Source organism: Panicum hallii, chromosome 4 (assembly GCF_002211085.1).
Source record: "Panicum hallii strain FIL2 chromosome 4, PHallii_v3.1, whole genome shotgun sequence".
Classification (NCBI taxonomy): Eukaryota; Viridiplantae; Streptophyta; class Magnoliopsida; order Poales; family Poaceae; genus Panicum; species Panicum hallii.
This window is the reverse complement of record NC_038045.1, coordinates 51,985,829-52,047,184: the sequence shown is the minus strand read 5'-3', so window position 1 is coordinate 52,047,184 and position 61,356 is coordinate 51,985,829. Positions and strand designations below refer to the sequence as shown.

Sequence of the window (61,356 nt, the reverse complement as noted above, 5' to 3'; positions counted from 1 at the left end):
CTCCTCCCTCCCCACCTCTCCAGGCGGGCTCTGGAGAGCACCCACCTTCCATACCGACCCTCGAAGACCGTCTGCTCTCCATGGCGCCACTGATGAAGACCGCGCCGTCAAGCTCCGGCACCGGCGACCACCGTGGCGGTTCCGTCGGCGAATCGAGGCCGTCAAGGTGGAAGAAAACAAGGCTCTCCCAGTCAGGACTCGGCGAGGCAACCAAGGCGAGCTTGTCTCCACACACCACCACCAGCCGCGGGTTCAAAAGCGCCTCATTGTTGACCATGCCATCATTGTCCTCCTCCACGATGAGCAGGGGTCGGATGCTCATTCCGAGCTGGGCATCGTCGTCCAGGTGCACGGTGTAGAGGCTCAGGTCAATATCCAAGGCGATGATCTTGTCCTTGAATACCACGATCTGGTAGATGGGTCCTAAGTTGTCATGATCCGTTGTCGCGTCCTGCCAGTCATCACTCCCGATTCGCCAAACAAGCAGCCGGCCAACAATGTCGCTGGTGCTGACGAGGAGGCATGCCTTGGGCGATGATATTGTAGCTGTGAGTGTGCAGCAAAGGAGATCGATGAAGTCCAGCATGTAGTAGGTGGCCGCCTCTGCTAATTTCGGGCATGGTGGAGGGGAAACTTGGACGCTGGTGAACACGTCGATCATGGTGATGTTGCCTCCGGTCTCCGAGACCGACAAGTCGGCGAAGATGGCATGACCGTAGGAACACCCTACGAACTCCATGCCGGGTGGAATGGTTGCCGGAACTGCGGTGGAACCTGAGGCTTGGATTGGCCAGGTCCATGAGCTGCCATGCGTGATGAACTCCACAGTGGGCATTGTTGCTTAACTGGGCGCAGCTTCAGATTATGAGGTGGAGGAGCTTGCAGAAGGAGGGTTTGGCTTCCATGAAAGCCGCACGCCAGCTGGGGCAGGTGGAGATGAAGGCGAGAATGTCGCGGGTGCAGCCTAGCAGGTGAATGATGGAGTGCAGTATTCCAGTTGGGAGCTCAGCCCAGCCCTGGGGTCCGGCCATCGCCAAGAGCATGGACATAGTTGTTGTATCCATGTATGTGATGCTCTCCATGGTCTTAGCTCCCTGTAACAAAAATTACGTGAGATGAACAAAATGGCTGCTAAAAAGAAAGAACACAGTGGAGGAACCAAGTAGAAAAATGAAGAAGAAAATAAAAGCAACGATCCTGTAGTGATGAGTAGTGCTCCAGCGTCGTTAGCAAGGGAAAAAAACACAAACCGAAAAGGCAAGAACCAGCGACCTCGTCAGCTCGGTTCACTTAAAAGATTGGTTTCAACAAAGGAAAAGACACATATTCCGTGTAGTTTCTTCAGCTGAAATCGGCCCAATACAACACAGATGAAGGCACAAAACTTAAAACAATGAAAAAAATAAGAATAAAAAGGAAGAAGGATTTGAATCCTGGTCTATTGACCAAATTCCACCTCCACCATCTCACCAGCAAATTATGTGTAATGCATAATAGAATATACACTGATACACAGAATATGAGCATCACTGAATCGTGGTAGTTGACCCATTGGTCGGACCACTGAACCAGTGAACCGACGACCTCGCCGGTTCGGCTTTTCATTCTACGGTCGGTATGGTCATTTTACAAGCGCGCGCATACCCGCACCTCATGTATCATCTATAGTATTTTCTTTGATGAAATAGGAGTGGCAAGCCCATAAAGTTAAGAATAAAATTGTATCGATCGACTTGCTATGCAATATTCTAACAAATCGTGCTAAAATTGGTAAACCGACTAATGCGCATTCATACGTGAATCATTTGCAATCATTTTATTCATCTAAACACAACAAATCTTGCAGTTAAAAATGGGAGGGTCAAAATCAATATTACCTTGGTAGGAGGGAGCGGCGCACCGTTGTACTGGAGTGCTAGCGGCAGCAGCGGCGGATATCACGTGTCGTCCTTTACCGGAGGAGCACTGCGAGCTGCTGGATGGAGGGCGTTGGTCGCAGGGGCATCAAAAGAGATCCTTTTGGCGGCCGGATGGATTCTGGTAGCCGGACCGGACAAAGGGGGTGCGCACCTCACCCGTTAGCGGCGGCGGTGGCGGCACAACAGACCAATACGGTCAAGTGGGGAGGGTATCCAAACCCTAAAAGGCATCTTTTATATGATGGCAGAGGGCAAGTAATTTCTACCAACTCTAGGAGCAATCTTGTAAACAGTGTACTAGAATCGGTGGGGTTTTCTCTAAGCGACGGGCTGGGATGATCCTTATGTATAGTTGTTCACTCACGGCCAGGAAGATCGATTTTTATGAAAGCAAAACTAGAATCACATTGTTTCGTATATTATTTTGGCCATAATATCCAAAGATTTGTTCACAAATAGGATCTAGATTGGTGAAGGGTAGCCAGGAGACAATTATGTTCAGCATGACAAAGTGACATAGTGATGGTTGTTGATGCCGATGTCACTTGTAAGGTGAAGATATGTATGGTGGGTTGCACAATGATGTTGACTAGCTAGGCACAATGATGTTGACTAGCTATAACAATTCTCTGTGTTGTTATGGGAACTAAATGTGGGTATGATGACGTATATCCATTTAAAATCATGGAAGGTATCTTTTTTATTAAAAAATACCTACACCCCTCACATTACTATATAGAACAATGATATTATGCCAAGGGTTAGAGAGAAATCCAACCCCCCACCCCCACCCCCACCACCACACACACACTTAAATGAAACACCCAAAGGGTCACATGCCTCATTTTCTCTCACCTAGGTTCTCTTTCACCCTTATAAAGTACATACAAATTGCGTCCAACAATGAGGAAACGCATGCCTGATTGGTTGGGTTCTTGCATTAGGATATAATATGCACCCGGATGGACTGATGATGGTGGATGCCCGACCAGAAGATGAGGGTCTTCATTCGTCATGAGGAGGCAGCCGTGCTGGACCGGTGATTGTAAGTGAGGAGGACATAGAGATATTCACCAGCTCCATGTGAAATTCTGTTGATAGTCTGGTTTGATACAGGAAGTTCTTACTACTAGAAAATGTGCAATCCATCCTGCATAATTATATCGATCATAGTTGGAGCCGGTACCAGTACATACAACAAAGTATCACCAACAGCTACTAATATGCCCAACATATATTAGTACCGGTTGGCATCACCAGCCGGTACTAATGTGTGTCAAGCGTATTAGTACTGGCTGGTGACCTCAACCAGTACTAATATGTAATGTGCTGAATTAGTACCGGTTGGTATCATCAATCCGTACTGATATTAACACGCTTTATATAGCCTTTCATGCTCCATGAACTTAAGTGCTATGAACACAATACTTGTCCATGAAAGCTCGGGTGTAGGGAGGTGCTTGCGCAATTTTTCTTCAAAATTTTTGAAGTTTTCACACAACGAAGGAGCAAAAACTTTAGCAACTTCATCCTCACACTTTCATAGCTAGGATGATTTTTTTTGCTTTAGATATCGAGAAATCGTGGTTTTTGTGAAATGGATATAAAAAAATAACATATTTTTTTATTTATACATCCATTTGATTTCGTATTTTTTTAGTTTGAATATATAGATGGAGCTCAAATTTAGATGGGAAGGTATGATAGAGATGAAGCTCTAAATTATTTTTTTAATCTAATTTTTACATATCCATTTTTTAATACATGTGATATAGTTAAGCTCCAATTTTTAGGTACTTTGTGTGTATAGATGTGGTTTAGTTTTAGTGGGATGATGCTTGCAGTTAGACGATCATGCTCAAAATTAGAATTTCCATTAAAAACTTATACTTTTGCATGTAGTTCAAATTTGAGTTAATTCTATAATAAGCACACATAAACTAGTGAGGTGGGATTATAGTTAGAAGATGTAGGGCTGTAGTTTAACGGTGTAGGATTGTAGTTGCGAATTCGGTACGGATGGAAGTTATGAACCAGTATTAATGACGTGTTTTCCGTTAGCGTCTTGAAGTTACTAGTGCAAAATTGATAAGCTCCTTTAGGAGGGTTTCGGCTCCGCCTTCCTCAGCAGCTCCTGCTAGAGCCCTGCCAAACTGGGTAGAAGCAAACGGCTCCAGCGGAGAAGCCCTCAAAATCCCGCTGAGAGGAGCCTTTCGATGTAGCCGGAGCTGAAAAATGTGGATCCCCGCAGCTCCTCCGCATCGCTACCCTCTTTGTCCTCCACGGTGGCATGGGAAACGGCGAGAGTGGCAAGGTGGGGGTAAAGATCCCATGGGTACCGCAAGGAAGCTACCTGTGAGGAAAAAAAAGTCTGATTACTATTAGGATTCCACTGTAATTCTATTAGGACTCATACCTTCTAATCATACTAGGACTCCTACCTTATAATCCTATTAGGAACCCCGTCCTCTGGGATATATAAAGGAGGGCAGGGATACCTAGATAGGCAGAGAACCAACAGAGAGTAAACAGTCAACTCAACACCCAAGCGCAGGGCGCAATATACAACACCCCAAAACACGACGTAGGGTATTACGCTACTCTAGCGGCCCGAACCTGTCTAAATTTGTATCTTGTGTCCTTGCGTTCACCTTCAAGTTCCACATCCGGCGACCCCTTACCAAATAATCACCTACCTTAGAGTATCGCTAGGTAGGCCGACGGTAAAAATGCCGACACGGATGACGAAGATCAATGAGAGCAGGGAGGTGAGGGTGAAGGTGGCCGGCGGCGAGAAGCGCGAGGTGGGACGGAAGCCGACGCGAGCACGAGATGGCCGGTGACGAGAGGCGTGAGCGTGAGGCAGGGACAAGATGCGAAGGCAGTGATGGGGTGCAAGGCGGCCGGCAATGGCCGCGAGGCGTACAGCGATGGGCGGGGAGGAGCACGAGGTGGCCAGTGACGGGGATGGAGGCGGCAGCGCGCGGAGGAAAAGCGGCGGCAAGCATGAGGGGCGGCACAAACGGTGACGGGTGTTGAAGCACGGCGACGTCAAGGACGAGAGGCGGCGCGCACGTGGAGGCACGACGACTGCAAGGGCGAGCAACGTGCGGCCACGGCAAACGCGAGGGGCGGCGGGGCGCACGGAGGCACGACGGTGATGTGACCTCAGAGGTGCGGCCACCGCAAACGCGAGCGGCGGCGCGGCCGCGGAAGTGCAGCCACGGCAAGCGCAAGCGGCAAGGTCGCGAAGGCCGGGGCACACGCGGGGCGGAGGGTGAGCGGCAGACACGTGGAGCAGACGTGAGCGGCGAGAAGAGCAGATAAGGATGAGAAAGAATGAAGAAAATAAAAATGAGTAGAAAAAAAGAAAAGAATAGAAGGAAAAAAATGGTAGCGTGAACATTTGACAGTTGAATGAGCCGTTTTGCCAAATATTTTTCAAAACGACTTCAACTCCATCAAATAAGCCGCTCCACTAGAGAAGCTGGAGCCGGAGCTGCTGTTTCTAAAGAAGCCGCAGCCGTGCCAAACAGAACCTAATAAACTCAAACTCCATAACTCCTCGATGTAGAACATTCTAAAAGTTCTTTATTTGCTACTTAGTAAAGTGCACGTGCGGCATGCACATGTTTTTATAAAATCTGGTAAACAGTAACTTTACATTTGTAGTGAAGAATTAAGCGCAACAAGGATATAATTTGAAAGATATCTAATAAACAATATTTTTTATTGGGCAACCAACATTTAACATCACAAAAATTTAAAATCATCTAATAACAAAAAATATAACCAATATCACAATTATATTTAAAATGCATAAATTTCCACAATCCCACGCCAACATGTGCCTCTGTATGAACAGCATCACTGGCAGTAGTAAGACCTAGATCATGATCAGCGTGACACCCTACAGATACGGTAGCGACAACGGTCGGCCGGGTGTTCGCATCAGCCTCCCGCCCCGTCACTCCATGAGGATCGTGTGACACCCTCAGGTCTTCGTGTATAAGGAAGCAACCTGCATGGTGACCTCAATGTCTGCCTGTCAGTTAAACATCATTCACAAGGGCAAAGAAAAAATTTCTACAATGCAACAATGATCATGGGTATTGAATCGATCCTACAAACATGCAGCCATTTTTGTAAAAAAATAACTTGCCATCAGGAGATGTAAGTAAGAAGAATAAGATGCCCAAAAAATATTCAGTGACTTTAATGGACTGAAATGCTTACTCCTAGAATCGAAGAGATTTCAGAAGGCTTGCGCCAGAATAAACACCTACAATAAATCTGTTCTCTGTTGGGTAACCATCTAGTAGAGTGCACGTGTTTAGCGGATCATAAAACCATAGCTCAACTGAAAACGAATAGGTCTGCATCAGAAAACATACTAAACAAAAACAAATTCACATGGCAGCATACATATCTTCTCAATTAATTTCGCAGCAAATAGATTCCAAGAAACCAATTATAGATAGTGAAAAACCTTGCATTAAACAATGTGAAGGAAAACAAAGCCATAGTACCCTGTGTTTCATATAAAAAAACAAAATACATCCACTCATGTCAAAAACAAGCCAGAATATCAATGAGCCACATTGCAATTCAAACAACTTTGAATCTATATTCCAAAAATTAGAACATGCTTACTTAATGATGGTTCAAGTTCACTGTTGCCTCATATTTGCATTCAACTTGGCCATATCAGTCATGCATGTACCTGGAATTGGTATAAACAAAGAATATTATTAATACAATGGAATATGAAAAGGAATTTAAGAGTGATTCAATTCTGGGTTCCTTGAATCAGATTAGCGCAACTAATTAGTAAGAAAAGAATCTTAATGTGCCGCAAAATTACCACTATGGACAATCAAGAATGGGATCTTAATGTTTTCTTCTTTTTGTCTTTTGGTCCTAGGGCCGTTAAAACCTGTACACATATATATCTTCTATATAAATTTCAGTATGGGCCTTCCCTGCTGCTCCGTTGAAAAGAAAAAAAGGATCTCAAGCCAATACTATTCAACCGGTTAGTCTAGATATCAAAATTCCATTGTCTTTCTAGCAAGTTTAATTAGCTAAACCTCCTATATTCAAAAAGCTTAATGTGCAGCGGATCTAATAGAGAATTTGTGTCGCATAAGACAACTAAAGTAGAGTCTAAAGCATATAAAATACCAGTTGCAAGCACTCCATCCATGAGTCATTGCTGTTCCATGGTTGGAGCAAAATTGAGAAGAACAAAAATGAGAGAAATCTGGGCAAGCACCTGTTTCGTCCTAGGAGTGCAGCGCAACCATCTCACCACTCTCCGCGGCGTTCCAATTACATGTCAACTTGGCATAAAAATCTGGATCATAGAGCTTCTCCCAGCCTCACGGACCTAATTCTTGATGGAACAGACTCTTTGGATCCAACTATATCTGTAGCATCAAGCGCATATACAAATTGAAGAGAAACAGTGAAATTGCGAGAACCTAACGCATCAAGAAAGAGCAAAGCAGCCAGCCGGGGTCGGTCTGTGATCAAAATACCTTGGCAGTAGAACTTGGCAAAGGCGATGGCCGGCCGTCCGACGTCGCCTCGGTCGCCTCCAGCCGAGCCCCGGGATTCGTAGGACTCGATCCCGGAGGGCGGCGGACGTGGCCTCAGGACCTCAACCACCTACGAGCTAGCTCTCGTCTGGATGTCAAGCTCGCTTCAATGGCCTGGACCGATGCCAACGCGCATGCCGTAGATCAGCAAGGTAAGATCTTCTCCGCTGCCGGCCTGCCGCCGGTGGCGAGTAGTTCCGCCGCGATTAGAACGATGGCCAGGAGCGGGTGTGGCCATGCACATCGGGCCCTTGGACGCGTGCGGCGGGGAAGGAGAGGTGGGAGGCGTGATTGAGGGGCGGGATTGGTCACGGGTACGAGAGCGGGAAAGGAAAATGTCGGTGAAAAAAAAAGAAAAGGGAAAACGGCATAAGTATTTTGCTGCCTACGGTTTTTTCTTGTACCAGAAAACTTTCTACCAGTTTGATAGTGTCAGGTGGGGTTCATGTGAGAGGTATAGGGATGTTTTTAGGTGCGAAGTGTTTTCAATTGTTTTGGTTCTACCAGTTTTCTTGTACCAGAACATTCTTAAAGTTCTTTATTTATTTGCTAATGGTAAAGTTCTTCAGCATAACATTTCAGTCTGTGTGAAGACACTGTGTTTGGTATTTTGATCTAGTATGTTAGGAAGAGCAAGGTGAACTTGATTTATCTGGCATGCATCACGTGATGGAGCTGGCCGGAACTCGTGCACGACGCCGTCGATGATCTCGATGACGCTGCACCCGGTTCCTTGGTCAGATTGCTCCTCCTCATCTTCTTCCTCACCCGCACCGCTCGGCCGTGCCGTCCCCTGGAGGCGTACATGTTACATGAGCACGTAGTCCCCGGAGTCGCCGTCGTCGTTGCATCACCCGCTCGGCTCGCTCGACGGCCGAGGAGCGCCACGGCGTTCGGGCGCACGCCGGCCGCGAACAGCGCTAGGGCGTCCTCGGCGCCGCCGTGCGCCGCGAGCCCCAGGACCATGGACGCGTGCGTACGTGTACACGTCGCGCCGCACCATGCCGTCGAACACCGCCACGGCTTGGCCGACCGCGCCGCACTGGCGTACATCATGTCGAGCAGTGACACCGCTTCGACTACGAGCTCCACAACCGCGCCGACATCGACCGGATCCTCGCCCCCCGCGCGTCCTGCATCTCCTTCAAGGACTCGGCGTGCCGCTGCTTCGGCTACCTGGTCTCCAGGAAACGCGCGGTACATCTACACCATCGAGGCATCGAGACAACGACTGCTTCGTGACCAGGGACCCCGCCGGCGGGCCGGGGACGTCGACGCGGTGGCGCAGCATGCCCGGAAACTGCTGCGCCCGTCCACCGCCGCTCTTCTTCAACACGCTCTACGACGCCTACGCCGCCGGCGCCGACTTCGTCCGGGGGGTACCCGTACGTTCAGCCTCCGGGAGGGGCTGCCGACGGCGGTCTCGCACGGCCTGTGGCTCAACATCGTCCCAGACTACGACGCGCCGACGCAGCTGGGGAAGCCACTGGAGCGGAACGGGAGGTACATATATATACGTCGACGCCGCCATGACCATCCCCAACCAAGGGCACCCTCTTCCCCATGTGCGGCATGAACCTCAAGAAGGGGGCTGCCCTACACATCTGGCACAGCAAGGCCAGCAACCCGTTCGTGAACCTCAAGGAGGAGTACAAGGGCATCTTCTGGCAGGAGGACATCATCCCCTTCTTCCAGGCCGTCGTGCTGCCAGAGGGCTGCGACACCGTGCACAAGTGCTACGCGTCGCGCTCTCGCACCAGGTCAGGGACAAGCTAGTAGCTCGGCAAGGTCGACCTGGATCGATCGAGGCGTGGGACGCGCTGAACCCCGGCGAGGAGGCCGCCGCCACGCCAACGGCAGGCCCACCAGAAAGTGAGGTAGTAGATGTCGACGGTTCCATCGGTCTCGTGTAGTGGCTAGGTTGTGCGTGTTCTTGTACTGTTAAGGTACTGTAAATTGATCAAACATTCAAACTCTGTGGTTAGCGTCCCCGTCCGTAGCTTATATAGTTCTGTGTAATAAGGTGATATGTCGAACGTCTTTTTTCTGTTTCAAAGTATTCTACACGCATTCATGCAACAAGTTGTAGAGCACATGTAAAGTCACCAAGCAAAAACTAAATGCAAATGCATAAGAATTAACGATATGTAGGAGTTGATCCACGGGCTACGGACCAACCATACCTCCTCCTCCAGCCCGCATAGTTTGTAACTATTGTACTTTCATGACATGGTATGTGGATATATTTATATAGCATTTTTTGAAAACATTTTTATGAAGGTGGGCCAATTTTTATAAATAGGAAGAAATGTCTCATGTTCAAGAGAAAGGCTAAAATTAAATGTAAGAACTATTACAAAAAAATTCTACAACTTCAATTGGAACAAAAATTATTGAAGTGGAAAAAACTATATAAATAGAGCAAATCATGGGAACTCACACACCAAAAGAAATGTTTTTTCTGTAAAATAAAATCTTCGATCAACCAAACAAAAATGTGAAGAAAAGATTATTGGTAGAATAACAGTTGGGCTGTATAGTTTATGTATGAGGAAGACAGAACTCAGTCCGAATGAGCTTATCTAACAATTCTAACCACCAATAACACATACAATTGCGGAGGGGATGGTCAGAGGTGGAGATTTGTTCGACTGATCGGACTATTTCAGTTGCGCTCAATCCATCTGAGCCCCTCCTGTGTCTTCTTTCTTTTCAAACATTCAGAATCAAGAGTCCAAGGGAGAAACAAACTCATACTGCAACAAGGCCCACAGCTTGTTGGCTTCTGTATTAGCGTCTCAACGTCACGGTGACAGAGCAAGCTAAGTTGACATTGTTAAAGAAACTAGAATTGAAACCAATGACAGTAGATCTAAAAGAAACTAGAATCAGTTTATGAAGGCAAGTTCTTTTACAAATGGTGTTAAAGTCAAAGAACACCATTTGTTTTATTTTTACCTCTCGAGTTCACGGAGTGGTGCCACTGAACTCGAGAGGTAAGAAATAAAATAAAATTCGGAAGCACAAGTTTTTTTTAAAAGGAAACACAAACTAGAGAGATAAGAAAAAAAAGGTAGAAGCACGGATGAAACACACCAAGCTTGTGAAAGAGCTTAACATTTGCTGATCCCACGATGTTCGCGTCGCAGAACACGAGGTGGTCGCGTGGAAACCGCGGCGAGTCCGGTTTTGCGATATCCGAGTCGTAGAGGGACCGGAGCGAAAAAACCACGCGCCATGTTGGACGGACGGGCAGATAAATTAAAGGCGAGGGAAGGGCGGCAGAAAAATCCCCGAAGCAACCCACCCACCTCCGTCCGTCCACTCCTCCCCGGCTGCTCCCCCGCCACACCGCGCGCGGCGGTGTTGACCCACCCCACCCGTCCCTCCCCCCACCACCATCAGCGCTGGAGGCGGCGGCGGACAAGTCCCCTGGACCCTTCGGCGGCGGCGGCGGCGGCGCGCGGTTATGCCGAGAGGCTCCCAGGTGCGCCCAATTCGAGCCTGGCCCGGTCGGAATTGATTGATGCGGGGGGAGCGGCGGGGGTTGGTTAGGTGGGTTCAATTTGGGATGTAGGCGGGTTGGGATTCGGCGAGGTCGATGGGGACGTGGGGGATCGTGGGGTGGTTGACCGATCGGCGCGGCGCGTCGTGAGATCCGGGCGAAGGGGTGAGGGGCGCGGTTCGTGTGATCGGATCCGCGCGAGATTGGCGAGCTCCGGGGGACTGCTCTGATTCAAATTCCGTGGGAGGTTGAAGAATTTGTGTGCGTAGGGGTCGTGTGAGTGTTTGATTTGTGAAATTCGACCGTGATTCTCTATATTGTTAGGGGTTCGGTTTGTTTAGGGTTTCGTCTCCATTCTGGCGCGTTATCATACTTGAACATGCTCAGTTACGCATCGGTTAATGGTCGTACCGGTTTATGCTCGGCGCGATGGCTAATTGATTTGTTTTGGGGGACTGCGCAGCTTGTGATAGATGTAGATTTTGGTGTGCCTGTAGTTATGTCCAGTTCCTATGCTTTTGTTGTATCAGAAGTTTATGCTAATTGGCACTCGTCTATATGAAGATGTTCAACATGAGAGATATGAATCATAAATTAAATCAAAATTGCTGAGACCTTTGAGCATAGTAACAATTGATAAATACAACATTGCTTATTGTAGGAGAATCCCTTGGCATCAACTGTTGTTGAATGCATCCACACATGCTTGCTCTCTGTTTATTTATTTTGATCTCCTCCATGCTCTATGTAGTTTGGTTCCGCTGTCCCGTCTAACTTCTTTTTTCACATGTTCATAACCTGGCGATTTGTTGCTTAATTACCACTTTCTATACTTACGCAGGTTTCATCACCGCGCTCCGCTGGAATTATAGCATTTTCGGCAAGGACATGGAGTACACCCCTTACGCAGCAAGTTCCTCTGTATCCCACATCTCGCTGCTCGAGGAAGTTCTTGGCTGGAGGTTTTGTCTTTACGGAGACTTCCTTGTCATCTCTTTTGTCAACTGCACCTGAGGACCAAACTGCTCTTAGTGACTACTGTGCCTGGTCCCATGCTGTCAGACATTAGAGTTGCCTAGTGATTACAGTGCAGCTGTAGCACACTTATTTGAGCATGGTGGATCTGTTTCTCTGGCAACATTTTGGTAATCTTTGTCTTGGCATTGGTCAGCCAGCAAAAGTTACCGTCAAGACATCTTTGGACACTTGGACCTAACACTTAGAGCTTCCTCCTCACATATAAGCTCTAGGTATCCTTTCATTGGAGAAGCTACTAGCATTATTGTATATCCCGCCTTTATCTATTCTCATGCATCTTTTTCCCTTGGCAGGTTCTGGTTTTCTTTGTTGCTGCTAGCTTTGTTCTACCCTGTCACTGTAAGTTTTCAGTTTGATCAGTCCAAAGTTTGGTGTGTATTGGTTACGCGTCATCAAGCTTCACTTTGCGATGGCATAACCTTAGGTACTTGTGCACTTCCTAATGTAGACATGGTCCATTCATCGTTCGTCTATACTGCAAAATTAGAAAATGTAATTCTATTTACTTTTACAACTCCCTGATCCATTATGTGCTAATTTCAGAGGAGAGGTGTTGAAGATTTTGTTGTCACAAAGCATGGGTATTGCTTACAGAGCTTTGAGAAGAGTCTCCAGTGAATTTGGTGGTCTAACATCCAAAGACACTGCTGTCATACATATATGAGTCTTGTTTGTGACTATACAACTGTTCTAAAATAAGGGCAGTTTTGTGCACCACCAGCTAATAAAATGGAGAGGTAAATATCCTCCATCGTCAAATGATTATGAACTTGGAATCCTGTCTAAGCTGCTTCGGATGTCTGCTTACCTCATTTTTGTATTGAGTTGCAGGTATACGATTATCAAGGAAGTTGGTGATGGAACATTTGGGAGCGTTTGGCGCGCAATCCATAAAGGAAGTGGTGAAGTGGTATGTCATTCGGCTTGCCCATTTTTTTTCTTTGTTACAATTTTTTTAACCCAGTAGCCACACAGTTTGGTTGCCCATTCTTCTGCCTTTTCACCTCATTGACATACCTGTGTTGATAGGTTGCGATAAAGAAAATGAAGAAAAAATATTATTCTTGGGAAGAGTGCATAAACCTCCGTGAAGTGAAGGTGCTTGTTTCTTTGTAACCTGTCTAATATCTATCATGTGTTCTGTGGCATTCTCTTGAGTTAGTTACTTTTTGTTATCAGTCCCTGCGAAGGATGAACCATCCAAATATCGTGAAGCTCAAGGAAGTCATAAGAGAGAACGACATGTTGTTCTTTGTTTTTGAGTACATGGTATGGTGATATGGTCAATTCATAACCCTTGTTCGTGTGTTGTTTCTGTGCTTGTAGTCTGTGAGGTGACTGAGGTTTGTGTTTTTTGTTCTTTATGGTGATGTTAGGAATGCAATCTCTATCAGCTGATGAAGACCAGAGGGAAGCCCTTCTCAGAGACTGAAGTCCGAAATTGGTGCTTTCAAATATTTCAAGCTCTGAGTCACATGCACCAACGTGGATATTTTCACCGTGACCTTAAGCCTGGTATTGTGATTTTGCACTGGATTTTACATTTAATGTTAAAACAGTTGAGCTCTGTGTACTGTTTGCTGCAAAAACAAAGCTCTCACATATGAGTTCAAACACAGTTGTCTGGTAATTTTTTTATGTGAGCTTCATCCGCTTCATCCTTTTAGTATACATGAGTTTGTTGAGTTAAACAAACCTTGTATGAAAGCTTGAAATTGCTGTAGTGAGATAAGGATGTTGTGGTTGCCCTCCGGTGATTTTCAATTTCTGTGAGTAGTTTACGGATCATTTATCATTTATACATTAATGAACTTGCAACTTCAATAAATGTTGTCTGTTCATGCCCTATGTATGATGTAGTTGCATAGAGTGAATGGTTCATTACAGAACCAGGAAGTGCATCATGGTAGTTGGCAATGGATACTACTACGAGCTGTGTGTCTATAAGAGCAAAAGAAATAAAAAGTGGAAATAATGAAATATTGGAGTACTGATCCTTGTTTAATGTACGTGTAATGTGTTCATTGTTGTTATCAAACATCAACCTTCATTACTGATCTTGTAAGTTATGCAATTTCAGAAAATTTGCTGGTTACTAAGGAGCTCATCAAGATAGCGGATTTTGGGCTTGCTCGTGAGATTTCTTCTGAACCACCGTATACAGAATACGTGTCCACTCGTTGGTAGGCTATATTTCAAGTCTTATATTTGCTTAAAGTGCACCGAATAATAGGTTAAATGTGCTGATGTTTACTATTAACTAGGTATCGTGCCCCTGAGGTTCTTCTTCAAGCTACTGTTTATAATGCAGCAGTTGGTAAGTGGAGAATAATTAGCCTTTACCACAAATCAAGAAAGTAAATTGGTGCCATTTTATTAATGTGTTTATTCCTCATCTCATTTTCAGACATGTGGGCAATGGGTGCCATTATTGCGGAGCTTTTTTCGCTTCGACCTCTTTTTCCTGGATCAAGGTACACATGTGTGCCAACTGATCAAACATATAAAACTCCCTAATGAACTGGGACTGCTTGCTAGGACAAGTATGCATAAGTGATACAGTTAGCGTTAGCCATATTAATAAAAGATAATAGAATATAATGCTGTCCTTTCTGTATCATCAAAATAGTAATATGCTTTACAGAAAGTTGATATTGAATAACTCCTGATTCTCAGCAGCAACTGATTATGCTGCTCCAAAGTTATTATTTCTATAGGGTTATTTAACTCCATATTTTATCTTCTTCAGTGAAGCAGATGAACTTTACAAAATCTGTAGCATTCTTGGCACTCCAAATCAGCGCACTTGGCCTGAAGGTCTGCAGCTTGCAGCATCTATCGGTTTTCAGTTTCCTCAGGTATAGAGATGGATCTCTCCCTCTCTCTGGTAAGATATTAGTGATTGTTAATGTTACTTAAATGTGTAATGCCATATTTGTACAGTGTGAAAGCATACATCTTTCGGAAGTGATTCCCTCAGCAAGTGAAGATGCAATCAACCTTATTTCGGTAAGTATCGACATTCAATATTCCCTACCTCTATGCTTAAATTGTACCTACCTTTTTGCTGTTGTTTAAAGTGTCCAATGTAAATGATGGGTACCAAATTATCTCCAATAGTGGCTTTGCTCATGGGATCCACGTAGAAGGCCAACAGCAGTGGAGGTTTTGCAGCATCCCTTCTTCCAGGTCATATATCTGACAGATTTCCATACTACTTGATGATGAATTAATTTACTTCCTTGCCTTACCAGCATTGTATGTTGCAGCCATGCTTCTATGTCCCTCCTTCACTTCGCTTCAAATCAACTGGATATGCATCAACACCACCATCAGGTATCTCACTATCCTTCAGATCTGCATATTCATATTCTTTTTCATTAATAGATGAGTACATCATTTATAAACAAGTTAATATAATGGATCTGTACTTTTATAGTTGGGGCTAAAGGAGCTGTGGACCAGAAGAATGCTAGGAGGTACTCCATGGGGACTGTACCCAATGGGAGGCCAACAGTTAATTACTCGTACCTGAGCAATAACGCTCCAGTAAGAGCAGGTAGTCCATTCGGGCTGGCATGGCATACTCAGTTTTTTATGAAGGATTTGTGGCTTTGCTTCTGGAGTTCATACTTTTTCTAACTTGTCAATGTTGCAGCTGGTGCGCACAGGAAATTGGAGTTGGATCATCAGGTGAATATTATATCTTTTGCTGTTCATATAGTTTGGTTGCTACATTTTCAGCATCTCGATAACTTATTTATTATCCTCTGCAGCCCCCGGAGTCTAACCACAAAGTGACAAAGGCGAACGCGATGAATCAGTCTTGGTCGAGACCAGCAGCCGTAAGGAGTAATGGTGAGTACTGCTTCCTCACATTCTCTGCTTGCATACCTGAAACGAGTCTAGTTACTCTGGATTAACATTGCAAAGTTTGATCTGTAGGCAATTACCTTGCCAAGGACCAGAGCCCCCGCGCACCTGACCTCGCTGAGAAGCTGTCTCAGCTGTCAATGGGCCCCAACAGGGTGTCTGGTTTGGGTCCCGAGAGGTTCACAGACCTGAAGGCCAGAACCCACGGGAGCGCCATCAAGCGCCCCTTGCCCGTGGGATCCAGGGCGTGGCCTGGCCCGGCCGACCCCTTCCGGCGCCCCTACGAGATGCCAGGTGACAGGGCTCTCCTTCCGAGGAAGCTCGTGAGCTGAAGCCTCCAAGAAACAGATTTGACGCTCCGCCTTCACCCCAAGTGTCGCCACTGCACTTCGCCACCACTCCCCTCGCAATAAACCACCAAGCTCCTTTGCAGCGACGGATGTTGTCCAGAGCCCAGCAGTGTCTACTATTACCGTGCTTGTTCGTGATGAGTAATAAGAGGCGTCCCGGCTCCCCTCAACCCTGGGGGCTCCAGGGTTTGTGACCTACGAGAGCGGCTGGACGCGTCTCCCTCCTCCATGGGACATTGTGTTTAGTTATGCTTTCTGTTCTCTGCTATACATTACATTGTGCCTGGGACTCGGGACGACCATGTTCCTGCATTTGCCTGTTCGTTTGTTTGTTCAGTCGGTCTTTGTATGAATCGTGACATGCGGCTAAATACAAACAGAACTGTTTGCATCTCGTGTTGCTTTTTTTTTATTGTCGTGCTATATGATGATGCCGTCTTGATTGCTGGGTGCAAGCGGATGCATCGGTTTCTGGGCAAACAATACATACAAAGGTGGGTGGGTGAGTGAGGTGACGGGCAGACGGAGAGGAGGCATGGCCGCCGCTGCTACCGCAAAGCTTTCTTTGTTGCACGACGTGACGCCGTTGCGAGTACCGATGCCGACTGGGCTCTGGGCATTATGGTCGGCGTGATTGATTTCCTGCTTCCTCTGGGCATCACGTTTGACTATGCCCTTTAAGATGGAAGCGACACCTGCCAATGGCTCGCCAACAGCGGCAGCGCCGCAGCCTTTTCGGCGATGCAATATTTTGCCGTGCCGGTTTCAGCTCAAAAGCTGCTGCGAACTTCGGAGCCACTCCGCCGCCCCCTTTTCAACGAGAGGCCGGCCAGGCCAGGCTCTCAACCCTCACGTGCAGGGCTTTCGTCTCTCCTCCCCTCTTTTTTCTAACCTTTTGTCCTTTTTTTCCCTAAAAAAAGAGAGGAGATACTGAATAAACGCAGCAGAACGTCACGTCCGCGTTGAGTTCGTACGAGGGGAAAAAAAGAAAGGGGCCTATCTCGAATACGAACACAGCATCAGATTTGCATCCATTTATCAGAACAAAATCAGATTAAAACATCTACTGCAATCGACAACTGGCGGTCCTGGGTCCGGGTACAATACAAAGCGTGGTAATACCTTAAAAAACGGGATGGAGTTCTAAGGGCTCCATTGATCCATAAAGGATCCTGCTCTTACAGAGAGTTCTTAGTGCGATACAGTGAAAGAAATAGCTAGGGCTAACGGCGAGTACAATGCTGATGCACGCCACACGACCCCCACCTAGAGGCAGCACGAGCTTCTCAATCGCCTGCAAAAAAAAATTGATCCGCATGATCAGTCCACATCCAATGTGATTCAGAGCAGTAAACAAAAAAACAATTTTTGAAATGATCAAGGTAACACCAGACCCATTGGAAACTCACATCTGGGCATTGGGATGGAGATTGAGAGCTGAGTCGTTGAGAAAGAGGTCCTATTGGACCTCACGTCGTCCATCTCCGACCATGAATCCCGTGTCCCAGGCCACTCGTCGAAGAAGGGCCTCAGCGGCTGGTTCTCCTGCTTCACATTTCCTAGCAACCCACCAGCTCCGCTGCTGAAAGAGTGGCGCTCCTGCTCTTGGGACAGGGAGGCGATGGTGACCTGGCCAAGCTCCTGCGGTGGCTCCAGCTGGGAATAGGAGTAGGTACCAGGCAGGAGACCAGAATCTCTACTCTTTGACAGTGTAAACGGGGGCACATTGGACGGCAGGGAGTTCCATGAGTTTTCTGTTGGAGAATCAATAGTGAAGCCCCTGGAGTTTCCCGATGCTCCGGAGAAGAAGCTCAGTTCGCCAGCATCAGCTTTAGCTCCAAGAGGGTACCTGCACAATCAAGCAGTTATGGATACGTGAAAAATACAAGTTGCTACGAATAATTATGAGCTGATTGAAACTAGTCAAATCAGCAAGTATTGTTTGCACTCTAGTATGACCATTCTGTCTACAACAACCAGCTATATATTGATTTGCTTCGAATGAAATGAAATAAATGCAGATAAATTGCCAATAAGTGTTAAGTGATCCCTAAATAATTACAAAGTTAAAAACTACAACATCAATAAGACACATGACAAATAATGTCTGGAAGCAAGATGATGTACAGGAAAGGGGGTCAATAATGTATCTGTCTAAAAGGCAGGCCTAAGCTGTAGTGGGCATGGACATGGCAGCTGCCAGCCATAGTTCTCCAGAACATATAAATTTATAGACATCTATAAGATAACAGAACCAGCCAGGGCCCAGGGCATAGCAGGCAAGGCAGTTGACCTTACAAGTAAACTACAAAAGATTAATATATAATAATAAAAGGGTTAAAACTGCAAGAACTGAGTGGAAGATGTGCTTTTGTACTTCTGCAACAACAGCGCAAAGAGAACCAAGGGAAAGCACGGCATCATCAATAATTGGTCTAGCTCAAATGATATGTTAGTAACTCCGAACCCATCCAATCATGCAAGGAAACCTAGATGTGTTCCAGTATAATTTGCAACCAAACGAGGCAATCTTGTCAAACCTGTTCAATGAGCATTTTTGAACAGCAATAATGAGAGGCGAAATGGGAGGTTGGGTGTAACCATACTTGCTGCCATAACGATAGTGAGCATTCGAAGCATCGACGTGAAGCTGCGATGAGCCAGCCCCACCGAGAGACAGGCCATGAGTTTTACCCCCTGCTGTGAGGGAGTCAAGGGGCGCGGTCTCGCGGGTCGTCGTTGTCACGGTGGACAACTGGGGCTGCGACGGATGCGCAGGCGAGGCGGTCTTGGATTCCACAGGCTTTCTTGAACGGTTGCGGCCACGGTGCATGTGGCGCTCGCAGTACTTGGAGTCGGGGTGCGCCTCCTTGGAGCACCGCCACTTTTTGCCGTCGGTGCGGCGGCACCGCCACGGCTCCGGGTCCAGCTTCTTCCCGTAGTACGCGTAGTAACTCACTGCAGGAACCACAGATGGGTCACACTGAATCCACAAAACCGTCGGCATCCATTCAATATTATTGTAATGAAGATGTGCTGGGTTATATCAAAAGCAAAAAAACATTTGACCGAGCCGATGCAAAGATGCTCTACTTTGTTTAAAAGTTTGAATAAAGAATCTCATTGCTTGAGCAAACGGAAAACAAAACACCAAAGATCCATATAAACAGGCAGATGCCCGCATATGCTTAAGCATCGACAGATGCTAGTATTGTATGCTTAAGCATCATAAATCGGCAAAGCACAACCAAACCAATCCCAATAAGCAGGCAAAAGATCGATCTATTTCTCCTCAAAAAGGTAATGAAAAAAAAGAAAATCCAAAAGAAACCATTTGTTTTTGCCCCTATCCCAGCAAGCACGCATCCATTTCAGCGAGATTCCTGATGCATCACAAGGCGATAAGCATAAGCTAGTAAGAACAGAGGAGTGCAAGCGAGGGGAGCTCACGGGACGGGTGGTGGTGATGGTAGAATGGTGACGCGGCGGCGCCGGGGCTGGCGAAGGAGAAGGCGGCGGCGGCGGAATGGGGGCTGGGGCGGACGGGGAGGAGGAGATCGGGCGGGACGGGGACGCCGGCCATGAGGTACTTATATATGAGCGCCTGCTGCTCCAGCTCCGCCCACTGCGCCGCGGTGAACACCGCCGCCCCGCGCTGCGGCGGCGGGTACCCTCCCCCCACCCCCACCCCCATCCCCGCCCCCGCCGAGGACGCCGAGCTCAGCATCGATGGCCTGGCCCCACCGGTTCGCTCCACCCCCCCACCCTTCCCTTCCTCCTTTAGGCCGACCAAGAACGTACCGACAGACGGCGTGGGGAACGGACGGCGACGGAGGCGAGTCGGGAGGGAGGTCAGGTGGGGGTTGGAGGGTTCTTGGTGGCGGCCATTAATGGAGGTGGAGAGGGAGGGGGAGTCGGTGGGGGGATCTGCAGATAGGAGGGAGGAAGCCGCTTGGATTTGCTTTGCTTGCGATTGCGATGGTATCCCGCCGGCCTCACCCCGCCTGTCCGGTGGCCTGTCTTCTTGTACTGCCCCGGGGGCCGGGGCCTGCCCTGCCCCCCTGCTGCCCTTCCAGGGGCAACCTCGGGTTTTCACCTCTCTTTTCTTTTCCAACCCCCTCCCATTTTCCATGTCCCTCCCCTTCTGTTTCCTCGACTTCCATGCAACCTTTTTATGAACCTCTTTCATGCCGGGTTTGGTGGTTGGTTGATTGCACCTTTTGTAAGCAGACATGCATGTGCTGGAAGTAGAGTGCAGCTCTCGTCGGAATCGAAGGATTAGGGAATTAGGGTTTGAGCAGAGGAAGCAACATGTGGGATCCTAGTAGGAGATGTTAGGTTGAAAGGCTACGAACGAGAAATTGCTGGTCGTACTACTACTGGTGTGAAGGGATAGGGGGTGCGGGACACCAAAGGTTAGAATGGTCGTGATGGATGTAGGATTAACGAGAGGTGGATGGAATAGTGCTCGGTGGAGCACCACGTAACAAGGCTTGACTAGCTGATCAATGGTGTTACAAAGGAGCCTTGATCACTAGGGAGGTTGAACTGGGAGCCCCAGCGACACAATCATGCGGCACCAGTCATGCCAGGCGAGAGGCCCCCAACAAAAGTTTGTACACCGCCAGGGAGCCCCAGCGTACGTCCGTGCACAGTGTATGTAGCACAGGAAAAGCATACTCGTACAGCAACTGTTTTGTACAGGCGTACAATAAAGGCCAGACGTACCCACTGCTGCGTCAACAAGAACAAGAACAACAACAACCACCACCTCAGAGCAGAGGCACACAAACAAGCACACCGCTAAACCCACGCTTTTACTTGCCGTCCGTACCGGTTTGAATGGAATGGGGTTACTAGACTCGTCTGTACTACCACCTACAGCGGCCAAAGATTTCACCGACCCCAGTAAATCTCTGTACTGTCACCGCGTAAACGCAGGGAGGGATCAACGTGAGGGCTGGAGAAGGAAAGCGACGGACGGACACAAGACGCAGGCAGAGCATTCAAGGTCCTGCATCCGGTACGGCCGTCGCCGCTATTACCAGCACTGCCTTTCCTTTCTCACATTTTCAGTATTTTCGATCCTTATAGTACAAGGTAACCCCCAAAAGATGAATGAGTTCCCGTGGGTGTATCAGCCTACCAGATCCTAAAAGTAACAAATTAGCAATTGCGCTCTCCCTCCCTCTCTCTCGCCCTCTCTCCCCCTCTCTCCCTCCCTCTCTCTCTATGTTAAGTAAGATTGATAGGGCAGTCTGCAGGCAGGGTTGCCCCCTCCCTCTCCGGCTCTCTACAAAAGCAATAGAAAACATAGATAGGGGTGGTGTGCCTAGGATGAGGAGATAGTAAGATGGAAAAAACTGAAAACATAGTAGATACATAGAGAGCTCTGCTGGGGTGCTGCCCAAGTTGCAGCAGCAGCTGAGCCAGGCAGAGGCACTATAAATGGAGGCAAAAAGGACAAGACGAGGCTGGATTCAATTACCTCTTACAATGTGCGTGTGGGTGTGGGTGTTGGGGGGCACACCCGAGGATCTTACATCACCACCAGCACGTACCATCATTCCCTCGCTGCAACCATCCATGGCTTGGCTTTGGGAGAGACCGAGCAGGTAGTTGACTGATTGACCTTCAGAGCTCCAGGCAGACCCTTGTGGCTCACTCAACAATAATCAGCAGATAAGCTTGCAGCCAGGTTGCATCAATAATAATCAGAAAAATCAGCAGATGAACTTGCAGGCTGATTGCAGCGGTAATCTTGTGTGATGAACTGGCAGCATCAGGATGCTGGCTGCCTCAGCACCTGAAAAGAAAATGCCATTGCAATTTCCAGCCACATGCTGTAGAAACCATTGTTGCATTTTAGCATGGAAGGAAACATGGTTTGTCAGGTACATGTTAGCAGGCCAAGGAACACGATTACACCAAGTCGATACAGCATGAACACAAAAGGAAGAAAAGATGTCGCGAAAATGTTAGAATTCTCTGGTACAATAAAATGACACTAGCTCAGAATGGAGGGCAGAAGGAACACTAAAAAAGAACGACCAGAAAAAATATGCAGGAAATCAAACAGTGGTGAACAGGAACTGAAGCTACTTTTTGATTTACGAGAACTGGATGATACAACTCACTCTATACAGAGGCGTACACAAACCTAACCTGGTTGCTCCAAGACAATCAGGAAGGCAAAATGTGTCAAACACAACTCTTCACATTTTTTTCTCCCAAAAAATGAGGCATGTATGAATAAGACCTCTCTACATCTGCAGCGCTGCAAAAAATTGTGGCGAGGACTGAGGACAGTTGCTGCCCCAGCCATTATGGATATGGGCAGAAGAACCATCTTCAGATCAGTAAGTCGTATCGCGCTATTCAAACGAACTGCGGCGTTCCCAATATGCAGGGCACTGTGTAATCCTCACTCGAATAAGGAGTAGATGAGCTTGGATACCGTCCATCAACCATAAAAAAGAGATAGCTATGTATGTCAGAAAATGATCTTCTTCAAAATCAGAAGGACGATCATGATGAAGATCAGAATGACAAGGACAGTGGCACACATCACCATGCCCCCTTTCTTCTGCGTCCTCTCAGCCTGCAGAACAGGAGGACCAAGATATTAGACTGCAAGCTTCAGAGACTGATGCTGCCAACTGTTTTCCTTTATTTCTTTATTTCAAGAAACGCTATGATCATTAGATTCTGCAAGTGAAGCACAGATGACTGCTGTGAAACCTCTAAAATAATGTATGCAACACATTTTAGTATGAATGCGGAGAGAGAAAGAGAGAGGTCATAAAGACACGAGACAGTGCCTGCGGTAAGCAGTAAACTGAAGGCCTGGTTACAAATTTACTGCCCTTGTTCACGGTAAACGTGTCATCTTTTACAGTCAGGGAAATAAAGCACAAGATGCTGTTTTCTTAATCACAAGTTCACAACTCATTTGCTCAAGATATATAAGTACTGTATATAACACTGCAAAAATACCTGTTATGATTAATCTAGAAAAACAATCAGGGTATTTAGAGATAATATTGGCCAAAAAACAAGTTCAATGACATTTCTTACAGCAACCTGGAGACATACCAAAAGAGTAAATTTCCAAAATACCTATCGTGCTACTCTATAAGCATCATATGTTCATATTATCATTTTGCAGCTTAAAGTCCTGGAATCATGATGTAGCAATAAAGTTTAGTTTTTTTTTACTGAGGGTCCATTATACAGAAATCTACAAAGGGGATACCCTTTTACTAGTGAGAGTAAAGGTGGTTTGAGGATGAAACCTTTTGCAATTGTTTGTAACCCTCCTCAACAGAAGCTGCAACGTTCTGTATATTGTAGTCTATCCGATCAACGATAGTTCCCTGTTCAAAGAAGAAATCAAAAGTCTGGCCCCAACCAGTAATCAACACTGATCCATGACAATTAATCAGGATTTTATATACCTGATCAATCACGAGAACTGAAAGATCCTTCATGATCTGTGCAAGCTCATTGACTGATTCGACAACCTTCAAACAACAAGTGTACAATATAGCAAACAGACTTCAGGAAAATGTGACATCAAGAGGAGAATATATATAGCATAGAATTGATTAGCGGAACCATCAAAGAAATAAAGAACTAACCTGTTCGATTTCTCTCTCCCTTTCTCTGGTGAACGCTTCGCTTTTCTTGAGTTTTGACATCTGAACCTCAGTGAAACCCTGGTAATAAAACCAGCAGTTTAAATATAAAGAACTGTTCGACTTCTCATCATTTAATAGTTTGAATCCCAACAAGTATTTTCTAGCACATCAAATATAAATCCAGCCTGATCAGATACAATTCATGAATATAAACATTCCAAAAAAGAAAGAAAAATTTAATGATAAAATAAAAGGATATATTATGCCAAGAAATTTCCTAAAGCGTCTTTCTTTCAATGAAAGCAGAGTTTTATTTACACGAACGAACCATCTTACGGGACTATATTCTAGATGAGCTAATGCAGGGGCATGCTGTTATGTTTATTAGACTAATGCAGTTTGCCACGACAAGATAAAGAAAGAGCTGAAACTTCAATGATTTTACTCACATAAAGGTACACAGCTTATAAGTAACGCGCTTTTCTTTGTATACACATCTTGTTGGAGAGTCAATGAGTTGAGGTGGGTTAAAACGTGCAGCACTTAGGAACTTCATTTGAGATTTCTTATTTCTGAACACGGAAACCAGCTGTACTGAGAACTATATTTGAAATGAAACCTAATGGGCCATACCCCCACTTAATCAGTCCAGAAGTTACAAGGTAAATTAACAGAAGATATTCTAGCCTTCTTGGATATGGTCCTAGCTCAGTGCTTGCCTATAGCTTAGAATCCAAGCTTATTCAGCAATTACAATTCTCTTTTACATTATCCAAAGCATATAGGTTTACAGCAAATAAATAAGTTCTCCAGACACAGATGCAGATATCATCATTCATCAGTGCCAAAAAAAAAAGATTTCAGGGAAGCAGCAGAGAGTTATCCATTTGACCATTTCCAGCTCCACTTAATTTATGTCAGCATCCACATAGCCTAATTCTGACCAATGAACCTGTATGACTAACCCATTTAAGCACAATTACCACTGCACATAGGGCACAACTCTGTCATTATTCCTTTCAAATTTTACAATCTTCGATGTTTATGGATATAAATGAAGCAAATCTTGATTTGACTAATACGGAAGTCACAAGGGGTTGCCGAGAGGCAGAGACCAGAGAGTGAGCAAGTAACAAATAAAGAATGAAATAATGACTTCGAACGCATTAGATTCAACACAAATAACTACAGGTACTCCTCATGTTAATATCTAGTATGCAGAGAAAAAAAGAATTACAGAATCAAGCGTGCAGCATGTAAAACTAAAAGCATACCACATCCTCAAACTCATCGTCTTCAAATGTAGATTTCGTCCCATTTATATTCATTTCCAAGTCAACACCATCCTGACCCTGCAAAGGTATTCACAAAAAAAGCATCTCACTCAGGGTTACATAAGCAGCATATCAGCACTTAATGTATCTGAAAACAAAAGAAAGAAACCTCTTTTTGTTGGCGAAGCTGCTTTAGATAAGTTGACTGTTTTTTACGGAACTCCATTGAGAGGTTTTGCAGGTCTGTAGCAAGAGAACGCTGCACATAACAGTCAACAGGTATTTTGTCCGTCAAACAAAATATCAGAAAATTATCACTCTTTAACTTGTAACTGCCAATGCTAAATAAAAGCTTTATCATCACCTGGACATTCTTTCGGACATTTGAATCCTCCGATGAATCTTTCATGGACAGCTTCTGCAGCCTCTTCTCCGACCTTTTCAGCAAGTCCGTTATCTCATGTGTGAGAACCTCAATTGCTCGCTGATCGTCTCTACCATCGCCGAATGATGGCATCAAGGCTTTGGCATGTGCCTTAGCCAACTCCCCCATTTTCATCTTTGCCCGCTGCATGTTTGCAGATATCTCTTCGGAAACATCCACCCAGGCTGGGGGCAGCCCGACCGTCACGGCACCTCTACTGCAACACCAGACACCAAATGTCAGTCCAGATAGTTCGTGACATCACCAGTGAGGCGTCCTACCAGTGACACATCACCGCAAGTAGTTAAGCTTCGCAACGCACCATTCCTGCTTACTAACCTAAGCCACCGATCAACAAGTCTTCCATTTGCTCGATCAATCTAGTGATCCAAGTCCCCATTTCCCAGTAAAGCAAATCGGCCGTATGCTACACAGGTCGTTGGCCTTGTAATTAGCTAATATAGAAAAGTTGACTAGATCAGAGAAGCTAATGGGCGAGTAGTGATCTGCGGTCCAACCAATTCCCTTGAATCACCCGCCAATCAGCCCACTACAGTTGTTCGCATGGTCACATGCCCGCTCGATCTAGCTGAGCAACTCCCATCTCGTAATTGCGCGTCGCGGCTAGCTACCTCGCTAATGTCCAGGAGAGAAGAGAGCAGACGAGATGCGCGAGGGTGTCGGAGGGTTGTGGCACCTGGAGGCGGAGGGGTCGTCGGTGCTGAGGGGCGCGTAGGTGCGGTCGGAGCGCAGCAGCGAGGCCATCTCGATCACCGGCCCGCCTCCCCCGCCCCCGCCGGACGACGACGGCGCCCCGGCCGGCGAGCGGACGTGGCGCAGCGCGTCGCGGTACTTGCGGTAGAGCGGCGTCCGGTTCCGCGTGGCCATGGCGGCGGGCGCGGGGCCGAGGCCGAGGCCGAGGCCGAGCTGGAGCTCGGGCGCGCGAGATCTCGACGGCGAAGGCGGAGGTGGGAGGAGGAATTGGAAGTTGGTGCGCGACACGAGAGACGAGACGCCGTGGGGGAGTTGGGACTTCACCACCAAGGAAGGAGAGGACACGAGCCGGGCCGAGCCTTTGGGCCCTGTTGACTGGGCCTAGATGGGCTATCAAGGTGATGTGGATTTCCTTTTTCAAAGGGGGAGGAGGAACTTTGAGCCCTTTTGAAGTTTTGGGTCTCTCTTGAAGAGAAAACATCTGTGTAGAAATCAAAATATCATTTGTGTGAAAAATCTTTTATCTAGAAACACCTATAAAAGTAACAAGATCTATATAATTTCTATATTATCTTGTAAAAGTTATATATATATGTATATATATAATTTAAATAACATTCTAGAAATTATCTTAGCAGAGTAAAGATTTTTAGAAGCAACAGTTAGCGCACTATGTTAAGGTGGCGATGAACCTCCTTAGCCGCCACTTAAGGGGTGCGTCACCGAATCCAAATATATGATTTTTCTATTTTATAATCTAGAGCAATTAGCAACGCATCATCTTCACATAAATAGAATATATTTCATTATTTAAATCAAAGGCACAAGCGATTTGTGTCCATAGTGGTTTAAGCTCCGTGTTCTATGGATGCTTCTTGCTATTATCATATGGTATTGATTTTTTAGCCAATTTGCAAGAACTTAGATTGGAGAATCTATATGAAAAGGTGGTGATAAAGCTACCATATCTATCTGCAAGGTAAGTGCATCGTCTAGATGTAGTCTATATTGTTCAGTCTAGCTCAATTGGCTTGCCTGTACAGTACGGGCCAGTCCAACTAACCCCATTCAAACTACCAAATGCGCCCATAGTCGCATCGTACTGTGCTTCTGTTTCATCTATGCACAATCTTGAACTGTTAGAATGTTCAAGTAATCTAACTTATCCTTCTCTTTTGTATGATTTCATTATGATATTTCTACATTTTTTTATACGGCATCAACATAGGAAGTCAAAGAGGAAGAGGAGGGACAAGTGAACGAGAACGACCAGTGGAAGACGGATTTAGGGGCTGTTTGGATTGACGCTTAAGGCGCCACAGCCTAATCTTAGGCATGCCAAACTATGTTAGGAAAGCGTTTGGATGTTGTACTAACCTTAGCGCGCCACAGTTTCTTAGCCGCGGTGCCAACGGCTCACCACGGCAAAAATCACCACAGGTGCGGCGCTCGATTTGGCCGCCGCACCCAAAAATCACGCCACAGGCTCTCCTCCATCCTCCCGTCCGCGCCGCCCAGGCCCTTCTTCTCGTAGCACTCGCCGAGCATCGCGTGGGCGCGGGCGTTCTCAGGACTGAGGCGGACGGCCTCCGCGAGATCCGCGGCGGCCTGGTCGAGCCGTCGGCGGCGGTGCAGTGCGAGCGCGATCTCGGCGCGCTTGGCGAGGGCGTCCCCTCGCTCGCGCGGCTCGAGCGAGCGGGCGAGCAGCGGGGCGAGGGCGGCGTCAAGGGCGCGCAGCGCCGGGAGGCGGTGGCCCTGGAGGTTGAGGGCGAGGGTGTAGGATCAAGAACACCGACTAGAGGGGGGGTGAATAGGCGGTTTAAAACTAAAATCAACAACACTAGAGAAATTTAATTAGTAACAAAAGAAAACCCTATGTCATGCTACTACTATGTCTAGAAAGGTTTGCAACCTAGGGTGACAAAATACAATTCAAGCTCTAGTAAAGTAAATTTCTCAAAATAACAACAATTAAAGAGAGCTAGAGAAATAACCAAGCTTGACACACAAATTTATCCCGTAGTGTCGATGACTTGCCGGTCACCCCTAATCCACGTTGAGGTGGATTCCAAGAATCAACCGCTTCTCTATCAAGAACCTCTTGATCTTGAGCCGGCTAAAAACAAGAAACCACTCCACACCTCGATTTCACTAGAGTTGCTCTTCACCACTCCGGTGAGGTGAGCACAAAACCTCTCGCAACCGAAATCGGGGCTTCTCAATAATCTCCTTCAAGAAGCTCCACGAAATCACCTTCTCCAAGCCGTTTAGGGAGCGGCAACTCCCAAGAGTAACAAGCCAATAATCCTTGCTTGAAGATTCCCTAGTGCCACAAAGCTCAAACTCTTGATACTCTCACTCTCAAAAATGCAAATCCTTAGCAAGTGTGTGAGAGAGAGGGATGTCTTAGCTCTAGAGGGTCAAGAATGCAGTCCAAATGGCCAAGAGAGAGACCCAAAGGCCGGGCATTGGGTATATATAGACATCCCATCAAAAACTAGCAGTTACAGTCTTTTCTGCGAGATCGCGGACCGTCCGGTTTCAAAAACCGGACCGTCCGCGTTATAAACCAGAGAGTCAGAGAGCATTTAATGCGTGTCAGAACTAGCCGTTACAGCCCTGGCGGACCGTCCGCATCCAACCAGCGGACCGTCCGCAGTTAAGAGTTCCACAACTCCAGAGACATGAGAGTCTCTGGAACAAACATGAAATTAGCCTGCGGACCGTCCGCCACCAAAGGGCGGACCGTCCGCCGTTCATCCTAGACGAACAGGCAGAAACAACAATGTTTCTGGATCAAGTTATCAGAGAGCCTGCGGACCGTCCGCGCAACAGACGCGGACCGTCCGCGGGCCACACAATTCAGACAGACCAGAGAACATCCTTTCTGGAACGAAAAAGAGTTAGAGTGGCGGACCGTCCGCCCAGAAGAGCCGGACCGTCCGCCAGCCACAAGATATTTCCACTAAGCCTTCTGAAACGGTAGCGGACCGTCCGCGCCCAAGGGGCGGACCGTCCGCTCTTGAGCAGTCAGCACTCAAACATGTTCTTTTTCAAAACCCGGCAAAACGTAGTTAGCCCTCATGCATGCACACAGATATTTTGAGCAAAATGGCACTAGAGACCTGTCAAGCACGAGTACATGACCCCTCTTGATAGTACGGCTATCTATCCAACAAATCCGGTCACTTATCATCCACTAAACACCTTGTGACCGGTAAAATTCAAAAGACCCTATTTTATACCTTTGCCTTGAGCCCAAACTTTTCTCATCGTCTCCAAAAATCCACACGTTCGCAAATAACTCTCATTCATCCGTGGATCAACCTATACTCATTTTCTCAAAAAGAATTGTTAATCCACAAACCGTTGTCATTAATTACCAAAACACGAATTAGGGGGCTAGATGCTTTCAGAGGGCCTCGAGGATGAGCGTCGCGGGGGTCGAGGGCGATGGCGAGGTCGGCCTCGGCGACGGCCGCGCGGGCGAGCGGGCCGGGGGGCTTGGGTGCCACGGCGCGCGCGGACGAGGAGCGGCGCGCCCTGCGCGAAGTGCCACCGCGACTGGGCCGCGGAGGAGCCGCCGCCGCCGGAGCGGCACAGGCAGAGGGCAGCGCGGCGGGGGGGGGGGGGGGGAGGGAGTGGAGCACGACGAGCATGCCCGCGGCAAGGACAAAGAGGAGGCACTGGACCACGGCCTCCGGCCAGGTGCTAACGACGCGGCGTGGCAACGAACTAAACTAGAGTTGTGGCAGCAATCCAAACAACTGCCACACTTTTTTCACGTACGCCTAACGTTAGACGTGGCAACGAACCAAACACAGGGCTAAGGTGAGGCAGCTTAGGCACGCCACATGTGTGGCAACCTGCTAACGTTAGGCTGTGACACCTTAGGCGTGATTCCAAACAGCCCATTAGTTTCATCGTTAGCTGTGCTTGTCGTTCCTTTCTTCTTGAGCCAAGCATCAAGAAACCACCCAACATAGAAGGCCACAATTAAATCCTTAGGAGGCTACTTATTTTGTTTTTGATTTAACTATACACAATCTCTATATATCTATGCATACTAACTGAAATATTTTTTAAAAATTATTAGGTGTGCATTTGTCCACCCATGCACCTACATTGTGTCCGCCCCTGTCATCTGAAGAACACCTTATGCAGCTCATTCATCTGATGATCAACCCTAAAGCAGCGGCTCTCGATCGAGAGGAAGGCGCTCTGAATTGTCGCACATGACAGGTCATAAGGGAGGTAGAATTAGAAGCAAAAGGAGCAAGAAGACGACATCGTTGCAAGGTGAATGTCAGTACAAGGTGATACCGAAGGACTGGCTGACGAGGATGGCGAGCCCCATGGATATGGCCAGGAGCGACGCCGCCCATGTCAGCTTCTCCGTGATCCGAGGGACCCTGTCCTTGAGCGCCTCCGTGCACGAGCCGATGAAGACGGTGTAGCTCCCCATGGAGACCACGGTCCCGACGAGGAACATGCCGAGGAAGGCGGCGCCGGCGGCGCGCGAGGGGAGGGCCAGCGCCGGCAGCACCATCATAAGCGCGTCCGGCTGCAGGCCGTGGACGATCCCGGTGGCGAACGTCGCGAAGTTGATCTTCATCTTGCCGCCCGGCAGCGTCGCCTCGGCGGGGTGGCGGTGGCCGTGGTGGTGGTCCACCACGCCGCTGACGTCGCACTCGCCGTTCTCCAGCGCGACGCACGGCGTGGGCACCTCGCCGGCCTCCCGGATCCCGAGCGCGCCGATGACGAGCAGCGTGAGCGCGACGACGCGGGTGCTCCAGGTCTGGATGACCTCGATGTGGAGGCGGTCCCTGAGGCTGAGGAACAGCAGGCCGAACATCACCTGGCCGGCGTCGTGGCCGACGCCCCAGAGCGCGCCCACCGCGGCGCTCTCCACCCGGGACCGCCCGATGGAGAGCGGCGCCAGCGCGGCGAGGTGGTCCGGGCCGGAGAGCGTGTGCAGGCAGCCGGCGAGGAAGCCCGTCCACGCGCTGCCGAGCAGCTCTGACTTGAAGAGGGTGGTGCCCGCTTTGGCGACGGGGTGGTAGTGCGCCAGGGCCGGAGGCGCCCAGGATGGCTGGACTAGCGTCAGGATGACAGCTGAGAGCAGAGTGACAGCTGCAGCAGAAGTCACCTGTTAGAGTGCAGAAGAAAGGCAAAGTGTGAGCAATATAGCACGTGCAGGGAACTGCACACAAATGTGCTGTGACACACAAAAAAAAAATCGGCAGAAAACTGAGGATTGCGGCTTCACTTTTTTTTTTTGAAACGAACTGATAGGAGAGCTGCCGATTGAATTAAAAGGATGAAGCACCCGGACAGGGTTCATCAGCGTTTCAGCATCCAAGGAGGCTTTCAGAGGATTTGCTACTCCCTTCGTCGACATTTCGAGATGCTCAATCGTCGACGAGCGGAATGGCAAATCCTACATATTACTAAACTCAACCATATTATCATTTCATTGGCCCACACTTCTCATTGTTATCAACTTATGGAGTTTCCATTCCCCCCCCCCCCTTTTAATGCTTAAATTAAATTAAATGGCAGGTCTTCCTTCATCTTTAGAAATGGTAGACTTCTGCTACTACAGTAAACAGCTTAGAATCATGGTTTGTTCTTAGTGCAGGGTTTGTTCTTCGTTAATTCTCAGTGTTCACTCTAGCTTAGAATCATGGTAAATGGCAATATAAACACAAATGGATTCCCATTACAGTAAACAGCTGCTATGCGATTAGCCGGCTACTCACTGTTCCTACTTGATTGGCCCGAATAGCACGATCTGGAAGGATTCCACGACGAAATGGGCCAACGGAGTGCTCGGTATGCAGGCGCTCACCTTCTGGAAGAAGCGGCGCCTCGCGGATGACGCGGCATCAGCCTGGCCTCCCGCCGGTGAGGGCGCGGCGGCAGCCGACGACTGCGTCGGGCGCGGCCGGTGCCTGGCGAGGAGCGGCCTGAGGGGGAGCCCGGCCCCCCGGACGCTGCCGCGGCATGGCGTGGCCGCGAGGAAGGACGGAGGACCGGGCGGCGCGCGGGGCTTGGCGATGGCGGAGGCCGCGCCGGGCGCGCGGCGGAGGAGCGGCGAGGAAGAGATAAGCCTCTCCATGGCGCTGCGCAGCGCAGCGGTTTGGCTCGACGAGGATTTGATTTGTTCGGGGGTCGGGCCGGGGGAGAGAGGCCCGTGCTATGGCCGCAAGGATTCCAGTTACCTCGGGATTCGTGTTGTCTGGGCCGGTAGCACGTCACAACATGGGCCGCGCTTGGTTCATGAGCTGAAGTGGATCCATGAAGCCCACCATAGTACGGCTTGAGTTGGGTTGGGCTGTTGTTGTCACTGAGACGGGTCACGGGTGGTAAAGAAAGCCCTTTGGCCTCTCTCTCTCTCTCTCTCCTTTTGTTCCCTTTCATTCAGAAAAAAGGACAAATTCGTAATCCCACTGACTGGATCAAATCAACGTGCTAGCCGCATACACCTGAAAGGAATGCGATTGGGTAGGAAAAAAAAAGAAAAATTAAAGGAAGAGCAATGCACATCGCGCATATGGAGCTATCCTTTCTTTATGGAAAGAAAGTCTAGCCAGACCAGCGATGATGGAGACACAGGCCATTGATCTACTGAGCCAACCAAGTAATGCAGAGCCCCTCCCGACCCCACCGTAGCTTTCAAACGCCTTGCCCGCCTCTTCCCGCCCACCACCACCCCTCGCCAACTTCTTCGCGACGCGCCCCCGTAGAACCCGCTAATTCGGCACGTGGGCCTTTCACGCGATGCCTACCTTTTGCTTTGCTGATGAAACTAGCAATTAATTAATTAATTAATTGCGACGATGTGTCTGGCATCGAGCTACAGGTCAGGTCCTCGGAAAGAAGCTCACATGGCACATTTGGTTTGGTTAGGACAAGGTTGATGATAGATCATCTTTGTCTCTTGCTGCTGCTAGCATTAGACTTGAGCTTTAAAATTAATGGAATCGGTATAGAGCTGGATCATAAGGTTTTAAGAAGACGGAGCAAATCTCCAGGTCTTACTTCTAGGACTCTTTTATCTTTTCACCCGTTCCAACGTCTAGACTTGAGCTTGATTCTGTACCAAGGGCTCGTTTAGATTGCAAATTTTTGCAACCGAAGATACTGTAGCGCTTTCGTTTGTATTTAACAAATTTTATCTAATTATGGACTAACTAGGCTAAAAAGATTCATCTCGTGATGTACACTTAAACTGTGCAATTAGTTATTTTTTTACATACATTTACTGCTCCATGCATGTGTTCCAAAATTGATGTGATGGAGAGAGAGTGTAAAAAGTTGGAATTTGGAGAGGATCTAAACAAGGCCCAAGCTCATATGCTCGATCAAAACAGACGTCCAAATCCGAAGAATTGGATTCCGGCATGAATGGAGCGAGCAAACACTTGTACCAATATGCGATTTCCAAGAAATGCAGATACACCCCTGGTACTCTTGAAATACTCCGCTCCGCTGCGAGTAGTAGAGCGCGATAGTAAATTGGAGTCAAACACAAGGTCTACACGAGAAAAAAAACAGGTAAAGAGACAAGGATATAAAGAAAACTAAAAGGATTAATTAATGATCTAGTAGGAACTTTCATCGTAATAATAATTAACACGTCCGTCTCAAAACTCTTTGGCCTCCTCCCCTCTTCCCCCGCTCCCCCTCGCCCCGGGAACCTCTCCTCCTCCGCACACCGCCTCTCGCCGGAATCGTCTGAGATGCTGAGCTCGTCGGCGTCGAGGCGGGACGCCGCGAGGAACGTCGAGCTCCCGAGGCCTCCGGCGGCGGCGGGGATGTCCCGGAGCGGGGAGCTGCCCAAGGGCGCCTCCGCGGGCCCGGGGCCGGCGCCGGCCGCGGTGCGCCACGAGGGCTGGCTCGTGCGGCACGGGCGGAGGAAGATCGGGAGGTCCTTCTTCCACATGCGCTACTTCGTTCTCGACAACAAGCTGCTGGCCTACTACAAGAAGAAGCCCAGGGACAGCATGGTACGTCGTGCGGTGTACGTACGCTCTGAATTTTGCTGTTGGGGGTGGGTCGTTAGAACTGTGATCCATCTGTTGATGAAATACGCGCTCCTCCTCTGTTGCGAAATTTGGCTGCAGTCTTAGTCAGTAGAGGTATCCTTAATCCTTTGAATGTCAGATTGCTGTCGGAGTTCCTTTGCTTGTGTTTGGGATTTCCCTCTCGCTGTTTTTGAATTTCGAGGATGGGTTGACCAGATTGAGATTCATGGAGACTGGGTCTGGACTCTGGAGCAGTGGGCATAATTGTTTTCTGATGTAGGAATCATTCCAGCTGATGCCAATCATGAACTGGGGAGTTGGAGGGCCAACTGATGATGGAGTTGTTGTTGACCATTTGGATAATTAGATGATTTAGTAATCAATAGAGTCCAGGAAGTGCTGAATAATGGCACACTTGTTAAATAGCAGAGTTTTGGTCCTCAGCTGATCATGTAAGCAACTTGTTTCGTCTACCTAGACTTTTTTAGTGTTCCAATCATTCAGTATAAGGATAGCTGTAAACCTACTCCTTCCATAAGTGCAATGCATATTTCTTGGATTCAGAATATTACTGTTAATCAAATACGAACCTTTTCTAATAAGTTTATTTCTTTATTCATGTTGATTCTGTGCCTTAATGAGAGTACTTTTAACATATCAAATCCATCCCAGTTTCATACTAGGTCATGGTTTGATGGTTAAAACGGGTACACTCAGTGACACAGCATGCTGTAGTTGTTTTTAACTTTCTAATGAAAATTTGTGGGTTTGCAGATTCCACTCAAGTCAATTCTTATTGATGGAAATTGCAGAGTGGAGGATAGAGGGCTTAAAACACATCATGGTCAAGTAAGTTTTCTCTTCCCCTTGCAAAATATCTTTGGAAAAGCTAAAGTTTGTATGTTTGGGAGAGCGCTTTACTGACTTAGACGAATCACCTGCAATGGCTGTAGCCTGTATCGCTAGGATGAGTCTATGTAGTTTATTCATAAATGTGATACACACCTTCAATTTTTTTCCTGTCATTACCCACTTAAAATTTCATGATAGTTTTCTTATTCGTCTTCTCATTATTGCTCCTGCTAACTTCTGCAGATGATTTATTTCCTATGCATTTACAACAAGAAACAAAAGGAGAACCAAATCACGGTTTGTTATAATGCCGAGCTCTTCAACACTTTCAGAACTACTGACTATATGTTGTAATGAGTAATTTTAAAAATTTGATTTGTTGAGTCCTTTTACATGCACTCGTCGAAAATTGTTCTTTGTTAATATTTTGTACTATGCCAAGCTTCTCGTGGTGAATCTGTTAGAGTGCTGAACTCCAGGAGTCGTTGAAACTTCCGTCCGTACCCGGGTTTGAAGCACGGCACCTTCCTAGAACCAAGCCTGGGGGAGTGTAGCCCTGTGGTCAAGTTTTTTCTAATTATTTTGTATTATTAGAAATATGCGGCAAAGGCAATTGCTAAGGCATACAGTCAGAATTTATCCCTTAACTACGAAACCGTCTAATACCCACATTTGCTTCAATTTTGAAAGTTTAGGGTACTAGGTAAGTAAGTATAAAATGTTTTAGTCACCTTTGTAGTTCAGGATGAAAACAAGACTTTTGCAGCTTGGACTTGTTCATCCTTTTGCAGTCTGCTAGCTTGTCTTATCTGAGCCACCTTTTCTTTTGGCAATGTATATTTTTCTATCATTGATATGAATACTATGTCAATGTTCCACTTTTCAACCAGATGGGTGCACATGATATTGAAGATGCCCTAGCCTGGAAGAGGAAGCTAGAGCTTCTGATTGATCAGGTTCAGTAAGTCTGACTTGCTTTACTAAAATTTTAAAACTAATTATTTATGTGCATATGAGGATTTTTTAACACGAACCAGGATTAGATTTGACAATAATCTTTTTCAGCATTTTCCTGTTTAGTGGTCATGGTGTGCAAGTGAAAGGCTTATAGTATTTAAAAACAGAATCTTAAAGGTTCTGCTATTTGCTCGTTATGTTAAAAAAAGGTCTTCAACAGCCAATTTTCAGTAATTTCCAACGCACTTATAATCAGGAACCTGGTTGGTCACTTACCAGAACTTCTGACTTAAATGTCAAATTGTGTCAAACAGCAAATATTCTGCAAATGCCACATGCCATTATGATAAATATCGGTGATCTTTATTGTGCAGCAACAGGATAGTATGACAGCTAAAAACCGTAGAGCTTTTGCTTCGTTGGACTTTGACATAGATCTTGGAGGACCACTTTCGTTCTCTGATCATGACAGTGGGCAAGTGAAGTTTTTTCTTTTTCTTTTCTCCCTATATAATTGCATATCAGTCCTTTCTTTTTGTTAATTGGATATTCGTTCTACTACAGTCCTGAAGATGAAGAAGAGCCCCGGCCCACCTTGCTACGCAGGACAACTATAGGGAATGGTATGCAGTTCTATAACATTGTTATTCTATTCATCTAAACTTTATTGATCTATGGCTAAATGTCCGAATCTAATTTGTCTTTTCTTTTGCTAGGTCCTCCTGATTCTGTACTTGACTGGACCAAGGAGCCTGATATTGGGCTGTTAAATCAGAATGACACCAATCAGGCTTACTCCAGAAAAAACTGGAGGCTTCTTAGATGCCAGAATGGCAAGCTTACAGTTCCTTTACATAAATTATTTATCCTTCCTTTAAGAATACACTTTGAGTAAGTCAAATTGTGTGACCCTGTGACTAAGTATCCTGTTTTTTGTCATTGGCAGGATTGCGCATCTTTGAAGAACTTGTGGAGGTTGAATACCTTGTATGTACCTTCTCTTACCTCTATACTGTTGGACAGTGTATGAAACTCCTGCTATTTCTGACAGAATGATAATACTTGTTCCTTGTTAATCATTTGCAGGCAAGAAGCTGTAGTCGAGCAATGAGGGCTGTCGGAGTGGTGGAAGCCTCATGCGAGGCCATTTTTGGGCTTGTAATGGGTATGGATGTAACACGATATGAGTAAGTGTTGTTGCTTTATTCCCTTGTCATCCTTAGATGGATGATTACTTATGTATCCTTTATTCCACTCTGCAGATGGGATTGTAGCTTCCAATATGGGAGTTTAGTTGAAGAGGTTGATGGTCATACTGCAATACTGTACCATCGTCTACAACTGAACTGGTGTTCAATGTAACTACACTTTCCTTGCGCTATTTATCAGTTATCACTTGTTGCTTCTTTCTAACAACTTGCACGATGATTACATTGCACATCCTCTTGAAATAACAAATGAAAGAATGATGCTGGCTGCTTTATAATTATCTGAGCACATACTTTGGTATATTTAGATTTGAGCTTAGAATTATGGAACCAGACATATATTGTAGTACCATTTAGATTAGCATTGCTAACCAGTTAGATTAGCTTTGCCTGCACCCAATAACCATTTAGATTAGATTCCCTGCACCCAATAGCACCAATAGCAACTTCAACATTCTTTAAATTGCCTGGATGACTGAATGTTCCAGTATGCAACAAATCACATTTCACTATATTTTACGGTACACGAACAAGTACAACGGCCGTGTATATCCGTTACTCACAAAAGTATAAGTGTTATATACATGCAAATCCAACTTTCTAGAGTAGCTCTGGAATGCTGGCACTAGGAATGCATATTTTGGCACCTCTGGGATGGAAACCTGCTACTGCAATGTGGCATCAGCATGAGGAATTTGTTCCAAAAGATTGATTATATTGCAGAATGCAGTATCTCAGATTTGGATCTTCTTGCTTCCATCTTATGTGAACATGCAGGTTAGTCTGGCCTCGAGATCTTTGTTATGTACGATATTGGCGGCGCAATGATGATGGAAGCTATGGTAATTTTTAAATGATTTCTTTTCCGGTCACTCATCCATTGAGAGTGCTCTTCTGATCCTTTGCGCGTAAACTTGCAGTCGTGCTGTTTCGATCTACTGAAAATCAGAACTGTGGCCCCCAACCAGGATATGTGAGAGCTTTTATCGAAAGTAATTTGCCTTCTACTTGTCAGGAATCCTACTCTTATTATTGTTTTTTCAAGTTTGCCACCTTTTTTCTTTCTTTTTTCCCTTAACTTCCTACTAATTCAGGTGGAGGTTTCAAGATTTCTCCTCTCAAAAGCCTCAATGGTAGACCGCGCACTCAAGTTCAACACCTTATGCAAATTGATCTTAGGGGATGGGGCGTGAGCTACTTTCCATCATTCCAGTACCACTCTTTGTTGCAGATGCTGAACTGTGTTGCTGGTACAAAGTACACACAACTATTTACCTGTAATTACATGATGTCTTGATTATCTATCATTCTACCAATAATAGAAGTGCTCATAAAGCTCGGTGAAGACTCTAAATGTCCCTTTTGCCTGATTGTTTGTGGTCGTGAGGATTTGACATTAGATTTATTTCCAGGATTGCGTGAATATTTTTCCCAAACAGATGACGTTCATACGGTTCCAAGGATCCCAGTGATGCATGCCATGGTTAATTCAGTCTCAATGAAAGACCAGAAGCTTCAAGAATCTGACACAAAGACCAAACAAACTGATAATAAGATTTTGGATATGGTAGATGAAGAGTCAGAAGATGATGAGGACTATCAAGTTCCTCTATCTGATTTGGAGGTGAACATCCTATTTTACAGTCACGCCTTAAAACATTCTCCCAATTTCTGTAGTTTTCCAAACGTTTCGCTGTTCGTCACTTCACAAATAATGTTTCATTGCAATTCTTGTACAGGAAGAACCTACCAAATCTGACAGTGATGCTAAGAGCTCAGGTTTGTTTCTTTTCTAACTCCATTCTTGTAGTTTGATAATAACTTTATAAGTTGCCAAATGTTTATCCATATTTTAACCTGACACTTTTGCCATTATATTTTGGTTATCCTTCAGATCCAATAGATTTGTCTTGGTTTTCGGGCATTATTCGTCAGGATGCAAATGAGAAAAGTCGTAACTGTTGGACAGTACCAGATAGCAAGATCTTTAAAGTTCGTAGCAAGAACTTTCCACATGACAAATCAAAGGTCTAGGCATTCAAGAGGCACAATCAGTTTCTCTTCTTTTTGAAGCATAGCAGGCAATCAAGGGCTCAGTATTTTGTTATTTAACTTACAGGTACCAGCAGGGAAGTACCTTATGGAGCTCGTAGCGATTGACTGGTTTAAGGACACCAAGCGTATGGATCATGTTGCTCGGCGAAAAGGATGTGCAGCTCAGGTCAGAATATATGTCTTGGTCATTCTTATCTCATTCTCAGCGCGTTTTTTCTGCGATTTATTGTTACATTGTTACACGGCACATGAGACACATGTTTCTAACCCGGAAAGCAGAACTTGGAATAATAGATTACCATATCTAATATCTTGGATGACTGTTGGTTGAACCAAAATTGTCCATTGAAATACATGGATATAGCTGTTCTCTATTTTCGCAAATCTAGTGGTAGCAAATTTCCTTTTCGTGATTTTTTTGGGAGGATTGCAGATGAAGCCCTGCTTTGGGGTAGGGCTGCCTTGCTGGTCTGGTTGGACTTCTTTGTGTCATGACTCATGAGTAGGTCAACATTTCTTAGGGTTGTGGAGGTGGTGGGCTGTGGCTGGTCCACGCATATTGTCTAGTATTGTTTGGTCTGTGTTCCCGCTGTGTCAGTTTCTTCAAGTGTTTCTGCTGTGTAAACTCTCTCCTTAATGGTTACGTGCATGGCACATTCTCGAAAAAAAATATCTTTCCTTTTCATACAATATTCCATTGAGCTGTATTAAAGGGTCATAGATTGGAAGAAGTGTCAATTTCTCTATCGTATTTGCCGCAAAATATTATATTGTGAAGCAATCTTAAGAACTCTGGACACTATTGGAACAGTGGTTGGCTCTGGATTAAGATTATGTAACATTTAGACATTTACGCTTTAGCTGGTTCTAGATCAGATTGCATCCGGCAAAGTATGAAATTAAAGGGTCATAGATTCAGAGTGATAGTATGACAATGTCTTGCAGTTCTGTTATGTTATTGAGGTTGACGCATCTTGACTTCAAATTGTTTTCATTTTAACATAAAGATATATGCCAGTTTGTCTAATGTGTACTGAATACTGGTTCCACTCCTAATTAATACAGTCTTCAGTTAATGATGATTTTAACTGAATCTTTACTTATGCAGGTAGCTGCTGAGAAGGGAATGTTCACTTTCCTTGTAAACATACAAGTAAGCTCATGTTCTAACACCCCCCCACCCCCCTGTTGTTCATTTGCTTATGTCCCGCCTCTGTATTTCTCAGAAAGGCGACCACACTGAATACAAAAAAAAAAATACATTGGTCCCTTTGCTCAGCAATCTCCATGTGTTCTTGTAAATGTCTATTTTGTATTGCTTCGTAAACCGTAGTTCATAAACATTACATATAAGAGCAGGTGTAGTATGCTGTAGTGAAAGTTTACTTACGATAGACATTCTTTGCATGGTTTAAATTTATTGCTTTGGACACATGGTATTTTACAATTAAATTGGAAAATTGTAAGCTTAAGGCTTTCTCCCACTTCTTTTCCCTATTGGTGATTTTTCTTCTGCACTTAGGTTATGCTGGACTGCTGGTTAAGTCACTGTTCTCTTGCAGATTCCTGGACCAAGTCATTACAGCTTGGTCCTTTATTTTGTCTCGAGCTCCTTGAAGAAAGGATCACTGTTGCAGCGCTTCGCCGATGGCGATGATGATTTCCGGAACAGCAGATTGAAGCTTATCCCATCTGTTCCGAAGGTCTGTTCGAGTGCAAAGTCACCATAAGTGTTTATTGTAAGCTGTTCTCATTTTAGCTTGTTTGAATTCTTCAGGGGTCTTGGATTGTGCGGCAAAGCGTTGGAAGCACGCCTTGCTTACTGGGGAAGGCTGTCGACTGCAGCTATTTGCGTGGTCCTGAGTACTTAGAAGTAAGTCTCTACATTAGAAACATATAGTCGCAATTCAAATTCTTTTATTTGATTTGAATAGAAAAAACACATTCTAACGTGTGTACACGGTCCCATTGAGTTTAGATTGAATAATTCGAACCTTGCATTCTTTTTGGTCTTGCAAGGACAAGAAACTAACATACAACGAATACGTTCTTACATTGTGACAATTCTGCAGGTGGATGTAGATATCGGTTCATCGGCGGTAGCCAATGGGGTCCTGGGCTTGGTGTTTGGTGTTGTTACCACCTTGGTAGTTGACATGGCGTTTCTTATCCAGGTAAAAAGACCCCCTTAGACAATCTTTGCTTCTTCCAGGCTCCGCCATCCAATCTTAGTGGCTTCTCTGACAACTGCATGTTTTCTTACTGTTGCATTGGACCTGCAGGCAAACACATACGACGAGCTCCCGGAGCAGCTTCTAGGCGCTGCGCGGCTGTCAAACATCGAACCCTCCGCAGCAGTGAATCCTGAGCTTGACAGCATTTCCTGAGCGGGATGAATCAAAAACTGTGCAGATTCTTTCATTCTTTCCCCCAAACCCTCTCCATTTGTTCAGCCACGGCAGCATTTCGCAGTTGGGTACAATGAGGTGCATACAGACTCTGCAGCAGTGCGTCGCCTTCATACAGTTTTGTCATTTTTCATTTTTGCTCTACAGTTACTGGTGTAGTTTGTTTACAGTTAATTGCTATGCAGTAGATATACCAGAGACTATACAGCATGGTTTGGAAACCAATTCATGTACATGTCACGGCTGTGCCATTATATATATGATTAGCTCGATTCTTCATCCTCTTTTCTCTCCTTGAGAGAACCAGCTTTCAGCAGTGTCAGTATATTTGTTGAGCAATGTACACCTGGTGATGATTTTTGTTTTGGGGGTGTACGCTACATTCAGTATACTTCAATTCATTGCATGTTTGGTCATTGAAGCTGCCAGTGGCACAGTTCATCATATCTGGTGAAGATGGTGCAAATTATCTCAAAACATACTAAACGATTCTAAAAGATTTTGAAACTTGGCAGATCCATAGTGCATCTCTAAATCCAGTATTCCAGTATTCTTGCACTTTTCTTTCACCAACTGGGCTTCATTATTCCCAGATCCAGCCCATCAGAGCCCATTTCAGGTCCATCTCGATCCAAACACCATCGGGCCTAAACCTCTAGCTGTCACGCAGCTTTAAATTCGCTTTCCCCACACACACAAGCACGCATCCATTCCACCACTGTCCCAGCCCGCTAGGGGTTTACCACCATGGCCGCCGCCGCCGCCGCCGCCGCCCGGAGGCTCCTCTCCCGCCCCTCCCTCTCCGCGCTCCTCCGCCGGGTGCCGGCAGCGGCCGTCCCGGAGCAGTCGCTGCTGCGCCCGGCCGTCGTCGCGGCGGCCTCCCGCCTCGGTTTCCCGCGCGGGATGGCGCGGCGGCCGGGCGGGGACGGGTACTCCCCGGCGCGGCCCGGCGGCGGGGGCGGGGACCGCGCGCCCACGGAGATGGCGCCGCTGTTCCCGGGCTGCGACTACGAGCACTGGCTCATCGTGATGGACAAGCCCGGAGGGGAGGGCGCCAACAAGCAGCAGATGATCGACTGCTACGTCCAGACCCTCGCCAAGGTCCTCGGGAGGTACGGCGTGCTGTCTTCTCCGCCCTCCGGGCCTCTGTAGCCACCCCACTTGGAACAGAGGAGTGGGTTAGTTGTGGAAAGTAATCTGACGATTTCTTCTCTGGCGCAGCGAGGAGGAGGCGAAGAGGAAGATCTACAACGTCTCGTGCGAGCGCTACTTCGGGTTCGGCTGCGAGATCGATGAGGAGACGTCCAACAAGCTCGAGGGTTCGTTCGGATTTATACCCCATGATGAGTGTATTAGTTTCCTGTCCTTTTTGCTGAATTTGACCTGACACGAATCTGATGCGTTGACGATGTGTGTTACAGGGCTCCCTGGAGTTCTCTTCGTGCTCCCGGATTCGTATGTTGATCCTGAGTACAAGGACTATGGAGGTACCTTTCTTCTCCCTGATATGGTTTTTTGGTTTGGAATCTCTATTTGATGGTTTATAACTGGCATTAGTTAGTGAGCGCTCTGTAGTAAATTTGGTCTAGCTTTTGAAGCCTAAACACATGTTTCTCTCTTTCACTGCCTATGAACTGATTGATATCTAGACTCTCTGTAGCCATAACTGAATGCCATGGAACATTGTGCGCACCGTTGTTTTTTTTTAACATCATACATTACTGGGTTAAGACATGATTCCATTTCAGTGCTATGTCATGAGGCCCAATCCTATGCCAATGATGTTCTGGTCCATCTTGGCAAAGCTGTGAAGCCTCAGGCAATGCCCAGCTTTGAATGCTAATGGACTAATACCAATTGTCTCTCTAACGGTTCTGCACCTCAATGAAATGGGGCTCAGATCAGTAGGGATGAGACATTACCAACATTTTTTTGCCCCTAATCTAGACGTTTCTACATACTTTTTCCTTCAGCAGTGGAATAAGATACTAGTTTTAACCACATGGGTCTTCTAGTCCATCTTGGCAAAGCGGGGAGTCTAGTTGGCAATGTCTTGCTTTGAATGCTAATGGACTAATAACAATGGTCTCTCTAACGGTTCTGGACCTCAATAAAATGGGGCGCAGATCAGTAGGGATGAAACATTTGTTTTTCATTTTCACCAAGCCTTTATCCTTCTTCTTTTTTTTGTCTTTAGTGGTTAAACAAGTGACCATTCTTAACCATGCACGTCTGCTAGTCCATCTTGGCAAAGCATGGAGCGTAGTCAGCAATGTCTTGCTTTGAATGCTAATGGACTAACAACAAGTGTCTCTAACGGTTCTGCACCTTAAATGAAATGGGGCACAGATCAGTAGGGATGAAACAATGCTATGAACAATTGTTATGGAAGACAATTTTGCTTAGGTTTGTTAAGAGTAAACTGTTGCTGAACCTTGCGTGAAATGTGATTCACATATTTTGCTATTTTGTTGCTCGTCTACTTCCTGATCCAAAGCACTGTTGCACGTTTTGTTCTATATATGATTTTGTTTAGTCCATCTTGGCAAAGCAATGTCTTGTTTTGAATGCTAATGGACTTAAATCATTTCTCTTTATTGGTTCTGCTCTTCACAGCAATGGAGTTGTGAATCGGTGGAGATGAAACATTAAAACATTCACGTTTTGCATTGGTTGTTGCTAGTACTTTGCTTGTGATTTATCCTGGTTGAGTTGTTACTCTTGGAAAAATGTATTAATGTCCTCTTATCTTTCTTGTGTCGCAGCTGAGCTCTTTGTTAACGGGGAGATTGTTCAGAGGCCCCCGGAGAGGCAGAGGAGGGTAGAACCAGTACCACAGAGAGCAGCAGATAGGCCTAGGTACAATGACAGGACCCGCTATGCCCGGAGGAGGGAGAACCAGCGATAAACTGATTGAAGACCAGAATAACAAGCCAGGGGTGGTTTCGCTCTCAATTTGAAGGATAATACCACATCTACCTAATGGAAAATCTTCCAGTTGCATGTTCACTTCATTATGCAGTCTAGAGTGTTTTGTTTCTGGCAGCTCAACTTGGATGTATTGTGCTCTGTAATTACTGTAACTTGAGATTGAAAGTACCTGGCTTGGGAATGCAACACTAGCAGCCTAGCACACACTTTTACAGCCATTCGCACCTGTAAATCTGTTTCATGATTGAAACTGCGTCTTTGCTAGATGGACTATGAAGAACTATAATTTCATTAGTTTTTCCCCCTTGCCTCCTTTGTGCTCGAGATGCTGCCATCACTTGTTTTCCCACGGTGCAAAAATTACTCGGTCACTGCTGGGAAGCCTCGGCTTCAGCTGATTGCATGTACAGCTCGACGATCCTCTCCTGGGAGAAGTCAGTGAAGTACCCCTCGCCGACGGTGAGTCCCTGCTCGGCGGCGAGCTGCCGCACCCTCTCCTGCACCTGCTCCGCGCCCACACTCGCTGGGTCGAGCAGATTGCAGGCGACCTCCGTGACGCCCTCGCCGTGCGTGAGCCCCATCGCCTGCACGAACTTGAGCCCGCCGCCGCGCTCGCTGACCGCCCGCGCGATCCGCTTCGCCGCCGCGACGTCGGCCGTGTGCACGGGCACGTTGTAGTTGTCGACCCAGGCGGTCGCGCCGATGGCCACCACGCCCTTGGGCCTCGACGCCGTCGCGGGGCCGGCGTCCGGGGCGACGGGCAGGGATGAGGAGTCCGGCGCGCCGCGCCATTGCTCGCCGGGAGAGTTGGGCGTGAAGTAGCCGAGCTGCCTCCTGATGGACGCCAGCGTTCTGCCCTCTCCGTGAGCTGCTCCATATAGATATGTTGGCACTGCAGCATTACAATGCACATAATGAGAACAAAGCATGAACTAACTCTTGCCATTCTTTGATTGTTTTTAGTAAAATCACACAATTTATCTGATGTTTGAACCGGAGAAAATTCAGATCTTTTTAGCAACTGACAACTAACCACATGCTTTCATGATAATATCGTCTGATCAAATCAATGTGTGACAGGTCTTACGGGTTGAAGCCTAGTAGGTTTCAAGGAAAAGCAGAATTTGCCCGTAACATCTGGAACAGTTGCAGGATTTTTTTAATTATAGCATAAAAGATGCGGGTTTTTTTTTGGTTGAATTTCTTGTCAAGAACAGTCATCCGTGAGAACTTTATCAATGTGCCAATCACATTTCGGGTGATTGGAAAGGACAAGAGTAACCTTGAAGCTTGTCTCCGATGTCAGCCGCCACCGCCCTGGTGAGCGCGGCGACGTCATCGAGGCGGGCCCCGGCCAGGGGATGGAAGGCGATGTGGTCGACGACGCCGAGCCGCGGGTGCGCCCCGGCGTGGGCCCCGAAGTCGACGGCCTCGAGCGCGGCCGCGACCATGCCGAACGCCGCGCGATGCAGCGGCGGCGGTGCCGAGTCGCCGCCGCCGCCGCCGCCCGCGAGTGGGGAGACGAGCGTGTAGCCGACCCGGTTGTAGGCGTCGTCGGGGAACGCGTTGACGAGCACGGCCGCCGGGCGGAGCCCCGCCGCGGCGCGCTCGATGGCGCGCAGCGCCGTCGCGTTGCGGGCCTCGGAGATGTAGAGCTTGCAGCACGCCAGCGCGGGCCTCAGCATCGTCGCGCCCTCCCTCCTATGGTGCTGCGTCGAGACGACGACGCCATTTCTTTTGGGGAATTCGAGACGACAGCAACAGTTCTGTTGGGGATGAGATGATGGCTGCATCTGGTGGGTGGCGCCGGAGTAGGCTGCGGACAGAATTGCTCAAACCAACCTTTTTGTATGGAGAAGAAAAGAGAACAGGCGTCCATGCTGTTAACCGCTCAACGCAGGGAAAACTTTTTCCAAAAAAAAAGAACGCAGGGAAAACTACAGAACAAGTTAGAAAGTTATACATGTATATATATTTGGGTATATTTCTAGGAAACATATAAATAAGAGAGATCTTTCATCAAGAACAGAGAGAGAATTTTGCCAGGAACTGCAGTAGTTCATCTTCTTATCTTAAAAACCGAAACCTCAACAGGAGACATGAATTGGCATCGGTACCGTGTGTTATAATACATGTAGTCACCCTGATCCGCAAAATTATACAAAAGACCCTGCACGTCTTGCTGGCGTTAAGCTTTGGATTTCACACATCGGGCAGGGTGGTCTAGCATTATTCCAGCTACAAAATCTCAAACAAAGATCTATATGTTGCAGTGGAAATTCCACACTACCAGCTATATCTTGCCCCTGAGAATTTCAGGCAGCAGCCTATTCTACCTCATATGATATAAGATCACCTAAAATTGGCTATCCTGATGCACTGGCTGCCTTCGCACCCTTCTCTTCTTCGCCTTGCTCTTCCTTTGCAAATTCCTCAATCAGCTCCCGCTGTCTCGGTGTCAAATTCCTGCAGGAAGTTTTATGTTAGACTCACTCACCTGTAGCACCACGGTGCAAGAGAGTAGTATTTCGGTTTAAGGGGAACTTACACAGGGATGTTGACATTGAAATGGACATACTGATCTCCGTAGTATGATGAGTTTCTTGTCTTGATACCTGCAGGATGCATAGTATTTAGGATTTTAGGTTTATATGTATGCACATGCAAGTTCCCACAGAGCAATAACACAAGTACATCGTCTCAAAAGGCAAATTGGCAGTTCACCTAAATGTCAGTTAGATTTTCCACTCTTCCAACATAAGTTAAATATTTGACACCAGTGAGATGATTGTTCAGAATTTATTTATTTATTTATTCATCGTTTTGTTACTTTGCCACACAAAAAAAAAAGTCACGTCATTATGCTGCCCAATGCTTTCAGATATCCATTAACCTTCACCTTGTGCACATTAGTCACCTAGCTGTTTTTTGTGTTACTTCCTTATTATTAATATCTTTCCTGATTCACTTAACCTAACTGCTTCATTTTGTGAAGTTGACTAAAAAAATAGTAATATTAGGAAAACCAGAAATGAGAGATTACAAGTACGCATCAAATTACTGTGCTACAATTGTTACCAGAGAGATAATACACTGACAAAACAGAATAAACAGTGTACACAATAAATTACCTTTTCCTCTCAGAACTACCTTCTGACCAGGTTGAGTACCGGGCTTGACCTGTGATAGGATAGTGAGGCCAATGATGATTTCACCCCCTTATTATAAACATAAAATGGGAATAGACAATAGGTCAACAGATCTGAACATACCTTTAGAACAACATCTCCACTGAGAGTTGGGACTTGAACCGTCCCTCCCAAAATTGCCTATAAGTATATACGAGTAATCAAAATCTGTATGCTATTAAAATATGCTAACAGAACAGCTGTGCTGGCTGTCCAACTGAGAGTTCATAAAAAAACTTTTGTTCTTTTTTTTCGGTAGGAGTTCAGGAAAAGCTGAGACTGTCTTCAATGAACAAAATCTGTAATAGATTGATGTGTTACAATGAAGTTCACATCTTAGCACTATGGAAAAGGGGTTAAGCACCATATGAGCCCCTTCATTTAACTATATTCGTAGGGTGCACATGAACACATTGTAGGAACATGCACCAAATTACCTGAGTCACATTCAGGACAGCATCAACATGGATATCACCTTTCTCTCTTCGGAATACAGGATCCTCACGAACCTGGAGAAAAATTAGCCTTGTGAAGGTTAACTATCTTCGCTCGTTCATCATCACCAGAGCTACTAAATTGTAAGAACTAAAGAGTACTGACCTTGAGGGTCACATAAAGATCACCTGGACGGCCATCTGGATCTGCTCCACCTGATCTCATCACCTTTATAGTATCCTCATCATCCGAACCTGCAACAGCAGAATAATGTTTACATCTTGCAATACAGAACAAGAGCATCCTATCACTATTGTAACATTACAAATGAATTACAGCAACTTGAAACTAACCAGGCAGTATATCAAGGCGAACTGATTTCGTTCCGGGCACAACTTTGTTTCCTTTGCATGTCTTGCAGAAATCCTAGAAGAATAAAATAAAAGCATAACCGCTGTGTTGTGGTAACTAATCATAGTTCATAACATAAACCCTATAAAAAATCCACAGTGCACATGGTACCTCAAGTACATCCCCTCTTTTTAGTAGACAACATGATAGAAAACTAGCTTTTGGTGCAGTCAGGAAATAAATCATTATTACTAGTAGAATAACAGATAGTGAGGTTCAAAGTAATTTAGGCTTCATAATCACCAGCCTCATTGAAATATATCAATCATGTACTGGATTTGTACTATAATGATTCATAACTGTGCTATACTAATGTTTTTTTTCCATTGCAGTTGATATCTTTCATTAAAAGAGGAAAATCCGACCTTCACAGTCTTCCCAGAACCACCACATTTTGTGCATGTGGATTGCATCCTAAAGGGCCCAGTTTGCATGAACATCTGTCAGCAATAGAGAAAAACTTACACAAATAAGCTCACTAATTGTATTAAATGGATAAAAAAGAAATGTGCTTGCTGGAGGAAGAACTAACAAATCCTGAACCCCTGCAAGTCACACATGTTTCAGGTTTGGTTCCAGGAGGCACACCAGCTCCACCTGAAAAACGAAGTTATTGTCAGAAAAAAAAATATAATTCAGAAAGCATATACCTAAACAAAATGTAGTCATGAGATAAAACTGCACCTACATACCGCAGGTTTCACATGTTACAGAAGTTTGGAAGTTGATCGTTTTGGTGCACCCTTGAACTGCTTCCATAAATGATATTTCAAGCGCAACCTGCAAAATGGGATCAATGGAATTGCAATTCACAGAGTACAACTGAATTTGCAATGAAAATGAGTGTAGAAATTACCTTAACATCGCGTCCTCCAAATTCCCTATCCCTGAAAATGTTCCTAAAGAACTTCATAACAAACAAACATAAAACATTTGAATTAGTTCAAGTACATGTAGCAACTAAAATTCATCTGTTCTGAAGCTATGAAACAAAGTAGTGTAGACAAGAAATAGAGTAACTAAGTAACCAACACAGAATTACATGCCAAATAATGAAATGAAAGAAACTAAAAGTCATTTCCCAAATAAGAGTTGTATATAAAATCAAATCATCCAGTATTGATATAGATCATAAATTCTAGCATATATAATATATAAGAAGACAAAAATCACAGTGCCTGGTGAGCATCATTTTTTTAATAATAAATGCAAAATTAGATAAGCTTCCACGGAAAACAATTTTTTCTATAAAGTCAGTGACATATTATACTAAATTTTTTGGATTAAACATTGTACTAAGTTGAAAGAAACAAACCAACAACTGAAACAAGAAAGCTATAGGCTAAATAAATAGGTTTATAAAGGGATGCCATACATCATTCATCCCGCCTCCGCCACCACTGAATATATCCTCAAATGGATTTCCAAAACCCCCCTCAAATGGGTTGCCAGTTCCGCCTCCAGCAGCGGAAGCTTTCTCATATTGATCGGGGCCAACCTGTAGGCAGGGAGAAGTCAATGCTAATTCCACGCTTGAGACTCCAGGTCAGCTTATTCTAAAAGGTTAGTATGGTGCCGATAAGAGAACAATAAGTTTCAGACATTTGACTGCTAACAAATCATCAATATATTTGTGACAAGAACGAGAATAGAAATGTAAAGTTGTAAACATACATCATCATAGACAGTTGAATCATTACCTGATCATAGAATGATCTTTTTTCCTCATCCTTCAAAGTCTACATTGAAGATGAAAATTATTCATCAGCATCCACAGAAGTTGCATTCCTTTAAGTTAGGTAGAGACATACCACATTAAACGGACATCACGTACCTCATAAGCTCGTTGAACCTCTTGAAACTTACGTTCTGCATCCGCATCACCTTTATTTGTGTCTGGATGAAGCTTCTTTGCAAGCTTTTAGGAGGAAGAAAACATAAAAAGGTAGGCATGGTAAGGTCAATTGCAGAATGGAAATGACACAGTCTACTGACATTGAGTATTGGAGAAAGTATAATAACAGCATGCACTATCCTGATAACACAATCGATAGATATAACAATAATGTTGAATCAGATACCAAGGAAATTGTTGCTAAATTGGGCGAATGCTGCTGTGCTTTCTAAACACAACCGATACAGTGCTACTGTCGGACATTTAAACACATGATTTTTCTTTTTACTTGGAACCTTGAACATCTACCAACTAAATTTGCACCCTTAAGCATGAGGTATCGATATATCTATCAACGACCACAGACAATTCTCTCGAAATGCCAGGTTCAATTCCAGGCATCGAAACCATACCCCGTAATACGCCTTCTTTATATCGGCCTGGCTCGCATTCTTGCTGACGCCAAGCACATCGTAGTAGTCCCTTGCAGCCACCGGCCTGGTCCCTGCACCATCGCACCACCGTCAACACCACGCCCGACTAGTCGAGGCCACTAATCCGAAACCAAACGAGCGAAACGGCAACGCTCACCGTGGAAGAACCTGTGGGCGGTGCTTGGAGACGAGAAGGGCGAGGTCCGAGAGGGCGCCGCATCGCTCCATATCCCTGCAGGGGGAAGCAAGCAGCTGAGATCACGGTACCGGCGGGGTGGGGACGGGGCGGCTGGGTCAGGCCCGAGGAATCGGGAGAATCCGAGAGACCTAGTGGGAGGGGAGGAAGCGAGGCTCACCTGCGCGCGCGCGGGGGAAGTGGGAGGCGGCGGCGGCGGAGGAGGAGGAGGAGGAGGATGCGGAGGAGAGGGAGCGGCGGGCGAGCAGGAGCGCGAGGCGAGCGCCGGCGGGGAGCCGCATGGCGGTGGCGGGGGATAGTGGTGGTGGGCGGCGTCGTGTGGCCTCGCCGGCGCCGCGCGTGCGTGCGGGTTAAGAAGAGGGGACGGAAGGACTGCGAGCACCGAACCTTCTGGAAGGCGCTCCGCTGCTTCTCGGGGAGGCTCTCGACACGAGATGGGCCTCCTGTGACTCGGATGGTCCGTTGGGCCTTGGTCCAGCTGCTTCCACGCCGCACGAGGGGCCCCAATTTTGCCTGCCACGACCGGGCCGGGCTTCAATTAGATACCAAACGGAAACAAATGTAATCTAATTGGATACCGTTACCATGCAAAAGAGGGAACCAAACACTACCTTAATTATTATACCGAATAATGGAAAGCTCGCTCTAACAGTGGTGTATAAGAGAGATATGGGCCATGACGGTCGCAAGTGAGCCCGCACGGGGCTCGTGTCGTGGGCCACAAAGGCGGAGCACAGCTGAATGAAGGAGCTGGGCCGCTTTCGGATCCGCGCTAACTTGCAGGCCCAACAACGACCAAACTGTTTTCACACCCGACACACACTTTCTACTTCTACTCTCTACAAGCACTGTTTTCTCAAGTGCCAACTGGTTCGACGATGCTGGCAAGCAATGCAGCTGGAAGGAACAAGAGAAGTTGTAAACAAAATTCTGCAGATGAAAGGAGATGATAAGCTCACAGTGATCAGTGAGCCATGTTTTCACAAAATTCTCAGCACACAAACTGAAAAAATACTGATGGAGCTTTCAGGCTGAATGAGAAAGATGGAGGCTGGGGCTTTGTGATCAGAGATAGTGATGGTCAGGGGATACTGGCGGGCTCGGGCAGACTAAACGCCGTGCACGATGCCCTATCTGCAGAAGAAGCTTGCCTAGCGGCCCTGGTGGCTGCGATGGAGATGGGTACATCCAACCTCATGTTTGGATCAGATTCCAGGAACCTGATCACGGCGCTGCAATCAAATGGCTTCGATGAGGCTCCAGGAGGACGACATCTTTTGCGACTGCATTTTCATGTCTTTAGTATTTCATACATTCCTCGTTCCTGTAACACTTGTGCTCATAAGCTAGGTCGGCTAGGCGTTGAAAGGGACCCGGATCGCCCATGTATTCGGCATGATCCCCTCCCAGATTTTGTAACCCGTATTGTGGGGCGTGACATCTCTGCCTAGTTGGGTGAAAAGCAACGAGCTGCTTTGGGATAAAAAAAATACTCTCTAATCACCGTACGCAGCTCCGCCGTTTCTAAATTATTTTACATTCCTTTTTTTTCTTTAGAAAACGGCAGGAGCACTGCCAAATCATTTAACGAGGGGAAGCAAAGTTAAACAGAAATTATCTTACATTCACAAATAAAGTACTCTTCAATTGCACGTCGAATCACAACTCTACAAACTGGCACAAATTTAACAGAGAAGAACTCAAATCTCTTCAAAAGAGAAAACCGCAGCCAAATCGCACACCGGAATTGATCCTGGAACGGATGCGCCGCCGCACACGCCAGCTACCTAGACGCAGTAGGCCGGCAGTCTCGCCGCGCCGCCGCCGCCGCCGCCGGGTTTAGCAGCTGTGGCGGCGGGGAAGAAGCTGACGGGCCCGCAGGAGACCTTGATGTCGTAGAGCCTCGTCCACGCGACGCCGACCCTGAACCTCGCCTGCGCGGTGACCATCACGGCGAGGCCGCGGGTCATGTTGCCCGTGAAGGCCGCGGCCAGGTCCCCGCCCACCAGGTCCACCGTCGCGCCGACGGCCGCCACGCTGCGGCCCGGCTGCCACAGCGGCATGGCCGCGGCCACCGTCGCCCGCACCCAGCTCTCCCGCTGCGCCGCCGTGCTGTTGCTCACGTCCACGAACATGCTCTCGTACGCCACCGCCGCGTGCCGGCTCGGGTTCTCGACGGCGAGGGTGAGGTTCAGCCGCAGGCTGCTGCCCGCGGTCGTCCTCCCGCCGGACGTGTAGTAGTGGAAGCCCGTGCGGGCGACGGAGAAGTTGACGCGCGCCGGGCACAGCACGACGGAGGAGACGGTGACGATGGCCGCCACGGCGAGCGTCGCCGCGAGGGCCGCCAAGGTGTACCGCTTGGCGTTCAGGGCCGCCGCCGCCGGAGGCGCCATGCGCGCGCGTGTGGGTTTGGCGTGTCAGCGTGGCTGCGCAGTGCGCGCTGTTCTGTAGATCGCGGCGCAGGCAGGAAGAGATATATCGAAGCCTCATCGATCTGTATGATTGTATCCATGCGCGCGTACGAGTACGACCCTTGTGAGACTTCATCACGTCCCTGCTGCCAACTCTCGAAAACCAAAATCACTTAAAAATGAAATTAATTTCTTTGACGAAAGTCAGTGTAATTCTTTTATATATATGTATGTACGTAGAGACTCCTGTACAAATTTTTTATTGGATCACATACATTCTACATCGTAAGATACATATATAAAAATAGCTACAAGCATGTGTAGAATAGTTTTTTCATAAATTTATATACACGCTTCAAAATCTTGGGGAGGACGGCAGATTGCGGACACATGTTTTACTGCAGGCTCCACGCACAATTCAACTGTAGTAGCACGTGCCTTACTCTGTGCATGTGACGCATCCGAGATTACATCAGCAGCAAACTTAAAACCAGAGAGGTAGCTGCAGGCAGCCATCAATGGATGCGCAGGAGTCAGGACACAGGCGTTCGTCCAAAACGAGCTGACTGTTCGACCGGTGCCGGTGCCGGAGACGAACGACGCGACGGCGAAAGAAGCGGGTCGACGACGAGTTGGCACTGGGCACGGGCGCAACGCATTATTGGTCGTAGCTACCAGTACAGAATCCCTCATTGATTTTTGACATTTGTCACGGTGGGGTTAGGTACGGAATTAACGTAGGTATTAGTTTCGGATCCAACAACTAGGGGTGGAGAAGCTCTTTTTAGTCCCGTTAGTTCCGGTTGGAGCCATCAATTCGGATTAAAAGGTCACCAACGGGACTAAATGATCCTTTAGTCTCGGTTGGTGCTCTCAACCGGGACTGAAGAGTCTTTCACGGGTTAGTTAAAAAAAAGAATTTTAAGTAAAATCACATATGTTGTGTAGGTTGAATGGTAACGAAACTATACATTAGGTAAGAGACCTCAAGTTCAAATTTTTTTTACGTCACCAGCCTTTACTCCCGGTTGTGTGACCCGGGAATAAAGATAATTCATGGTCCGGGTTGGAAAACCAAAACTACAAAGATTTTTTAACCGGGACTAATGAAAAATTCTATTCTAGTGGGTGCTGGTGCCAGCTAGATGGAGACCACGGTGAGTTACTCCAATAGTACCCACGGTGAGTTACTCCAATAGTACCAATAATGGCCACTGGAGCCGATCGTCAGATCCATGGATGCCCGTCTGGTCGATCGAGCTGCCTGCCCAAGAACAGACGAGTTGGCCCGCTCGTGCATGGACGCAGTTAGTTCGATCACATGGCTGCCTGCCAAGCCTGTGTACTGTGTAGTAGGAGTACGTAGGACTCGTATAAGCTGTGGCTGACAGCTACACGGAATAATGCACAATTCTGAGGTTCAAATTAAAACCCATCAACTCGATCAAAGATTCAATGCGTCGCCAGGGACGGACCGCCCGTCGTCGATCGGTCCGTGCCAGTCATTGTTTGTGCATAGGCACCAGGCAGCCATGAGCGACGACTACGCAGCTAGCTAGGGCACAACCTCTGTCGCCGCCTCTGTATTTCGCAGTCGAAGCACTGAAGCATGCATCGAGGCAATGAATGTCTGAAGGGTCGGTCGGGCCGTGCCCGCCGTCGACGGCGCTGCCGGCGTCCTGCTTGTGGCCTGAGGAGGGAGACAATCCTCTTGGACTCCTCCGGCCAGCGAGCTAGTCCTGCTTTATTTGTGGTGACGACGACTGCAGCCGGTCGTGGGATGACATCTGTCCATCATCTTCTCGACGACGCCAGCCGGCCGGCGACCACACCACACGTCGGCCTGCTGTCGAGGACGACGACCTCACATGCATGGGCCTGGACGACGACGCCGGGTCTCGTCCTCAATAATTCACCCGCCAAGCAATAGGCTAGCCTGAGCTGAAATGAATTGGATTGGTCCCATCTATCTGTCCCATCCCATGCATGCAACAGAGTACGTGCAGGCCGGGTCGTCGAAGTAGGATGGGTGCAGCCTATTGCTTGGCTCCGTCCTCCCATGGCGTAGGAAGGGTGCCCCCTCTAGCCCCAGCGATGGTGCGCAACTCCTACCTCTCCTCCTCCGTTCGTTTCCTACCCTCTAAATTTTATACCCATCATGTCAAAGAGAATCTTGTCGTTTAGAAGTATTAAATAAAATCTAATTACAAAACTTTTTGCACAGATGGATGCTAATTCGCGAGACAAATTTAATGAGCTTAATTAATCCATAATTTACCACAGTGCTGCTACAGTAATCATCCGCTAATCATGGACTAATATATCTCATTAGATTCGTCTCGCGAATTAGCCCTGGGGTTCTGCAATTAGTTTTGTAATTAGACTTTATTTAATACTTCTAAATAATAAGATTCTCTTTGATGTGACCCCTCTAGTCAAAAACAAACACAGACACACCCTTTGACCAATTTAAGTTGCGGCAGCGCGCCACAGGACGTACTGCCGGAGCAATTGCATGCTGCTGCCATGCATGCGCATGTCCAGCAAGCAGTAGGTCTGGTCTCCGCCTAATGATGCAACCGTACGTGCCCTCATGATTTCATGAAACTCGGAATGACAGCAGCTGCTGGCTCGCGGTGCATGATTTGTCGACACTGTGCTACAGTAAATATATGCTAATGATAAACTAATTAGATTTAATAGATTCATCTCGTGAATTAATCTTTGCAGTCTATTTATACAACAGTTAACTTATATTTAATTTCCTAGTTAGCATCAAATATCTGATGCGATTCGGAACTTTAAAAAATAAATAGTTCGTCCGAAAGAAAGAATGGTCACATCCCACGACAGCGGGCTCACATGGATAACATGGGTCACCTTCAATTTATCATCAACAAAAATACAGTCATCCGCCCTGATTGGATTGGTCTGACATCTGTTACATCGCTATATGCAGGTTCATAAATCTATTTTCCTTTCAAAATAGTTAACAAATGAATAGTAAAAGTGCACTGAAGTTAACATTAATCTGCAGGTTTGTGACAAAAGAAAAGAAAGACTATATAAACAAGTCACCCAGAAACTGATAGAAATTGACTTGCCTTGCTTTCCTTCACTCTGGCTATGTGATGATTTTATTATTTGCTTCCTCCATGCATGCTCCTTGAAGAAAAAGTGAAAAGAAAAATCTATACTAATTAAACATTTGCACGCCGCACGTGGATATATTATGAGATGTACCACACGGCTGGAGATCGATCCCTCTATATACGCAGGGCCTCAACCTTTGTATAAATCGGTAGGCGCTCGCTCATCAACCGATCGACGAGAAGCCGCTAAGCTTGCGCGCTGCAGCGAAGAAATCTATCGGTGGATCGGAGCAGCAATGACGCAGGGCGGCGGCGAAGAGAAATCCACGTTCCGGTGGCTGGACGCGGCTCGCTACGCGGTGGCCGCCGCGGTGACCGTGCTCATCATGGCCGTCATCGTCAACGCCATCAAGGTGGTTCTCCGGACCGAGTCCCTGCAGCTCTCGGTCCGCGGAGGCGCCGTCTCCGCGGCGCCGTTCAGGCCGCCGCCTGAGGAGGTCCTCGCCGTCGAGCTCAACCTCCGGGCGCACAACCCCAGCGGCCGGGTCCGCATGTACTACCTCAACATCAGCGCGTACCTCTTCGACAAGAGCACGCCGGCGTCGGCGTCGTTGAACCCGGGCTTCGACTGCGTCATCATCTTCAAACCCCAAGACATAGCCGTGCTCCAGCAGGAGGCGGTGGACTCCATGCTGGCCCTGAAAGCGAAGAAGAACAGTGTGGGGGCGCCCTACTTCGACGTGCTGTACAATGGCAGCCGCGTCAGCGACATGACGCTGCGGCTGGACGGCAACCTCGTCACCGAGGTGACGTCCGACCTCAACAAGACTCGCCCGGCCTCCTACTACTGCGAACAGCTCCTCGTCGGCGGCAACCCGGACGACGAGGCTATCAAGTACAGGCAGGACGTGATCTGCAAGCAGGGAAGGGGTTTAAATTAGGCCAGGGATTTTGTATAATAATGATTCCACATGCATTCAGATTTCAGGGTCGCGTTACGTCGTTGATTCAGAGTTTCAGACTTTGTATCTTGTTGTACCAGCTGCTAGTAGTACTATTTTGAGCTTGCTTTGCTTGACGAGTACTCCGATGTTTGTTGACGACGGTGTTGTTGGCATGTTGTCAACTATTAGAAAAAGAAAAATTATTATTATTATTATCATTGTTATTTACAATAGTGCCAGCGACCATATTTAAAACCTAATGTGAACCAAGTTTATATTTCAGAATAATGACAAGTAAGTTTTGCCCAAACTTTACAAAAAAAATGAAAAAGCCTTGCAAAATTTTGAGCCCATGCATCTACCAAATTACTAAGGTTAGGCCACAAAGTCACTTGCCCATGCATCGCCCGTTGCTCCCATGGCCTATATATACGTAGCCTCCTGCAACTATGCGAGCTTGCAACAATCACGATCGAGTAAAATAGCAAATAGCACTGCACACACAACCAATGGCTGTTGTTTTGCCCCTATTACTCCTGTTGCTCATCGGTTCCTCGCCAACTACCCGTGCTGCAGCTAATGGCGACCTGCAGACCTCGCTGAAACCACATGCCGCCTGCAGCTCCGGACAGGGTGCGAGTGCGACATCTCTGAACATAGCACACATGCATGGTTGCAAGACATGATCGATCGAACAGATTTTGTTTGTTTGCTGATTTGCAATCGTCTGCAAACAAAATTTTGTTTGTTTGCTGATTTGCAATCGTCTGACAGTGTGTCCGTGCAAGCAATGTTTGACGCATCTCCATTGACAATGTCTGAAACAATGACAGTGATGCCACGCGACGACCGCACCCGGGTGCCGTTGTATCGCCATCCCGGCCCGTGCTCGCCGCCTTCGTCGTTTACGGGTGCGGCGAAGGCGACGCCATCGCTGGCCGACCTGCTCCGCCGGGACCAGCTCCGCGTCGACCACATCCATTGGAGGCTGTCGGAATCTGAAGGCGTTGGTGTGAGCGAGGGCTCCGTCAAGGAGCCGGTGCGCTTCGGGGTAGCCTACCTCCACGACCAGCCGGTGATTCAAGTCAGAATCGGTTCAGAATCCAAGGGCTCGGAGGTAGGATTTTGTTTATTATTTGAGTACTTCATCTTGCTAGCTGTTGAAAACGATCTCGATCAGTTCTTGTTGCCACTACAATTATTCTCTGGCACTGGCAGCAGCAGCAGCAGCAGCAGCGGAGCCCGCCGGGAGTGGTGCAGACGGTGGTGCTGGACACGGCGAGCGACGTGCCGTGGGTGCAGTGCGCGCCGTGCCCCGTGCCGCCGTGCCACCCGCAGGCGGACTCCACCTACGACCCGGCCCGGTCGAGCACGTACGACGCCGTGTCTTGCGGATCCCCGGCCTGCGAGCAGCTCGGCCGCCTCTACGGCGGCGGCTGCGCCAACGGCCAGTGCCGGTACCGCGTCCCCTTCCCCAACTCCAACCTCTCCTCCTCGTCGGGGACGTACGGCACCGACCTCCTCGCGGTCGGCCCCAACAGCGGCATCACCTTCAAATTCGGGTGCAGCCACGCCGAGGCCGGGCAGGGCGGCAGCTCCGACTCCGACAACACGACCGCCGGGGTCATGGCGCTCGGCGGCGGCCCGGAGTCGCTGGTGTCCCAGGCCGCGGCCAACTACAGGAACGCCTTCTCGTACTGCATCCCGGCGGCGACGGAGAGGCGGCCGGCCGGGTTCTTCGTGCTCGGCGCGCCGCCGAGCGCGGACTCCTCCGCGTACGTGGCGACGCCCATGCTCCGGTACCCGCGGGTGCCCACGTTCTACCTCGTGCGCCTCCAGGGCATCACCGTCAACGGGCAGCTTCTCAACGTGACGCCCTCCGTGTTCGCCACCGGCACCGTGCTGGACTCCCGCACGGCCGTGACCCGCCTGGCGCCGACGGCGTACCGGGCGCTGCGCGAGGCGTTCAGGGGCTGGATGGCCGTGTACACGGCGGCGCCGCCCAGGGGGAGCCTCGACACCTGCTACGACTTCTCCGGCGCCTTCTTCGTCGCGCCGCCGAGGATCGAGCTGGTGCTGGAGCGGGGCAACGTCCTGGAGCTGGACCGGTCGGGGGTCCTCTTCCACGACTGCCTCGCCTTCGCGCCCAACAGCGACGACCGCATGCTGGGGATCCTCGGCAACGTGCAGCAGCAGACGATGGAGGTGCTCTACGACGTCGGCGGCGGGGCCGTCGGGTTCCGCCGCGGCGCGTGCTGATCGACGAGAGCGACGACCGGGCGCTGCTGGCGCTGCTCCAACTACGCCAATGGATCTATCTGCGTGCTAGAGATTTTAGCATTCGGTATTAATTCAGAATAAGTTAGTACTAATCGTTCCTGTTTGTAAGGCTTGTTTGTTCTATGTTGTACACAAGCTAGCTGTTCGTACATCATAATCATGGCTATATATAAGCCCAATTAAGTGCACATGCTCAGAAGCCACTTAGACTGTTTGACATGCTCTTCAAGTCCAAAAAGGAGGAGGATTTTACTGTATGAAGGCACCAAAATTGTAACTTCAAGTCTTGTACCTACCTACTCTCTCCGTCCTATAACACAGGGTATTCTAGGATTTTTCATAACAGATTAATAAGATGAATAAATGATGCATGTAATCCTATTTAATACCTTGTTTGGTTGTCATTTTGCTGATTTATGGTCGGCTTGGAATAATTAGTTTCTAAAACACCCTAGAATGCCTTATATTTAGGTATAAATTTTGAACCCTTCAATACTTTATATTTCATGACGGAGGAAGTAGTTATAATTTTTTTAATCTAAGGCATCAAAATTTGATACTCCTACCTCCTATGTTATAATTTAGTAATACCGCTCCAAGAATGGTAGAAAAAATCCCCCAAAGGAAATAGGTGATAGTGTTTTTATGGATCTCCCCTTTTTTTATGGATCCCCTTTTACCAATGTGAGAACTGGTACACGAGAATTGTGGGGAGCTTTGCTCACTGCTGCTGTAAAAACTGCAAGACAATAAAAAACTCAGGCTCAACAGATCAATTCACAATTGCAGTATATTCATATCCTCACATTCTAGACCTTAACTAAATACAAGAAAGGAAGATGTCTCATAGGATCCAAAGTTCCAAACTCAGAGAAAACTGATTTTCATTAAAGAGAAAAATAGGCTTCAGAACACCCCTACCTGGTAGTGCCTGTCACTGTACTGAAAGTTTTTATGTAGTTTATATGTCAGGATACTTATTCTGCACTAATTTTACAAAATAAAAATACTGAGAAGATTCCACAAGTTTGAGGCTATATCTGCCCAAGTAATGACTAATGAGAGCACTCACTTGGCTATGCACTGCCTGTGTGCCATGGCCTATATATACCGAACCAGCGAGCAAACCATTGGGAAGTAGCTATCCAGTAAAAGATAGCTGCAGGCAGGGTAAGATACACACACACAGCTAGCCATGTTTGTTGTTTTGCCACTGCTGCTCCTCTTGCTCGGCTCTTCTCCATCTGCCCTTGCAGCTGCTGACGAACACGAGGAGTTCACAGTCCTGGACCT

General features: G+C 47.1%; 10 protein-coding genes, 1 long non-coding RNA gene and 2 pseudogenes across 17 annotated transcripts in view; 6 read left to right on the top strand and 7 right to left on the bottom strand.

Annotated features, from left to right (window-relative positions):
- Nucleotides 1–6,455: 6,455 nt before the first annotated feature.
- Nucleotides 6,456–7,768, bottom strand: LOC112891052. The gene is made up of 3 exons (XR_003228401.1): nucleotides 7,460–7,768; nucleotides 7,195–7,348; nucleotides 6,456–6,642 (listed from the first exon to the last, which is right to left on the bottom strand). It is a non-coding gene; the product is annotated as an uncharacterized LOC112891052 (long non-coding RNA).
- An 819-nt stretch (nucleotides 7,769–8,587) lies between these two features.
- Nucleotides 8,588–12,038, top strand: LOC112890655 (annotated as a pseudogene).
- Nucleotides 10,800–16,679, top strand: LOC112889261 (cyclin-dependent kinase F-4-like). Its single transcript, XM_025955804.1, has 19 exons — nucleotides 10,800–11,006; nucleotides 11,866–12,274; nucleotides 12,356–12,486; nucleotides 12,606–12,799; nucleotides 12,894–12,972; nucleotides 13,092–13,160; nucleotides 13,242–13,331; nucleotides 13,439–13,577; nucleotides 14,143–14,245; nucleotides 14,327–14,379; nucleotides 14,470–14,536; nucleotides 14,812–14,920; nucleotides 15,006–15,071; nucleotides 15,183–15,251; nucleotides 15,332–15,398; nucleotides 15,502–15,621; nucleotides 15,721–15,755; nucleotides 15,839–15,920; nucleotides 16,008–16,679. Exons 4-19 carry the CDS (start codon nucleotides 12,792–12,794, stop codon nucleotides 16,265–16,267), a joined length of 1,416 nt encoding a protein of 471 aa, XP_025811589.1. The 5' UTR covers nucleotides 10,800–11,006; nucleotides 11,866–12,274; nucleotides 12,356–12,486; nucleotides 12,606–12,791; the 3' UTR covers nucleotides 16,268–16,679.
- A 640-nt stretch (nucleotides 16,680–17,319) lies between these two features.
- LOC112889344 (growth-regulating factor 5-like) lies at nucleotides 17,320–22,124 on the bottom strand. Of its 3 annotated transcripts, XM_025955925.1 has the most exons (4): nucleotides 19,736–20,416; nucleotides 18,892–19,243; nucleotides 17,695–18,134; nucleotides 17,320–17,579 (listed from the first exon to the last, which is right to left on the bottom strand). In XM_025955925.1, exons 1-4 carry the CDS (start codon nucleotides 20,010–20,012, stop codon nucleotides 17,572–17,574), a joined length of 1,077 nt encoding a protein of 358 aa, XP_025811710.1. In that variant the 5' UTR covers nucleotides 20,013–20,416; the 3' UTR covers nucleotides 17,320–17,571. The 3 variants fall into 3 exon arrangements, with proteins under 3 accessions (XP_025811710.1, XP_025811711.1, XP_025811709.1); XM_025955926.1 differs by lacking the exons at nucleotides 17,320–17,579; nucleotides 19,736–20,416 and adding an exon at nucleotides 21,774–22,124 and having other exon boundaries at nucleotides 17,663–18,134; XM_025955924.1 differs by lacking the exon at nucleotides 17,320–17,579 and having other exon boundaries at nucleotides 17,663–18,134; nucleotides 19,736–20,442.
- A 243-nt stretch (nucleotides 22,125–22,367) lies between these two features.
- Nucleotides 22,368–26,651, bottom strand: LOC112889345 (syntaxin-43-like). The gene is made up of 8 exons (XM_025955928.1): nucleotides 26,321–26,651; nucleotides 25,564–25,840; nucleotides 25,369–25,458; nucleotides 25,200–25,277; nucleotides 23,926–24,003; nucleotides 23,743–23,808; nucleotides 23,581–23,661; nucleotides 22,368–22,886 (listed from the first exon to the last, which is right to left on the bottom strand). The coding sequence occupies exons 1-8, from the start codon at nucleotides 26,509–26,511 to the stop codon at nucleotides 22,779–22,781; spliced, it is 969 nt and encodes a 322-aa protein (XP_025811713.1). The 5' UTR covers nucleotides 26,512–26,651; the 3' UTR covers nucleotides 22,368–22,778.
- A 1,117-nt stretch (nucleotides 26,652–27,768) lies between these two features.
- On the bottom strand, nucleotides 27,769–30,261 carry LOC112890654 (annotated as a pseudogene).
- Nucleotides 30,262–30,353: 92 nt separating this feature from the next.
- Nucleotides 30,354–32,494, bottom strand: LOC112889547. 2 transcript variants are annotated; one of them, XM_025956251.1, is made up of 3 exons: nucleotides 32,189–32,494; nucleotides 30,661–31,486; nucleotides 30,354–30,558 (listed from the first exon to the last, which is right to left on the bottom strand). In XM_025956251.1, exons 1-3 carry the CDS (start codon nucleotides 32,456–32,458, stop codon nucleotides 30,524–30,526), a joined length of 1,131 nt encoding a protein of 376 aa, XP_025812036.1. In that variant the 5' UTR covers nucleotides 32,459–32,494; the 3' UTR covers nucleotides 30,354–30,523. The 2 variants fall into 2 exon arrangements, with proteins under 2 accessions (XP_025812036.1, XP_025812037.1); XM_025956252.1 differs by having other exon boundaries at nucleotides 30,497–31,486.
- Nucleotides 32,495–33,987: 1,493 nt separating this feature from the next.
- On the top strand, nucleotides 33,988–42,128 carry LOC112890693 (protein ENHANCED DISEASE RESISTANCE 2-like). Of its 4 annotated transcripts, none has more exons than XM_025957541.1 (22): nucleotides 33,988–34,349; nucleotides 35,142–35,216; nucleotides 35,463–35,516; nucleotides 36,110–36,175; nucleotides 36,557–36,651; nucleotides 36,741–36,799; nucleotides 36,893–37,009; nucleotides 37,123–37,163; nucleotides 37,263–37,363; nucleotides 37,439–37,534; nucleotides 38,162–38,226; nucleotides 38,305–38,376; nucleotides 38,479–38,634; nucleotides 38,797–39,008; nucleotides 39,124–39,163; nucleotides 39,279–39,412; nucleotides 39,504–39,605; nucleotides 40,548–40,592; nucleotides 41,002–41,142; nucleotides 41,217–41,312; nucleotides 41,512–41,613; nucleotides 41,722–42,128. In XM_025957541.1, exons 1-22 carry the CDS (start codon nucleotides 34,083–34,085, stop codon nucleotides 41,824–41,826), a joined length of 2,241 nt encoding a protein of 746 aa, XP_025813326.1. In that variant the 5' UTR covers nucleotides 33,988–34,082; the 3' UTR covers nucleotides 41,827–42,128. The 4 variants fall into 4 exon arrangements, with proteins under 4 accessions (XP_025813326.1, XP_025813325.1, XP_025813329.1 ...); XM_025957540.1 differs by having other exon boundaries at nucleotides 33,989–34,349; nucleotides 36,551–36,651; XM_025957544.1 differs by lacking the exon at nucleotides 33,988–34,349 and adding an exon at nucleotides 34,520–34,819 and having other exon boundaries at nucleotides 36,551–36,651.
- A 415-nt stretch (nucleotides 42,129–42,543) lies between these two features.
- On the top strand, nucleotides 42,544–45,010 carry LOC112889035 (multiple organellar RNA editing factor 2, chloroplastic-like). Its single transcript, XM_025955510.1, has 4 exons — nucleotides 42,544–42,959; nucleotides 43,069–43,166; nucleotides 43,269–43,334; nucleotides 44,613–45,010. Exons 1-4 carry the CDS (start codon nucleotides 42,595–42,597, stop codon nucleotides 44,753–44,755), a joined length of 672 nt encoding a protein of 223 aa, XP_025811295.1. The 5' UTR covers nucleotides 42,544–42,594; the 3' UTR covers nucleotides 44,756–45,010.
- LOC112889034 (glutamate formimidoyltransferase-like) lies at nucleotides 44,922–46,619 on the bottom strand. Its single transcript, XM_025955509.1, has 2 exons — nucleotides 46,061–46,619; nucleotides 44,922–45,670 (listed from the first exon to the last, which is right to left on the bottom strand). Exons 1-2 carry the CDS (start codon nucleotides 46,569–46,571, stop codon nucleotides 45,147–45,149), a joined length of 1,035 nt encoding a protein of 344 aa, XP_025811294.1. The 5' UTR covers nucleotides 46,572–46,619; the 3' UTR covers nucleotides 44,922–45,146.
- A 196-nt stretch (nucleotides 46,620–46,815) lies between these two features.
- Nucleotides 46,816–51,723, bottom strand: LOC112889033 (chaperone protein dnaJ GFA2, mitochondrial-like). Its single transcript, XM_025955508.1, has 17 exons — nucleotides 51,497–51,723; nucleotides 51,298–51,372; nucleotides 51,120–51,211; nucleotides 50,647–50,730; nucleotides 50,513–50,551; nucleotides 50,188–50,310; nucleotides 49,669–49,719; nucleotides 49,505–49,592; nucleotides 49,345–49,409; nucleotides 49,178–49,252; nucleotides 48,755–48,827; nucleotides 48,567–48,655; nucleotides 48,404–48,475; nucleotides 48,051–48,107; nucleotides 47,910–47,958; nucleotides 47,327–47,393; nucleotides 46,816–47,244 (listed from the first exon to the last, which is right to left on the bottom strand). Exons 1-17 carry the CDS (start codon nucleotides 51,615–51,617, stop codon nucleotides 47,145–47,147), a joined length of 1,320 nt encoding a protein of 439 aa, XP_025811293.1. The 5' UTR covers nucleotides 51,618–51,723; the 3' UTR covers nucleotides 46,816–47,144.
- Nucleotides 51,724–57,135: 5,412 nt separating this feature from the next.
- LOC112890653 (aspartyl protease family protein At5g10770-like) lies at nucleotides 57,136–60,434 on the top strand. The gene is made up of 3 exons (XM_025957506.1): nucleotides 57,136–57,734; nucleotides 58,558–58,900; nucleotides 59,002–60,434. The coding sequence occupies exons 1-3, from the start codon at nucleotides 57,136–57,138 to the stop codon at nucleotides 60,040–60,042; spliced, it is 1,983 nt and encodes a 660-aa protein (XP_025813291.1). The 3' UTR covers nucleotides 60,043–60,434.
- A 783-nt stretch (nucleotides 60,435–61,217) lies between these two features.
- The window catches only part of LOC112890982 (aspartyl protease family protein At5g10770-like), a 1,942-nt gene continuing 1,803 nt past the window's right edge, over nucleotides 61,218–61,356 (top strand). The window contains exon 1 of the mRNA XM_025957871.1: nucleotides 61,218–61,356. This exon is cut by the window's right edge and continues 41 nt beyond it. Coding sequence (XP_025813656.1) covers nucleotides 61,259–61,356 — 98 coding nt within the window. The 5' untranslated portion in view covers nucleotides 61,218–61,258.

What these genes read in the sequence shown, in the direction of transcription:
- LOC112889261 (XM_025955804.1), top strand. An exon ending in TAAACCTCCGTGAAGTGAAG is followed by an intron (nt 13,161 to 13,241) that starts GTGCTTGTTTCT and finishes TTTTGTTATCAG; the next exon opens with TCCCTGCGAAGGATGAACCA. An exon ending in TCTTTGTTTTTGAGTACATG is followed by an intron (nt 13,332 to 13,438) that starts GTATGGTGATAT and finishes TGGTGATGTTAG; the next exon opens with GAATGCAATCTCTATCAGCT.
- LOC112889344 (XM_025955924.1), bottom strand. Translation starts at nt 20,417, where the DNA reads ATGGAAAATGGGAGGGGGTTGGAAAAGAAAAGAGAGGTGAAAACCCGA. An exon ending in CCATCACCACCACCCGTCCC is followed by an intron (nt 19,244 to 19,735) that starts GTGAGCTCCCCT and finishes TGGTTCCTGCAG; the next exon opens with TGAGTTACTACGCGTACTAC. An exon ending in CACTATCGTTATGGCAGCAA is followed by an intron (nt 18,135 to 18,891) that starts GTATGGTTACAC and finishes TTGATTGTGCAG; the next exon opens with GTACCCTCTTGGAGCTAAAG.
- LOC112889345 (XM_025955928.1), bottom strand. Translation starts at nt 26,511, where the DNA reads ATGGCCACGCGGAACCGGACGCCGCTCTACCGCAAGTACCGCGACGCG. An exon ending in ATGTCCGAAAGAATGTCCAG is followed by an intron (nt 25,459 to 25,563) that starts GTGATGATAAAG and finishes TGTTATGTGCAG; the next exon opens with CGTTCTCTTGCTACAGACCT. An exon ending in CAGTTCTCGTGATTGATCAG is followed by an intron (nt 23,662 to 23,742) that starts GTATATAAAATC and finishes TTCTTTGAACAG; the next exon opens with GGAACTATCGTTGATCGGAT.
- LOC112889547 (XM_025956251.1), bottom strand. Translation starts at nt 32,458, where the DNA reads ATGGAGAGGCTTATCTCTTCCTCGCCGCTCCTCCGCCGCGCGCCCGGC. An exon ending in GGCGCCGCTTCTTCCAGAAG is followed by an intron (nt 31,487 to 32,188) that starts GTGAGCGCCTGC and finishes GCACTCTAACAG; the next exon opens with GTGACTTCTGCTGCAGCTGT. An exon ending in CCTCGTCAGCCAGTCCTTCG is followed by an intron (nt 30,559 to 30,660) that starts GTATCACCTTGT and finishes GCGACAATTCAG; the next exon opens with AGCGCCTTCCTCTCGATCGA.
- LOC112890693 (XM_025957540.1), top strand. Translation starts at nt 34,083, where the DNA reads ATGCTGAGCTCGTCGGCGTCGAGGCGGGACGCCGCGAGGAACGTCGAG. An exon ending in GTGGTCCTGAGTACTTAGAA is followed by an intron (nt 41,313 to 41,511) that starts GTAAGTCTCTAC and finishes ACAATTCTGCAG; the next exon opens with GTGGATGTAGATATCGGTTC. An exon ending in ACATGGCGTTTCTTATCCAG is followed by an intron (nt 41,614 to 41,721) that starts GTAAAAAGACCC and finishes TTGGACCTGCAG; the next exon opens with GCAAACACATACGACGAGCT.
- LOC112889035 (XM_025955510.1), top strand. Translation starts at nt 42,595, where the DNA reads ATGGCCGCCGCCGCCGCCGCCGCCGCCCGGAGGCTCCTCTCCCGCCCC. An exon ending in GACGTCCAACAAGCTCGAGG is followed by an intron (nt 43,167 to 43,268) that starts GTTCGTTCGGAT and finishes TGTGTGTTACAG; the next exon opens with GGCTCCCTGGAGTTCTCTTC. An exon ending in TGAGTACAAGGACTATGGAG is followed by an intron (nt 43,335 to 44,612) that starts GTACCTTTCTTC and finishes CTTGTGTCGCAG; the next exon opens with CTGAGCTCTTTGTTAACGGG.
- LOC112889034 (XM_025955509.1), bottom strand. Translation starts at nt 46,571, where the DNA reads ATGCAGCCATCATCTCATCCCCAACAGAACTGTTGCTGTCGTCTCGAA. An exon ending in CATCGGAGACAAGCTTCAAG is followed by an intron (nt 45,671 to 46,060) that starts GTTACTCTTGTC and finishes GTAATGCTGCAG; the next exon opens with TGCCAACATATCTATATGGA.
- LOC112889033 (XM_025955508.1), bottom strand. Translation starts at nt 51,617, where the DNA reads ATGCGGCTCCCCGCCGGCGCTCGCCTCGCGCTCCTGCTCGCCCGCCGC. An exon ending in TAAAGAAGGCGTATTACGGG is followed by an intron (nt 50,731 to 51,119) that starts GTATGGTTTCGA and finishes TCCTCCTAAAAG; the next exon opens with CTTGCAAAGAAGCTTCATCC. An exon ending in GGTAGTTCTGAGAGGAAAAG is followed by an intron (nt 47,394 to 47,909) that starts GTAATTTATTGT and finishes TGCATCCTGCAG; the next exon opens with GTATCAAGACAAGAAACTCA.
- LOC112890653 (XM_025957506.1), top strand. Translation starts at nt 57,136, where the DNA reads ATGACGCAGGGCGGCGGCGAAGAGAAATCCACGTTCCGGTGGCTGGAC. An exon ending in CCGGACGACGAGGCTATCAA is followed by an intron (nt 57,735 to 58,557) that starts GTACAGGCAGGA and finishes ATCGTCTGACAG; the next exon opens with TGTGTCCGTGCAAGCAATGT. An exon ending in CAGAATCCAAGGGCTCGGAG is followed by an intron (nt 58,901 to 59,001) that starts GTAGGATTTTGT and finishes TGGCACTGGCAG; the next exon opens with CAGCAGCAGCAGCAGCAGCG.